Source organism: Sus scrofa, chromosome 2 (assembly GCF_054392235.1).
Source record: "Sus scrofa isolate SSC_HxYL_T2T_F1_AM1 chromosome 2, Sscrofa_HxYL_maternal_Yorkshire_Landrace_v2.0, whole genome shotgun sequence".
Classification (NCBI taxonomy): Eukaryota; Metazoa; Chordata; class Mammalia; order Artiodactyla; family Suidae; genus Sus; species Sus scrofa.
In genome coordinates, this window is record NC_139384.1 from 125000553 (window position 1) to 125072641 (window position 72089).

A 72089-nucleotide genomic window follows, 5' to 3' on the forward strand; every position below is an offset into this window, starting at 1 on the left:
CATAATTATTTTTAATTTCTCAAAAACTGGGATGGGGAGTTCCCCTTGTGGCGCAGCAGAAATGAATCCAACTAGTATTTGATCCCTGGCCTCGTTCCGTGGGGATCCGGTATTGTCGTGAGCTGTGGTGTAGGTCGCAGATGTGGCTTGGATCCCAAGGTGCTGTGGCTGTGATGTAGGCTGGCAGCAGTAACTCTGATTTGACCCCAGCTGGGAACTTCCATGTAATGCAACTGTGGCCCTCAAAAGCAAAAAACAAACAAACAAACCCAAAAAAACAAGGATGACATGTTAGATACCATATAATCAGTTACAGACAGGTGATCCTTCAGTTCCAGTAGCTAATATTCTTCAGTAAACATTTAAGGTTTATTAGGAAGAACAGATAAAAACCTTTAAGTACTTGCATTATATGTAACAGGGTAAAGATTTTGACTTATGCTTTGAGAAAGGAAAACCTCAGTATCATACAGTGGTCTATAATGGTTTGGCTTGGTAGGAATAGGAATATTGAGACAAACTGGATTATAGTCATCAACAGTCTAATAATCATGTCCAAGATGGACCAGGACTGAAGCATAATCACCCACAAGGGGGAGTGGCGGCTCACCTCTCAGATGGTCTCAAGGCTCCCTGCCTTCCAGTATTTACACCCTGTGTAGTTCCTTTCCACATTAACCAGGGTCGGTCTGTGTGGCCAACAGAATACAGCAGAGGTAAAGGTATGTCACTCCTGAGATGACGTTACAGAAGACACTGGCTTCTGCCGGTCTCTCTTGCATTCTTGGAACACTTATTCTGGGAAAAACCAGCTCACATATCATGAGCAGTTCTGTGAAGAGACCCATATGGTGAGGAACTGAAATCTCCTGCAAATAGCCACATGAATAACCTTGGAAACAATCCTGCAGGCTTGGATGGCAGCTTGACTTTGCAGCGATCTCATGAGAGACCTAAGTCAGAAAGACAAAGCTAAACTACTCCTGGATTCGCAGACCTCAGAAACTGTGATAATAAATGTCTGCTGTTTGAAGGTGCCAGACTTGGGGGTAATTTGTAACTTACATCAAGAGAATAGTGGACACTGTGGGTTCCCATGGGGGGTACATTCATAAGACATCATCTAAGACAGGAATAAGCAAGGTCACACAGCAGAGCCATAATTTAGGAGTTGGTAAGAGCAATGAGGAAGCAGCAGGGCTGGTGATTCTGATTCTCTAACCTCAACAAACACCTGTTAAACAAATGAGCTCATGTGCCCAACTTCTCTCCCCAGATCTTTTCACAAAGATCTGGATCTTCTACCAGATTTTAATGAGTGTCACTCACTTTTCTGTTGTTTCAGAGTCATGATTACAAACAAAAAGTTGTGTGACCTCAGAGATTCTTACTCTTGAATGTCTGGACTCTGCTGTGGCACCTTTGGGAGAGGGGACGTCAGTAACTCGTGCTCTTGGGGAGCACTCAGAAATGAATCCTGACTACTTTATCTGAATACCATGGGCTGTGGCAAATCTAGAGGTCCTCACTGTTGGTTCTGGAGTTCCTCTGGGGCCTCCGATCTCCTCTTCATGCCTAATATTTAGACTAGCTGACATTTTAAGTAGCTTTGTTACCAACCCTTTGCTAAACCTTTCATATGAATTTTGTTATTTAATCATTATGACCATCTTGTTACCTAGATACTAGTATAATTCTCATTTTAGAGATAAGGGAAACTGAGGCAATGAAAGGTTATATTGTAAGTGTCCAGGTCCATGCAGCTCTTAATTGACAGAGTTAAAGCCTGGATCTGATCAGTCTGATTACAATGCCCATACTATAAACTAACCTCCTATAAATGCCTGGAAGAGGATTTTTGCCACTTGTAGACTTGCCACTTCTAGACAATCAGCCCATTGTGGGAAATATTTGATTTTTCACACAGAAACCCTCATTCTTTCTAATTGATTATAGGATAGCCAAGCTAAGCATCCAAAATTCAGATTTGTCAAATCCCCAGCGTAAAGCATTCTACTAAAAGAGAATGTTAGGTACTTCATTTTAAAAACATAAGTGGGAAGAAAAATGGCTTTCTTATCAATCTTCAAGTTTCCTACACCTCATCTAAAATTATAGACTTTGCTGCACCTCTTCAGGCTCTCTCCCACTGCTCTTGGCTTTATGATGGAATGCTTTAATTTGTTCCACATATAATATCCTTGCACTACTGTTTTCTGTAATTTATACCACATGCTGTCCACTTTCTTGTACTATTTTATTCGGTAAAGCACTTTGGATACCAGTTTATATGAAAGATGTTATTTGAAATGAAGTTGTATTGCAAGCTACATTATTGTAATTTCCTTCTTGCTTTCGTCCTACTTCATCTTATACTGTTGCCTGATGTTTGATGCAGTGCTGAAATTTAAATGAAAAGAGTGTTTGGAATTGATGCACATATATTACTTATTTAATCTGCTGTCAGAGCAATCTACTGTTGACTCAGTTTTCAGTATCTTCCAAGGTCTGCTCTGACATCCATCTTGCTTGTCTCATGAAGAAAATATGCGCTCAGTACATTGTTATAAGTTAAGTGTAAGTAGGCAAGTTGTTTTATTTTTGAGGTAATTTGCCACAGGGTACAACTAAATGACACTGCACAAGTTATGGGTAGTAGAAAAGTTTGTCAGATTTCAATTATTCAAGGAGTAATTGCCTTGGTGCTTTGTTTCTGTTCTTTTTCCATTCTGTCATTTTACCATTTATTCATTCCAATGTTTTACTATAGTACTTTTAGAAGTTAAAAAGGAGAAAAAATTGAATGGGTCACTTGAATGACTTTTTGGCAGACCTTGATAAAGATACAACAGAAGAAAAGATTGCTTTGAAGACAAGGGTAAATCTGGTGCCTAAAATTTGCATGTTCTCTGTATTTGCGATTCTCTCTGGATTTTAATAGACATGTGAATCATATTTCAGGTCTGAATGAATGTTGCCTAACTTGATTTTGCTAAAAAGGCTATATTGATACTGAATAATAATAAAGGTGACAATAATGTTACTATCATTTTTAAGAAAACACATTCTAACATGTTTTTAGCCAGAAGGGATACGCTAACAATGTAGACAGAACATAAGATAGTTCTGGGTTATCCTTTTTCTCTTCCCCTTGCTCTGATTTCTGAGTGTTTAAGCCCATCCTGTGGCTTAAGGCTTATGGGCACCACTGTACTCTGATTCTCAGAGCTGTTTGTGGTCATTTTCTGGCAGTGGATATTTATATGTTACGCCCCAAACCAGAGCATGCTCTCCGAGGGTAGAGAAAGGTTTTGTTTCATTTTTTATTCTTCCCACCACATGTGGAAAGGAAGTATCAGGAAGTAATTTAATAATTAGATTTTTACTTAATTTTTTATTCTAAATATTATGGATTTTACCAGTTGACATGTAAATAACAATCTTTGAAGGGAGGGAAGATAGAACTGGAAGAGATCTTAGAGAACATCTAACCCACCCCCAGATTTCATGGCTTGTGGATCTTTTTTTTTTAGCCCCCGCTACCCCCACCCCCAGCATATAGAAGTTCCCAGGCTAGGAGTCCTATCAGAGCTACAGTTGCTGGGCTATGCCACAGCAATGCCAGATCTGGACAGCATCTGCGACCTACACCACAGCTCAAGGCAACGTCAGATCCTCGGCCCAGTGAGCGAGGCAGGAATTGAACCCACGTCCTCATGGATACTAACTGGGTTGTTTCCACTGTGCCACAAAGGGAACTCCACTCCCTGAGTGGAGACCTGGATCTAACATTTATTGTCAGCAGGATCCTGGGCAGACCATATACCAACTCTGAATTTAAATTTACTCTTTTTTTAAAAATAGAAACATTTACTTTACACAGTTGCTATGAACATTGAGATGATGGATACAAAAGTGCTTTGTAAAATTTTAACTATTCTATCAATGTTAGATCAGGAAATTGGTGCTTAGAGAAAGTAAGGGACAGTGTTATTTTTTTCAGTTTTGGCAGAACCAGGTTTCTTTAGGTGGTGTAATGTTATGAAATGAGAGCTGAATTTGGAGTCTGACGGAAGGTACATTTCAAGCAGATCATAGTGCTACTTGGAATATACCCAGAATATCCTTGCCTCTTTGGTTAGTACTAATTAAAAATGCAACAATTAAAGTTGAGAGTTTTGAAAAATAAAACTGACTTCAAGATTCTGTCACTCCTCAGCTGAGCTTGTTGGTGATATGGAGAATGGGGATAAGATCAGTTCTACCCACCGTACACAAAGCTTTGTGTCCGTCAAGGGGATAATGCATGTGAAAGTATTTTGTAAACAGTAAGGAGCTATGTAAATGTCATTCTTATGGTCTCCTGCTTTCTCCGTGTAACTTTTTATTGCATTTCTCACATCAGGAAGAAGAAAAATAATTCTCATGCAAATTTCACATTAAGTCGCTGGAATAGCTCAGTATGACATTTTGAAGGAAATAACATTGATTGATTGTTTTCAGCAGGATGAACCCATTACATCTTCCTTTTATGATACCCATTTCATTTTTCAAAAATTCTTTATCTTTTCTTATTTTTCTCCCAAAGACCATTACTGCATATTTGTTATTGTTTTTTTATCCTGCTCCTGCTATTAATCATTATGCTTGTGTGTTTCCTGTCATTTTTAGCATATATTCTTTTTTTTTTTTCCCTACTACCTGAATAACTCTCCCTCCCATACCCACCAGGCTTTTGAAGTCCTACAAATAAGGGCTCTGAATTAAGGCAATTTTTTTTTTTCAGGAATTCTTCAGTTACCCTTTTGGGAAATGGTTGAGATTCTAACCTTGTGTTTCTCTTTAAGAGAATTACTATAAAAGAAAACTGTCCCGAATCATAACTCTTCCTACTTCCCAATTTATGGAGCTCCTTCTGCATAAGAAAAGAATCCATACAGAAAGAATCACAAATAAACACCTAATAAAAGAAATTCTGCTCCCATTAAAACACAAGAATACCAGATGGTGGAGTTTAAGTATTATTCAACTACTGTTTATCCTACCCAGTGCTCATTTTAAATTCAACATTTTTTTGAGAATTATTCATGGAGCCATGGTTGTATTTCATGCAGATAACAAGCTTAGTTTGGAGTGAATTACCAGAATGCACCCATAATTTCCATACTTCCTTGGTTATTGTTAATTTGGATTGCAACTATTAGTTAAAGTTGAGAGGCTTTCGAAAGCAAATCGACATCAAGCTATCACGGACAATAATTTGTTCAGCAATCTGCGGGGAGGGCAAATCATTAAATTTTACAGGGTGGAGGAACTCACCAAAGAATGTGATGTTCCATCTGCCAAAGCTAAAAACACAACTGTTTGATGAGTGTGTTTCTTTCTCTGTAGCAGCCTACCCACTGAGCAGGCAATTATTCTTGCTTTTATCTAATGGCTGTGGCGTAACTTTTAAGTGAATGTAAAATGCAATTCCATCTTCCAACACCTCTTCAAGTGAATGGATAAAAGATCAAAAGAGCTGTTGGTAACACAGTACCGTTCCCTATGCAACGTCAGAAGGCCTTTTGAGTTGATCACTAGGACACACATTATAGCAAATGTAGATTACTGAGCTCCTCCCAACTCTGGTTCCCACCACATATTTGTATTTTATTCACATTGTATTAGGGAAAATAACAAGCTTTCCTGCTCTTAGTTATTAAAAAAATATTAGAACTTTTCAAAGAACAACATCCATTTTGATGCTAAAAGCTAATGATTTGACAGCTTAAATAATTTTCACCCCATGTTTAAAATTAATCTTTGAACAAAAAAAAGTTAAAATCAATATGATATCCTCAAAGCCTGAATAAACTTTTGCATGTAAAAACAGACAGAAAAGTCTCCTGATTTTATTGTTGAATTTTCCAAATTTTGAGGGAAACTGAAGTTAAGGGAATTTTGCTTACAATTATCCTTACAAGGCATCATTACAGATCTCTTTTGCTGAGTGCTTACTATGTGCCAAAATTCTACACTGGGAGCTTCACTTCCAGGACTTCATTCATTCCCTACAATGACTCTTCAAGAAATTTCCATTTCACAGATGAGGAAACTGAGCCTCAGAGAGGTTAGTAAATACAGAGCTAAAATTTCAACTTTATGCTGTTCAACTTCAGGGCTCATGTTTTATCTACTGCAACATACTTCCTCCTTGAACAGAGTAAGTGTGAAATTATATACTGAAGTTAAGCTTTATATTTTAAAAACGACATCACAGGGAGGAAAGCAAAATTTATTTTTCAAAACACCTAAAAAAGTTTACCTTGGGTGCATCTTTATACCCACCCCACTCCTGTAGTTTGTAAACTCACCCAGGTCTAATCTGCAGCCCTTTGTAGGGCACGTGTAAATACTAAAATATTCCTATGAGAGTTCCCGTCGTGGCTCATTGGAAATGAACCTGACTAGCATCCATGAGGATGCAGGTTTGATCCCTGGCCACTCTCAGTGAGTTAAGGATTTGGCATTGCAGTGAGCTGTGGTGTAGGTCACAGATGTGGCATGAATCTGGCGTTGCTGTGGCTGTGGTGTAGTCTGGTGGCTACAGCTCCAATTCTAACCTTAGCTTGGGAACCTCCATATCCTGCAGGTGTGGCACTGAAAAGATAAAAAAACAAATATTCCTATGAAAAAGCAAGTATTTATGCCTTCATTGGATGGCTCCTTACATTCATGTGATTCTCTAAAAGCATAAAGATCTTCATTTGTTAGGGTAATAATTATAGCACCTACATCATGTTGTGAAATAATTCTCCATGAGTGTCCTGTATTTCTAGGTGTTCTGAAAGCACAGGCACAGACTGCCTTTGTTCTGGACTACTTGTTCAAGGTTGCCTGCACAGTAAATACTCCTGAAAGACAGTTGATAGTGTCTCCCTCTGGGGCAAAGAGTGTCATACTTACTGTCCATTTAAAAATATTTAGGTTCCCTAAATTCAGGGCTCCTCTTCCTTAGTGCAACCTGCTGTGTGTGCACATATCACGTGACCTTTTTCAGGCTGTCCTGAGGAAACTGGGGCTTGGGGAACTGGCCCACGAAAATGCTGGTGCTCTGGTTATTGTTATCTCTGTGGGTAATAAGGCTCTTCATTTCTGACCCAAGAGCCTCATGTCTTCTGCCAGCATCTACAAAAAATATGGTATTCTATTTTGTTAACTTCCAAGTAGGGAGAAACCTCAAAACTCTTGACATCTCATAAAGCTGTGATAATTAAACAAGATAATCTCTGTAGCTGTTTAGTGACTTGCACTTAAGCTCTAAATACATATTGGCTACTATCAGTAACCATATAATTGAATCAGAAAAAAATACATAATTGTTTCACTAATATAAGTATTTTGGTATTTTATATACATTAACTCCAAATTGCTTTTTTTGGTGTGAAAAATCATCAAATACTAATATTCCTTTGTATATGCTGCCGTTATTGCAATTGGGATTCTTGGAGACTCAAATCAATTCTTCAGGAGTTCCCACTGTGGCACAGTGGGTTAAGAATCTGACTGCAGCAGCTTGGGGCACTGCAGAGGTGCAGTTCGATTCCTGGCCTGGCACAGTGGCTTAAAGGATCCAACACTGCTGCACCTGCATCTTGGATTCAATCCCTGGCCTGGGAACTTCCATATGCCATGGGTGCAGCATAAAAAAAAAAAAAATTCAATTTTACAAAGATAGGATTTCTTGCCTCTTATGGCTGGGCAGTTGGTATAGAAATAATTTGGAGGCATATTTTGCAATGTAACTTGAATATAGATTTTGAAATGCTAAAATTGAATGTTGGAAAATTAATAAACCAATTCTACAACAAGTGGCATTCAATAGTTTGCCAAGGTTTAATGATTCAGAAACCCCAAAGCCCATGGCACTTTATGAACTTAATCTAAGGAACACTGGAAGCATGATTTTTAATCTATCTATGAACCATATAACTTATTGATACAAAAATGAGGTAAGAAATACAAATGATAATGCAGCTCTGAAAACTATGGCATCTGTCTGGAATTCCTTCTGTTTCTCTTCACATGTTACCTTTTTAGGTTAGCCCTGCCCTCGAATTATTGAAAAGGGTTTTTGATCTTAATGGCAAGTTGTTTGATTCCTTAATCCTTTTTGAGGGGATGCTTTTGTTTCATATGCTCTGCTTTTAGCATGTCTAAGGTTCTCTAGCTTAGGGATTTTCATATTTTCATAATACCTTCTGGCTTTTGGTGTTACTGGTAGAGTTCTCCTATGTATGCAGTGCATTTGCTTTTCTTCAAATATGAGTTGCTTAGTGCATGAAATTTAAGAAGAAATGCAACATTTGAATTAATTTCAAAGTATCTTCAGGTAAATACATACTTATTAATTATGAAGGGAAAAGTAATACATTTGTGGTGAAGAAATCAGGCAGACTCAGCCTTAACCAAGATTAACCTCAGAGATAACAAGCCATGCCCATTATCAGGTACCCCCTGATATGATACAGGGAAAATGGGCACATTACTTCTGTGATGTCGTTTCTAATAAGGCATAATCTCAGTCTAAGCAATGAGAAAACATTAAACAAACCCAAACTGAGGAACATTCTACAAAGTAATTGACCAGTACTCTTCAAAAGCCTCAAGGTAATGAAAGACAACAAAAGACAAAAGATTGGAGGAGACTAAGCAGACATGCCAAACAAAATGCAATCTTGAATTAGATCGAACCTGGAACATCAAAGAAATGACATTAGTAGAAAAACTAATATAATCTGACACCAGAAAATCTGTCATTTAATAGCATTGTACCAATGGTAATTTTTTACTTTAGAGATGAATACTCCTTATTTCTTTGGTTAAGTAAGGTGTTAACAGTAAGCCATGCTGGATGAAATGTGAACTTTGTACTATTTTTCAACTCTAAGCCTAAAATTATCTTAACAGAAAAAAGATTTTTTGAAAAAAATAAAAAGTGAACTATTTATTAATCATTGTTATAAAACCCCGGTTTTATTTTCCATGCTAGGATATAAAGTTAAAAGGTGAAAGAATAAAGCAGATTACTCCATAAACAACAATAATTATGTAATATCATGGAGACGCAGGATAAAGTGAGGTCACTGATGAAAGACATTCATTAAATGGCATCCACCTTGCTTGGATCACTTTTAACATGTGGGTAGGTGGATAGGCATAGTCTGTCTCCAAAAATAGATTTTAAGACCTTCTACTTTTTATTTTTCTACTGTCTAGTTCATAGTTTTATACATAATAGATGTGCAATGGAGGTTTGTTTTGATTGCTGAGTATGATAACCCAGTGCTCTCTCCTGGCTCAGAACTCAAGCACTCTTCTTTCTGGGTGCTGAATATCTGCTCTATATACTTTGCAGTTATAGATTCAACATAAATTCTGAGCTAACAATTTTTCTATGTAAACTCAGGAAAGGATACTTTTTTCCTTTAATTTTATTTCATAGTTTCAGCATTATCAGAACATACACTCAGAGAAGATTGTATGACATATTTTCTTTAGTGACAAGAATAATGTTCTTTTTCTACTACTCAATTATGCGAATGTTCATGTCAATGAATTAAGGGTTGAAAGAGATGGATGAAATTTTATGTTTATAGCGATATTTTTGAAAAGCTGGAAAAAGATGCAAATTATTCTGATGTTCATACAAAGGAATTCTTATTCTGCTACCATCTTCTCTTTAGATGTAGTTTTTCCTTGAAACCCCCAATAGTTTTTCATTATTCTCAACAGAAGTTATTTTCTTCAAGTATGTTTTGTCCATGTCGCTATAACATAAATGGACAAAAACATGTAGTCTCTGACTCTAGGATCACATAGAATTGAAACTTTTAGGCATCCCACTAGATTCATCAGCCTCCTTTTCTGAGACTATATATAAAATATATCCTGTATTGAAATATCACTGATACATAAAATTCCATCATTGAAATTTCATCCCATGGTTGCTTCCTATTCAAATGCAGTCAAAACTATAAAAAGTTAATTATTAAATCCCTTCTAACATAATAGCTGGATGAAAGTCAATTTGAATAGAAGTGCACACACAAAAAAAGAGGGGACACCAGGAAACAAACAGAAAATGGGGAGGCTATATTAAAGGGGTATGAGAATTTTAAGAACTGAGATGACATTTTGGCTTTTCCATTCATCAGTTGGCTAACTTTAAATATATTATTCCCTTTCTTTTAGCTCATTTCTTTCATTAGTTAAAGTGGGAATAATTAGCTCACCTCCCTGGAATGTTGTCAGATTTAAATGAATTAAGAAATGTGAAAACAACTAGTATAGCACCTGAACTGGAATAGGCACTGGAGGATCTCTTTCTCTCTCTCTCTCTCTTTTTTAAACCGAAGACAGGGGTTCCTGCTGTGGCTCAGCAGTTATGAACACGACTAGTATCCATGAAGTTGTAGGTTCGATCCCAGGCCTCGCTTGGTGGGTTAAGGATCTGGTGTTGCCGTGAGTTGTGGTGTAGGTTGAAGATTGCAGCTCCAATCCAGCATTGCTGTGGCTGTGGCATAGGCCGGCAGCTGTAGCTCTGATTCGACCCCTAGCCTAGGAACCTCCATATGCTGTGGGTGAGGCCCTAAAAAGAAAAAAAAAAAAACAAAAAAACCCGGAAGACAAACTTTGTCCTCTCCACAATTATGACTGTAGGACCAAATTTTACTTAATTCAGAGATGTCAATACTATCCACAGAGGTTTAAAGACAGGAGAAATTCCTCAAGCCCATTGATTCACATGTTTGTGGCTTAGAGAACAAGCTCAGGATGTACAGCCAGCTATTGTTCTGCCTGTGCAAAAGGCACAAAAGCAGGTGTGCTCTCCTTTCCGCCAAGTTTCCAACAGTACCCTAGACTGGCTGGACCTGGGAGGCAGTCATGTGGATGAAGGGAAGATGTTGCCAGTGCTAGAAGCAAGTCTCTATGCAGGCTAGGGCTGAAGAAGAGCCTCAGGTGTCACTAATGATGCCCTCAATTGCAGAGGCTGGGCAAGGTGAAGCTCCAGGGTGTTCCAGAAGCCATACAAATTTATGGGGAGCAGAGCCTCATTTCCAGAGAATCTGAGGGAGCTAACTGGCCTTTTACTCGGACCTGATAGAGGTCATCTGTAACAGCTGTGTCTGACTTCTAATCACCTCTTCCTTGACCTGGAAAGGTATAACTCAAGTTCTCTTTGTCATGCCTCAGGATGAACACTGTGAAGATCCATCTCTGTGTTGAGAAAAATCTTTGAATGGCACTTTATGACAGCAACGGAAGGAAGCTTTTCTTGCAAGCTGCTTTTAGAATCCAGTGGTACTCTTTTTCAGTAAAAGAGAATTTAAGACAACAACAAAAAGTAATGCTTGTTTTTCCTTGAGACTTTTCATTGAGTCTTACTTTATTCGTCTATGTTTATATATTTACTTCATTTTTTGTCTCTTATGTAAACAACACTAACCGATATGCACTTTGGTCATGATCTGTATGTTCTGTTCTTTGGGGGGGAGGATCTCTTTTAATGAGTATCATGTGTGAATAATCTGAAACAATAACTGCCAATTTGAAGAAGCCATCAGAGAAAACCGATAAACCCCAGGTATCTTCCATTTGTCTTCTCTGACAGTTGTTCTCTGTGCTCATCAGATATATCTGTGCTTCAAAGTCCGCTAGTAATGTTATTACTCTTTAGTATATTATAATCAATGTTAATCAATATTACTCTTCAGTATAGTATAGTCAATGTTATTACTCTTTAGTATATTATATTGACCCAAACAGCATCACCCAGTTTGATGATTGACCTTATTTACTGGGTACTAACACAAAATTACTTTTTCCTGAGATTTTGGAAATTACAAAAGATGAATTTTTAGGAAGTGGTCTCCAAACTCAAAGAGTTCATCAACTATGGGTAGAAGCGTGATACCTAGTAAAGAATTTATTTTCAAAAATCAAGTTTTATCAAATAGAGAGTATTCAAAAATATGAATTGTGGACTGCTGGTGAAACTGTCAGCTGGAGAGAAATTTAGTACAATGAGTTTTTTAAAATATACATCCTCTTTTTTTCTGGAAATTCTACCTCTAGGAATTAAAATAACTTCCAGGAATTGAAATTCTGTCTCCATTGAAATAAATAAATGTGCACCGAAATTCACATACAAGGTTATTCATTACAGCATTATTTATAAAAACAGACCATGGAAAATATTAGATAAATCTGGCAATGAGTTGTTGTATATCTATTTGAACAGTATGAAGCCATTAAAATTATAATGACAATAATATTTAATGACAAGAGGGAAATATTTATAAAATATTAATTGTAAAAAATCAGGTTACAAAACACACAGTGTATTCGCAAATTTGTAAAATGTATATACATGCATACATAGATAAATAAAAAGAAAATCTGGAGTATATACCAAAACTTTTATGATTATTTTTGAGTGGTGTGATTAACATTCTATATTTGTATCTGCATTTTTCAAAGTTTCAGTAAAAATGTGTATGCTTGTAATTGAAAAAGTAGTCATAAAAATTTTAAAAGTGTTTTGCTTTTTGAAGGTGATTACAACAGAAATTTTAAGTGTTTTGGCTATGTTTGGGTTATTTTTTTAAATTAAAGTATATTGATTTACAATGTGCCAATTTCTGCTGTACAGCAAAGTGATTGTCATATATACATATATATATACACACACATATACAAATATATACATATTCTATTTTTAAATGTTATTCTCCATTGTGGTCTACCCCAGAAGACTGGATATAGTTCCCTGTGCTCTACTGGAAGAACTTCTTGTTTATCCATGTTTGGATTATTATGTAAAAAGCTGCATATGATGACTACTTGGAACCATCTCTATGCCTTATTGGCTTCTAAACAGGTTCTTCTATACAAATATATTTCACATATTTGTTTACATTAGGGAATATTTTCCCCAAAGAAAATAGAAATCCAAATAATGTATAAATGTATCTGGATGCATACTCTCTAGAAATCTCTCTGCTACAAGCTGCAAAGAATACAAAATGAATGAGAAACAGCCGAGCTATTAGGGCTTGCAGAGCTTAGCTCACTTGTCCAAGGTCACCCATCTATAAAGAGGCAGAGTCTAGAATTTACAAATGAGACATGTCAGGAGGCCAGAATCCTTAAGGCCTATTGATGACTTTTGTACTTTGTCATGTGCCTCCACTCACCAAGTGGTCTTCTCAGTTTGACCAGTCTGGAGACAGACAGAAATGTGCTGACCATCACCAACTCAGCTCTCTTACCCTCGTAAGTACTGTTCACTGAGCTCCACCACTGCTTCCACCCATGCCTCATTCTCCTTTCCTTTCAGTTTTCATTTTTATTAAGGCTCATCATATACAACATCCAAAGACTCCAATAGTTGACAAGGTTTGCTATGAAACACTCCTTTTCAACTTTTTGTCTTTCCTGAATTAATCACTTTCATCTCTTTTAGTTCATTTTGTTGTCATTTAGGCTCATGACTCTAAGTAGCATTCTTGCTACTTCTTTTCTCAATTTCTAGCATTGTTCTGACTTCTTACTACAGAAATGAAACTACAAATCTCTTTTCCTCCCTCCCTTTTCCCCTTTCCACATATGTATGGTTTTCTCATTCCCTATTCTTATAGTAGATTTATATTGTAATTTTGGTTAAATTAATATTGCATATTCATAGACTATGGAAGTTCTATTTTTAGCTGAGACATGTAGTAAACTATGAGCACTATTCCTTTCCTGTACAACTATTTTCCCTAAAGTTAAAATTGTTTCCATTTGTTTCATTTTTTTATGCTTTTAATCACTATTTGACCTCTCACTCTTCAAGAGTTGTCGAAATTTTCTCTCAAGAGTCTTCTTGAAAACTCTTCTGTTGAGTTTATTTTCTTTTTTTCTGTCTTTGTTTTTGCTTTTTAGGCCCGCACCTGCAGCTTATGGAGTTTCCCAGGCCAGGGGCTGAACTGGAGCTACAATTGCCGGCCTATGCCAAAGCCACAGCAACATTAGATCCAAGCCTGAGACCTAGACCTTAGTTCACGGCAACGCCGGATCCTTAACCCACTGAGAGAGGCCAGGGATCAAACCTGCAACCTCTTGGTTCCTAGTCAGATTCATTTCTGCTGTTCCATGATGGGAACTCCAAGTTTTCATTTTTTGATATAATATTTTTCATTTGTAAAAACTCTTCTTTATTATAGTATCCTGTTTTTGTTTTGGGGTGTATGATCTCTCATCTCTCTGAAGATATTAATTCTGTTTTGTTCTCATTTTCAGGTTTTTTTTTTTTTTTCTGCATGGTCTCTTGCCTCCAAATTGCTTTATATCTATTTGTTTTTGTCTCTGTCTTCCAAATTATATAATGGTTTTCAATGTCTGATAACCCTTAATCATCTTATCATATTTTATGGTGTTTCTGTCTTCACATATATTTTAATACTTTATATATAATTATATACGCATATATACTATTGTCTTCTCATATTTGACATATATTGTCTTTTCATATTTTGTAGTTTTGTAAAAATCTCACTGGTCTCTTTGAGTGCATTAGTGGGCCTTAAGATTGAATCTCATTTAGGTAGATCAGGTTGGGCTATTTATTCAAGAAATTTCTGATGTCAGCATCTTTGGAACTTCCTCTTGAGTTTGTATTATTTTCTAGAGACCTTTAATTTCTTCTCTGGATGATGAAGGCCTGGCTACCAGTATATGGGGAGCTGAGTAGGAGAAAATGGCTAAATTAACTTGATCATTCGATTTTCAATATAATACTCACACCTTCCATTTTTCCTTTTTGCTCCCAGACCAGAGACCTTCTGTCTTACACACTTCAGAAAATAAACTTCCAGCCCTCAGTAAATATAACTAAGATCAACTCAGAAATCTTATAAAAGATCAGAATTTGTCCAAGCATGACTGTCTATATTCTTGTTACATTTTTGGGAGAAGTGTGGTTTAGAATTCTTACAAGCAAATAACAGTTTAATTTAAAAAACATATAAATATAGCACATCAAATATACCCATCAATTGTAAAGGCTTATATTCCAAACATATGATATACGAGCAGCCAACTTTACATTAGATGGAAATCAGGATATATATTGCAGCCCTTGCTTTCTCAATTCTTGACTGTGAAGATTCCATCCTTTCAAAAGAAGAGTGTGACATGTCACTCAAAAGGAGAACCGTCTAGGTAATCCTATTAAATTGTCTGCATATGCAATGTGCTCCTGCTCATGTCACTCTGGGTAACTGGGAATGCCTTTTAAGACTACCTCTCTGAGATCAAGGTGAATTTTAAGTGTAAAAATAAACATGTGTTTTTGATACTAAAATAAAATTTAATCCATAGCATTTTTCTATAGTAGCCAGGTCCCTAAAACATTTTGTTCAACAGAACCTACCTTGCTAGGGTCCTATTTACAGACATCAAAGAGCTGAAGAAAAAAACATTTCTTTTCAACCATAGTAATGGGACTTCTTTCATGTTTTGAAATACCTTAATTTTCATTTGAGTTTGAATATTGTTTTCTTTCTGATGACATCTGACATTTGAACAGGTTTTGTTAATAAAATTTAGGCCACATTCCATTGACAAATTGGGCATTATTAGTTCCATCAATCAGGCTTTCTAACATTTTTTCCAATAAATTAAGCTTTGGAGCTTTGAAAAATATGAGACAATCAAATTACTGTTATTTGAAATAGATACAGTGTGTCATACTGCAGTTTGGTTTATAATGGGAGCTCATTACCATACTCATTACTGTGAATTATGGGAGTTTCCTGGCTGGCCTTCATTAACCATCTGGCTTTAAACATTGATTTGTGGTTACTATGTTATTTTTAGAAAAGAGCACCTGAACATCCACTGAAAACATTTGTTTCATCTTGTTCTACATATTTTTAAAGGCCATGAATCTCGCTGTTGTGAAAATCTCACACATTCTTTTTTTTTCTTTTTTGGCTTTTTAGGGCTGCACCCATAGCATATGGAAGTTCCCAGGCTAGGGTCAAATCAGAGCTATAGCTGCAGGCCTATGCCACAGCCACAGCATCGTCAGATCTGAGGCAGATCTGTGATCTACACCATAGTTCAGGGCAACTCCGGATCCTCAATCCACTGAGTGAGGCCATGGATTGAATCTGCATCCTCATGGATACTAGTCAGGTTCATTACCACTGAGCCAAGATGGGAACTCCAAAAATCTCATACATTCTGGTATATCTTTATCTTTGACTTACATATTCATGTATTATTTATCCAAAGAAAATGTAGGTGGAAGATGAATCTAATTCTATATATTTTCATTCCAATGTAGTAGAAAATTTTATATACTTGAAAGTATATAAGGACTTTGATGTTAGATTATTTTAAAAAAAGGATACTAAAAACAGTCATTTATTAATTTAGTCAACATAGATCTACTGAGCAATTTTTAGAGAATAGAGACTGCTCCAGGTGCAGGAGATATTGCAGATGCAACAAAAATAGCAAGGGCCCCATGTGGTTGGATAGCAAACAAAGGAAAGAATCAACAATCAAGATAAGAGTATGAAGGAGACTAATTGGACTTTATAATAGAGAGAAATTAGGGAAGGAAGGCTACTTTGGAAAAAGTAGGATGATATGAGCATTGAGACCATGTGAACAACCAGTAGAAGAAACTTCTTGATAGGTGAGGCAATGAATTCAAAGGACCTTAGTCTATAAACAGCTTTATGTGGCATGACACAGAAAAGAGGCCTCTAACTCTAGAGTATGGGTAGTGCAAGCAGATTTTGATAGGGGATGCGACTGGAAGTGCTGGCAGGAACCAGATCTTATAGGATCGTGGTAAGGAGTGCGGATTTAATTTTCATTGTGATTTATATCTTAATGATATGGCTCTGATGTAGAAAAATGACTCCAGGAAGGCAAGAGTTGAATGAAGACTACTCAGAAGGCTACTGTAGTAGCCAAATGATAGATAATGATGATCTAGATCAGGGTAATGACATGAGATGGAAAGCAATAGAAGGGAGTGAGGTTTTGGAGATGGAACCAACATGGCATACTGATGCACTGCATGTGAATAATCAGAGAGCAAAGATGACTTCTAGAATATGAAGACTAAACAAATGAATGGATAGAGGTACCATTTACTGAGATACATAATTCTGACAGAGAAATAGATTGTGCAAGAGAAGTTCATTTTTTGATAAGATAGTCTATCAGACTTTAAAATATAAACAGCAAACAGGAAGTTGAATATGCATCTTGAGGGATATAAATGAGTCAAGACAGACCAAGATCAACCAGGGGAAGAAGATGGACCAGAATACCTACTTACAGGAAGGAAAACAGAAAGCATAAATAGTTAGAATTACAGGGAACTTGTTATTCAGAAGACAAAAGCCTGAGAGAGCAAAAAGCGGATGCTGCGGTGCCCAGAAATTTATGACTGTAAGAAGCAGCAACCATTCTCAAGCCTGCAGAACATATGGAAAAGGCCCTTAACCAGACACTACGAGCTAGGAGTAAGGGCCTTGCAGAGTTAGTGCTTGGGCCTCTGGGAAGAAATTCCATGCAGCTGGTGCTTGAACTTCTGAGGAGGGACATGACCAACTGTGTTCTCCCAGGGCTCAGGAGGTATAGAACAGTTGGTAAGAGGAAAACAGTTGATTTAAAATGTTGTGATAGGGAGTTTCCGTCGTGGCGCAGTGGTTAATGAATCCAACTAGGAACCATGAGGTTGTGGGTTCCATCTCTGGCCTTGCTCACTGGGTTAAGGATCCGGCTTGCCAGGAGCTGTGGTTTAGGTCGAAGATGTGACTTGGATCCGGCCTTGCTGTGGCTCTGGCGTAGGCCGGCAACTACAGCTCTGATTGGATCCCTAGCCTGGGAACCTCCATATGCCTCAGGAGCTGCCCTAGAAAAGGCAAAAAGACAAACAAAATAAAATAAAATAAAATAAAATGTTGTGATAACTTATGCTGTACAACAAAGTGATTTAGCTATAATGTATACAATCTATTCTTTTTCAGATTCTTTTTCCACACAGACCATCACAAACACTGGGCAGAATTCCCTGTGCTAAACATCAAGGCCCCACTAGCCAGTCATTCCACATACACAGTATGTATATGCCAATCTCTAACCCACAGACCATCAGCCCACACCTGTCCCCTTTGGAAATCATAACTTTGTTTTCAAAAATCTGTGAGTCTGTTTCTATTCTGCAAATAAGTTCATTTGTATCCCTTTTCAAGAATCCACATATAGGATATGATATGATGTTTGTCTTTCACTGTCTGAGAAACTTCACTCAGTATGATAATCTCTAGGTCCGTTACAGTAACTACATCCATGTTGCTGTAAATGCCAATTTCATTCATTTTTATGTATATGTACCACATCTTCTTTATCTATTTCTCTGTTGATGGACATTTAGGTTGCTTCTATGTCTTGGCTATTGTAAATAGTGCTGCAATGAATATTGGGTGCATGAATCTTTTCCAATTATGGTTTTCTCTGGATATATGCCCAGGAGTGGGATTGCTGGATCATATGAAAATTCTATATTTAGTATTTTAAGGAACTTGTATACTGTTTTCCATTGTGGTTGTGCCAATTTTACATTCCCACCAATAGTGTAAGAGGATTTCCTTTCCTCCATACCCACTCCAGGATTTAGTGTTTTTAGACTTTGATGATGGCCATGCTGACTGGTATAAGGCGTACCCTCATAGTAGCTTTGATTTGCATTTTTCTAATAATTAGTGATGTTGAGCATATTTTCATGCATTTTTTTGGCCATCTGTATGTCTTCTTTAGAGAAATGTCTATTTAGATCTTCTGCCCATTTTTTGAATGGGTTGCTTTTTTGTTTGTTGTATGAATTGTTTGTATATTTTGGAGATTAATTCCTTCTCAGTCGCTTCATTTGCAAATATTTTCCCTCATTCTGTAGGTTGTCTTTTCATTTTATTGATGTGCAAAAACTTTTAAGTTTAATTAGGTCCTATTTGTTTATTTTTGATTTTATTTTCATGACTCTAGGAGATGGATCTGAGGAGGTATTGCTGTGGTTTATATCTGAGAGTGTTCAGCCTGTTATCCTCTAAGAGAATTTGGCCTTATATTTAGGTCTTTAATCCATTCTGAATATATTTTTGTCTATGGTGTTAGAGAGTGTTTTAATTTCATTCTTTTACATGTAGCTGTCTGGTTTTCCCAGCACCACTTATCAAAGAGGCTGTCTTTTCTCCATTGTATATTCTTATCTCCTTCAATCTCTAGGTCACAGATTATTTGACCATAGGTGCATGGGTTTATTTCTAGGCTGTCTATCCTGTTCCATTGATATATATTTATTTTTGTGCCAGTATCATACTGTTTTTATGACTGTAGCTTTGTAGTATAGCCTGAAGTCAGGGAGCCTGATTCCTCCAGCTCCATTTTTCTTTCTCAGAATTGCTTTGGCTATTTGTGATCTTTTATGTTTCCATACAGATTTAAAACATTTTTGTTCTAGTTCTGTGAAAAATGCCATTGGTAAAATTTGATAGGGATTGTGTTGAATCTGTAGATTGTGTTGGATAGTATACTTGTTTTGACAATAATGATTCTTCCAATTCAAAAGCATGGATATCTTTCCATCTGTTGGTGTATCTTTCCATCTGTGTTGTCTTTGGTTTCTTTCATCAGTGTCTTACAGTTTTCAGACTACAGGTCTTTTGTCTCTTTAGGTAAATTTATTCATAAGTATTTTATTCTCTTTGATGCAATGGTAAGTGAGTTTTTCCCTAATCCCTCTTTCTGATCCTTCATTGTTAGTATATATAAATGCAATAGATTTCTGTGTATTAATTTTATATTCTGCACCTGTACGGAATTCATTGATGATCTCTAACAGTTTTCTGGTAGCATATTTAGGATTTTCTATGTATAGCATCATGCCATCTGAAGTCATAGTTTCACTTCTTCCTTTCCAATTTCAATTCCTTTTATTTCTTTTTATTCTGTGATTGACAAGGCTAGGGCTTCTAAAACTAAGCTGAATAAAAGGGGAAAGAGTCTTGTCTTATTCCTGATCTTAGTGGGAATTCTTTCAGCTTTTCATCATTGAAAATGATGTTAGCTGTAGGTTTGTCATACATGGCCTTTATTATGTTGAGGTAGCTTCCCCTCTATGCCCACTTTCTAGAGGGCTTTTTTTTTTTTTTTAAACTCAGAAATGGGTATTGGATTTTGCCAAAAGCTTTTTCTTCATGTATTAAGATGATCACATGGTTTTTATATTTCAATTTGTTAATGTAGTATGTCACACTGATTTGCAGATATTGAAAAAAATCCTTGCATCTGCAGGATAAATCCCACTTGGTCATGGTGTATGATCCTTTTAATGTATTACTGGATTTGGTCTGCTAGTATTTTGTTGAGGATTTTTGCATATATGTTCTCAGTAATATTGGCCTGTAATTTTCTTTTTTTGGTGGTATTTTTGTCTGGTTTTGGTATCAAGGTGATAGTAGCCTCACAGAATCAGTTTGGGAGTGTTCCTTTCTCTGTGATTTTTTGGGGAAGAGTTTCAGAAGGATAGATGTTAACTCTTCTCTAAATGTTTGATAGAATTCACCTGTGAATCCATATGGTCCTGGAATTTGTTTGTTGGAAGTTTTTTTAATCATGGTTTCAATATCAGTACTTGTGACTGGTCCATTCATGTTTCTTATTTCTCCCTGGTTTAGTCTTGGAAAATTGTACCTTTCTCAGAAAGGTCCATTTAGTCTAGGTTGTCTATTTTATTGGCATACAGTTGCTTGCAATAGTCTCTTATGATCCTCTGTATTTCTGTTATGTCCATTGTAACTTGTCCTTTTCAATTTCTAATTTTATTGACTTGAACCCTCTCCCTGTTTTTCTTTATGAGTCTGGCTGAGGATTTATTAATTTTGTTGATGTTTTCAAAGAACCAGCTTTTAGTTTCATTGATCTTTTCTATAGTTTTCTTCATTTCAATTTCGTTTGTTTATTCTGTGATCTTTATGATTTCTTTCCTTCTATTCACTTTGGGGTTGGTTTGTTCTTCTTTCTCTAGTTGTTTTAGGTATAAAGCTAGATTGCTTATTGAGATTCTTCTTGTTGCCTGAGGTAGAACTATATTGCTATAAGCTTCCCTCTTAGAAATGCTTTTAATGTGTCCAATAGGTTTGGGATCATTGTGTATTCACTGTCATTTGTCTCTAGGTATTTATTTTCTCTATGATGTCTTCAGTGATCCACTGGTTGTTTAATAGCATATTATTTAGTCTTCACATGTTTGTATTTTTTGCAGGTCTTTTTCCTTGTAATTGATTTCTATTCTTTTAGCATTGTCATTGGAAAAGATGCTTGATATGATTTCAATTTTCTTAAATTTACAGAGGCTTGATTTGTGGCCCAGAATGTGATCTGTCCTAGAGAATGTTCCATGCGTGCTTGAGAAGAATATCCATTCCATTGCTTTTGGATGGAATGTTCTATAAATATCTATTAGGTCCATATGGTCTAAAGCATTATTTAAGGTTTGTGTTTCCATGTTGGTTTTATTCCTTCCTTCCTTTTTTTTCCAGCTGCATCTGCAGCATATGGAAGCCCCTGAGCTAGGGACTGAATCAAAGATGCAGCTAAGACCTGCACCACAGCCACAGCAACACTAGATCTGAGCCATATTTACGAACTTCACAGCAGCTTACAGCAATGAGGGATCCTTAACCCACTGAGGCCAGGGGTCAAACCCGCATCCTCACAGAGACAATGGCAGATCATTAAGCCACTGAGCCACAAAGGGAACTCCTCCTTGTTGATTTTTGCCTTGATGATCTGTCCATTGCTGTAAGTTAAAGTCCTCCACTATTATTGTGTTATTGTCAATTTGTTCTTTTATGGTAGCAGTTGCTTTATATATTGAGGTGCTGCTATGTTGGGTACATATATGTTTACAATTGCTATATCTTCTTGGATTGATCCTTTGATCATTATGTAATGACCTTCTTTGTCTCTTGTAACCATCTTTATTTTAAAATCCATTTTGTCTGATATTAGTACTTCTATTCCAATTTTCTTTTGATTTCTGTTTGCATGGAATATATTTTTTCCATCCTTTCACTTTCAGTTTGTATGTGTCCCTGGAACTGAAGTGGGTCTCCTGCAGATAGCATATATGTGGGTCTTGTATCCATTCAGCCAGTTTATGTACATTTACATGTAAGGTAATTATTGATATGTTCTTATTGCCATTTTATTAATTGTTTTGGATTTATTTTTGTTGATTTTTTTCTTCCCTTCTTTTGTTCTTTTCTTTTGTGGTTTGATGACTAGCTTTAGTTGTGTTTAGAATGTTTTTTATTATTTTTTTTGTATATATACAAGATTGTTTTAAGTTCCTGGTCTCTTAATTGCCAATGCATCTCCAGAATCCTGCATTTGTGCCCACCTCACAATTGCTGGTTTTGCTATCATATTTGTGTGTGGATGAATTCCTACCTTTACTTTAATGTTTGCCTTTACTGGTGAGCCTTCTCATTTGTGGTTTTCTTGTTTCTATTTGAGGGGTTTTCTTTTTTCCTTAGAGAAGTTCTTTTAGTATTTATTGTAAAACTGGTTTGGTGGTGCTGAATTCTCTTAGTTTTTGCTCATCCATAAAGCTTTTGAGTTCTCCTTCTAAATGTGAATGAGAGCCTTTCTGGGTACAGTATTCTTGGTTGGAGGTTGTTTTCCTTTCATCCCTTTATGTATACCATGTCACTCCCTTCTGGCCTGCAGAGTTTCTGCTAAAAAAATCAGCTGATATCCTTATGGGGGCTCAATTGCATGTTATTTGCTGCCTTTCCCTAGCAGCTTTCAATTTTTCCTCTCTGTCTTTAATTTTGGTTAGTTCAATTAATACATGTCTCAGGGTATTCCTTTTTGGGTTTATTCTATATGGCATTCATTATTCTTCCTGGACTTGTGTGAATGATTCCTTTCCCAAATTAGGGAAATTTTCATCAATTCTCTCTTCAAATATTTTCTCTGGCCTTTCTCTCTTCTCCTTCTGGGACCCTATAATGTGAATGTCAGTGTGTTTAAAATGGTCCCAGAGTTCTCTTAGACTGTTCTCATTTATTTTTATTCCTTTTTTCTTTATTCTGTTCCATATCAGTTATTTCCACCAGTCTGTCTTCTACCATGGTTGTCCATTCTTCTGCCTCCTGTATTCTGCTATTAGTTCCTTAAATGAATTTCTTATTTTGTTATTGCGTTTTTCATCTCTGCTTGTTTAATCTTTAAATCTTCTATGTATTTGTTAAACATTTCTTGTAATTCATCAATCTTTACCTCCAGTTTTTTTTCTAATCTTGGATTTTCTTTACTATCATTACTCTAAAGTATTTTTCATGTAAGTTGCTTGTCTCCACTTCACTTACCTGTTTTTCTGGGCTTTTGTCTTGTTCCTTTATCTGTCTCATATTTCTCTTACTTTTATTTTGTCTAGCTTTTTGTGCAGTCTCCTTTTTGCACACTATAGGGTTATAGCCTCTCTTGCTTCTGACACCTGCCCTCTTGTGGGTAAAGCTGATACAAGGGCTTGTGGCAGGCTTCCTGATGTGAAGGACTGGCGCCTGCCCACTGGTAGGTAGCGCTCTGGTGGGTAGGGCTTTGTCTCTGGGTATGATTAGAGGTGATTCTGTGCCTATAAGGACTTTAGGTAGCCTGTTTGCTAATGAGTGGGGTTGTGTTTCTATCTTGTTTGTTGTTTGACCTGGGGATTCTCAGCCTTAATGGGTGGGGCCAGATTTTTCCAAAATGGAAACCTCCAGGGGAGCTCACAGTGATGATTATTCTCTGAGAATGTCCTCCATATCCCCACAGCAAGCCAGCCAAAGCCACCCCATGCTTTCCTAGGAGACTCTCCAAAACCTGCAGGTAGTTCTGATGCAGGTTTTTATGGAGTCCCTCCTTTGCCCTGGGACCCAGTGCATGTGAAACCCTGTATGCACAACTCTAAGAGTGGCATTTCTGTTTCCCCCAGTACTGTGAAATTCCTGCACTCAAGCCCCATTGGCCTTCAATGCCAAATGCTCCAGGAGTTCCTCCTCCCAGTGCCAGATTCCCAGACTTGGAAACCTTATGCAAGGCTCAGAATCCTCAGTCTTGTTGGAGAGCCCTACAATATATAGTTATTTTTCAGGCTATGGGCTGCCCTCCTGACAGATATGGGATTGCTTATATTGCCAAAGTGCTCCTCCTGTCACCTAGGTGTGGCTTTTATTTGTCTTTGGGTGTAGGATATCTTTTTTTGATAGCTTCCAATCTATTTTGCTGATGGCTGTTCAGCAGTTAGTTGTAATTTTGGTGTATTTTGTGGTAGGAGGTGAGCTTGAGTTCCTCTACTCTGCCAACTTGTCTCTAATCTCTAATTCTTTCAAAAATATATGGCACCTAGAAGTTTGGTCTAAGAAGGAGTAATCAGTAAGACATTACAGACTAAGTGTTAGCAAGTACAAAGGCCTTGAGCCTCCAAATGAGCTTGGCCAACCTGGAGGAGAGAAAGGCTAGGATGAATGGTGGGAGGTGGCAGAATATCTGTACTCTTGTGTATCTACTTTTTTTCATTTAACAAAGTATCTTGGAAATTGGTTCATACCAGAAACTTCCTCTTTTTTAATGCCTGCTTGATATTCTATGTAAAAGAATTTATTTAAGCATTCTACTGTTGTCAGATGTTTAGATTGTCTACATTCTTTTATTCTTACAAATAGAATTCAGTTTGTTTTGTAAGTTTTTGTAATGAATACAGATAGTTCTCAACTTACAATTATGCAGTTTTACTATGGTGCTAACACAATACACATTTATAAAACTATACTTTAAATTTTGAATTTTGATCTTTTCCCAGGTTAGCAATATGTAGTAGGATTCTCTCTTGTGATGCTGGGCAATGACATCAAGCCACCATCCCAGTCAGCCAGATCATGAGGGTAAACATGTGATACACTCAGAACCATTCTATACCTATACAACCATTATTTTTCACCTTCAGTATAGTATTCACTAAACTACATGAGATATTCAACAGTTTATTATAAAATAGTCTTTGTGTTAGATGATTTTGCCCAACTGCAGGCTAATGTAAATGTTCTGAGCACAATTAAGTTAGGCTAGGTTAAGCTATGATGTTCAGTAGTTTAAGTGTATTAAAAACATTTTCAATCTATAATATTTTTATTTTATGATGGGTTTAGTGGGAGGTAAATCAAAGAAGATCTGTATCATCATACATATGATTTTATACATTAAGGTGATTATATCTGTATGAAATGTCCTAGAGATATTTGTGCAGTACTAATTTTCCTAAAATCATATCACATTTGGTAGATATTTCCAAGCAGACTTCCAAAGAATTTTACCGGTTTTGATTCCCAACAACAATAGTGCCTTCATCCTCATCTATCCAATGAACCATAAAACATCTGGGTTTTACTTGACCTGCCACATGAAAATGGTAACTCTGTGTGGTTTTGTCTTATTTGCTTTAATGGAGAAATCTAGTTTATTTTCATGTGTTTAAAAGCCATTGGCTTTCTGGGTGTATATGAACTCATGTTTTTTGCCCTTTTCCATAAAATTGCTAAGTTTATTTCTGTAATGAGCTTATTTTTGGTTGTCTTATCCAGCAAATCCATAGGGCCAGTGATTATATTCATGAAGGAGCATGTAGGAAGGAGCAATGAAGATCCTCGTCCTCCCACACCCCACAGGAGATTATTAGTTTTGCTGTTACAGTGGAAATTTTGGTTTCTTCCCTGTACTCTGGGCTGGGAAGCTGAAACAGAATATTTTTAGTGCGGGGGAAACCAAGATTCAGTCTCTTTATTTTGTCCTTACTCCAGGTCTTAAATACCTGGCACAGAGCTGAGAAACATCCCCCTCTTATAAGGTATTCAGAAGAAATCCAAGTAACCATAGTCAGAGATGTCTTCCTAGTTCCATGTATTTCTTCTCTTCAACACAAACTGTAAATGTTCTTGTACTTGTGGCAGGATGAGCATGTGATTCTATTTCTATAATGCATTCCATGTAGTTATAGCCATGAGTAACAGAATACAGATGTGTTTAATCAGGAGAACCAAGAAGAATATACGGTATTACAGTACCTGTTTCAAAATTCTCCTGCATCCTTTCCCTACCCTGGCAATGTTTACTCTTCCATTCAAACATACATACACAATTTTGTATATACAGTGGAGCCTATGCTTGCCATGATTTTACAACAATTACCAGAGAGCTGTTTTTCCCCACTGCAAATGATTAAATTAAGAAAGATTAAATGAATATAAAATAAAAAATTTGGAGTGCATAATTCTGAAATCACATAATCACACATATAGAATATTTTTCCATAACAGAGACCATCCCCCCTGCCCACTGATGTCATTATAAATAAGTAGAATAATCTCATGTTTACCTAAATCCATTCCGATTTTCTTAGACCATAGATAGTATAAGTTCTATCATATAAACTTGTACAGAGACTCTGAATGGGGGTGGAAAGAGTCTTTATAGAAAGGTAAAAAAGTCATCTCCAGGGATTTCTAAAGTTTTCTTTAGAAATACGTTAAATAATTCAAGGGTTTCTGCAAAAACAGAGTCATCCTCTGAAATTGAGAGGAATTATAAATGTTAATTATGATAGAATTAACTCATACAAGCTCCATTTTACTTCTTGCCCATGTCTTACCTTTAATTAATGTTTCTCTTTGAGCTAGGTGAGCAGTAATTTTCTTGGCAGTTTCTTCACTAAGAGATTTGCCCTTCTTTCCAAATCTTGATATGAAGCTTCTTTTCTATTAAGAGAAGCCCAGAAAAAAGCATGCATCATCAAAGGATTCTAAGTTCTGAGATACTAATAAAATATTATTTAACCTCAGAACTCCCCCAAGCCAGTGCTGAACCATGTTTTTCTACTTCTGTCTAAGCCATGGCTATCATTCCCTCTTTCATTCATCTTTTGGATCATTTGTTCATTGATTTATCTGTTCCTTCACCATTTGTTGAGTATACTTTGACTTTCAGGCATAGGATTAGGCATGGACACTCACAAAATTGAACGAGACACAGCCTGTCACGTATTTCATTTATAGAAGAGACACGAAGGTGAATAAGTGTAACATAAGTGCTTTATTCCATATAAACTTCAAACCAGCCCTGTAAGTGAGTGCTATTTTCTGAATGTTCATATCCTTCCAAAACTCAAATATGGAGGTTCTAATGCCAAAGTATTAGGTTGTTTGGCCTTTGGGAAGTGGTTAGGTTATGAGGGCGAGGCCATCATAAACGAGATTAGTCCTCTTCTAAAACAGGCTCCAGAGAGCTCCTTAGCTTCTTCCTCCAAGTGGGAATAGAGGGAGAACCTGGGACTGAAGAGGGTCCTCACCTAACCACGCTGGCGACATGATCTTAGCATCCAGAACTGTGTGATATAAATTTCTGTTGTTTATATAAGCCTTCGATCTCTTATTTTTTTGTAGCAGCCTGAACAGACTAAGACAGTTAAGTAGGACATAGGTTGTTATTTTCACTTTATAGGTAAAGAAATGGGATGTACATGTGCATGATGGTTAAGTAAATTAGCCAGGGCCCTATAAATAGTAAGTGTAAGACCAAGACAGAAATTCAATTATATAATTCCAAGTCTCCATTCTTCTCATTGCCATGCTACATGGTGCTGATGTCCTTCCTTGAGAAACTTCTGGAGGAAGCACTGCTGATGTGATCACTTTACTGACACTTGCCATCTATGAAATATGTCCATAAACTGAAAAATTCACTAAATAGACTAATATGTTATTCCCTTTATTTGTCAATAACAGAAAGACAAGCTTATACTTATGCCCCAAAGTTTCCCACATGGAGTTCCTGCTGTGGTGCAATGGGATTGGTAGTATCTCTGCATCAGCAGGCTTGATTCCTGGTCAGGTGAAGTGCAGTGGGTTAAGGATCCAGCATTGCCACAGTTGTGGCATAGGTCACAGCTTCAGCTCAGATTCGATCCCTGGCCTGGGAAATCCACATGCCTTGGGGTGGCCAAAAAGAAAAAAAATGTTTCTCATAGCTATGCTTTAGCAATAGCAAACTTCAAAATCTAATTAAGCCCCATGCATGCAGGAACCAGACTCATCTCACAAGGCAAACTAACACATATCTTCCCAGTGATGTTATCTACACCTCATATTTTCCTTTTCTGCAAAAAGCCAAATTATCATGGTGTTCCCTGCAGAGTCAAATTTTAATACATAGCAAGACATGTTGTGATAAGCTTGAGAAAGAGATAAAGCTAGATGTGTATCACTGGTATAATATAAGCTGATGGACTACTTAGGGATAATTTATTCAAAGGCAAAATTTAAACATGAATAGTGGAGAGGCCAGGCCTGGACTTAGAAAACACACACACATAATTACAGTAATTGTAAACAAATAACATCAGGTCTGTATAGGACTTCACCCCTTCTCCTGTAGCTTTTTTTTTTTAATTAAATTTTAATTAATCAAGGAAATAATTTTTTTTTTCTTTTTGTGGCCACACCATGGCATATGGAAGTTCCCAGGGCCAGGGATCAAACCCGCATCTCTGGAGACACCCAAGCCATTGCAGTCAGTTTATTAACCCACTACTCCATGGCGGGAAAGCCTTTCCTATACCTTCTGATCTCTTTATATCTGATATATGATACGACCCAGAACTGTTCAAAAAGAGGCTTTCATATCCTGGATGTCATGGGTCAATCACCCAGGCTAGACCAATAAGACTCAATTGGGGGAATTTTATTGGGCCCATAAGGAAAAAATAAGCTCCTTTTTCTCTCATCCTCTCCCTCTCCCTCCTTCCCTTCCTTCCTTCTTTCTTTTCTTGCTTGGTTGGGAACTGGGAGGAAGTAAGTCTCCATAGAGCTTATAAAGGGCACAACACAGAAAGCCTACCTGAGAGTTAAGCCAGTACAAAGAAAATCTAGTTAAAGAAATGGAAGTATACTTAATCCTAATATTATTATCTCAAACCTGGACCCAACCAAGCCCGAAGTGAGAGCTAACTCTGTATTACTCAGGTAATTAAATCAACATATTCCTTTTGACTTTCTCTCCCCTCTAACTACCCCCTTGCTGGTTTTCTCTCTCACTTTCATCTTACACAGTTTGATGTGGGTTTCTGTCACATGTTAATAAAAGTTCTAATTCAGGAAAATAGCAAGCAACCTCTCTTCCCAGCGATTCTGTATCTCTTTGATAAATTAGAGATTACTAGGAACAGTAGCCATTTAGCCCTGTAAATCCTTAGCTGTGCAGTCCACAGGATCCAGTCTTGCCCCTTTTCTTGATGTTTAGTGAACAAGTGAAATAGGTTTTGGAGAAAACATAGCCTAGAATGATTTAAAGTTTTATTTTTTTCTAAATTGAAGTACAGTTGATTTATAATATTGTGTTATTTTCAGGTATACAGCATAGTCAGGGTTTTTTTGTAGATTATATTCTATTATAGATTATTATAGGATATTGAATATAATTCCCTGCGCTATACAGCAAATTCTTTTTTATGTATAGTACTTGGTATCTGTTAATCTCATACTCCTAATTTGCCCTGCCACCCCTCCCCTTCGGTAACCATAAATTTGTTCTCTGTCTGTGGTCCACATACAGAGATTCATTTGTATCATTTTTTAGATTCTACATATAAGTGACATCACATATTATCTTTCCCTGTCTGATATAAAATTTTACTTCTTAATGAAAAGTCAATTCTATTTTGAAATCCTGAGACCAGAAACAGTTAAATGCTTACAAGTTAATGGCATTTTCCATTGCTGTAGTAAAATGCAATCTTTTATTTTAAAGATCACAGCCACTTAAAATGATCCGATAAACATGGTACACTGAGTCCATCACAATGCTCTAGTCTTTTTTTGTATTTTTCTTTAATCCTGCCAGTTTCCCCTGAATAAATACTTTGTTTCAGTGAGATTCCACAGGCACAGTGGTTTCACATAGTTTCCAAAAGTAAAAGGTCTCTAGAGCCCTACCTCTGAATCCCCAAGGTAGATATTGTGACTCAATTGGCTTTTCTTTTTGTCTTTATTCCTTCTTTATACAACAACCACGACAACAACAGAATTTTTGAGGCACAACAGACTTTGTACACACAGATTAGCAAGACATACTCTGTACTGTGGCAGAGAGAGTAAGAAAGTCAATTATTAGAGTGCTTTTGTTTTCTTTACTCTAAAAATCTCCATCATATTTTCACGCTTTTATTTGAAAATTCCTAGGCCCCCAAATTATAACTTGAGTTTTGAGTAAACAGTTTGAACTGGAAACTAGTTTGTAAGGCAAATATGTTGACGTGTCTGGGTTTGGTAACATATAAACACAGATCTCTTACATGACCCTGAAGAGTGGGCTAGGGTTTAAAATAAAACATGAAAACAACTTTAATACTCTTAAGACAAAGTCAATGTGTAGCCCATGGCAAATGCTAAAAGAGGTAGTAAGGAAACCAACACTTGTTATGCACAGATGTGTACTTTCACAATAAGTTTCTTGGTTAATCCTCGGTTAACAACCCTATGAGGTTGGCACTGTTAGCCCTCAGGATCTGTTCTGCTCTCTCCCCCAGGCAGGCCCCATCCTCCAAGGCAGTTGTAAAGGCTAGAAGAGCTGTCTGGGGAAGCCTGGGTAATCCAAACCTCCACAACCAGGTACCAGAAGAGTGAGCACTTGCCACTTCCCAGGTCAGGATTCTAGTTTTGGGGGTTTCCTTCCAAGCAGCAGTGTGATTAGACAAGGCGGCAAAGTGCAGACGTGCAATGGCCTGATTTATTACTTAACCTCTGACTCTCACCAAAGTCAGCTCCAAGAAGCAGCAGGTCGTCAGGACCAGATGCTCTGCCAGTGCTCAGGCACAAGGTAACCCTTTCCAGCATAATCACATTCTCCGTTTTGACATAAACTTTTGTCTGTAACCTAATCCCCTTTCAAACTCCCTCCTAGATAATTCTTAAGGTAACATGAGCTCAATTACAAGGAATGATTTTCTTTGTAATATTACTGTGTTTAAACAAGGATCCTATTGTCAAGGCAACCTGAGGTATGGCATAACGGTGTTTTTTTTGACCAAGACCTTTAATTTCTCTCTGGCTGGTATCACACCCCACCCTGAGATTTCTCACTCTGTGGTTACAAGAATGAAAATCACGCCACTGTTATGCCAGTTTCTCATTTTGTCTGTCTCTTCCTGTGTTCTGGTGGATCTACACAGCTCTTTCCCTTTATTAGATTAACTCGTGCTATTTCTACTAGTTAACCCTAGTTACCCTCCTATACTACAGATGACTCCTCTGAGCTCTCTCAATAGTTCTTTTACAAATGAAGACAACAAGGTTCAGAGAAGTTAATTATATCAATAGTAACACAAGAGCAAAGATTTGAATTCATAACTGTTTTATTTCAAAGCCCATACGCTTTACCTATACTCTATGGTTCCTCTCATGATTGCTTCACTTGTGATCGGTTTAGAAAATAAAATACTAACAGAATGGACTTTTTGGATTATTTAACATCAGTTATGGCCTATGGCTCATTATCCTGCTGTTGAACATTTTCAACCACATATAAATAAAATGTATATGTATACAATTATAATATTTTTCATTATTATTAGTTCACCTACAGACACCCTATAATTGATTTGATTTTGCCCTAGATTTTTAGTAAGAATCAATCATTTCAGATAGCCTTGCAATTTTTAAGAAAATTATGCTGCTTTTACATAAAGATCCTATAAAAGGATATTCTCCAGAGGAGAAAAATAATAAATAAAATATAAGGTTAACTCTCCTTTCCTCAAAATAACTTCTTTCCTTGGTTGGGATTGTATGATCTTATTAGTATTGGTATGTATAAATATAACTATTGATGAAGTTCCTATGGCACTCTTCTAAGTGGCTAACAATTATAGTCAGCACTGGAAGTTGAAAATATTTCCAAGGTTATGTAAATTTTGAAGTTTTGCTTGTGGTTCATTTTTTTTTTCTTTTTTGCAATGTTCTTACTTTCTGGACAGGATTTTATTTTAATTGACAGGTTTTAGGACAATATAATCCCATAAGTAATTTTATTTTGGACCATAAAATAGAAGGTATCCTTGAGATTTTTTCTCTTCGATCAAAGTTATTGATTGCTAAATTGCTTCTTTTCAAGTTTCTAAAAGTCATATTTTGTATCCATGTTAGTTATTGTCAATAACTACCACTGCCCTGTTTTACTTCTCTGTTACACATTTAGCCAGGTTAATCTGTTAACAAGCCAAATTATGAAAGGACTTTGAGATAGTCATTCATTTATACAAATGATTTGAGCAGCTACTGTGGGTTGGCCACTGTGCTAGACACTGAGGATGAACTATCAGGCAAGACAGAGTCTCTGCCCCATGGACTCTAGGTGGGAAAACAGAGAGTAAGCTAGTAAGCAAATATCTCGCCCACTGCATCTCATCTTGGGATTCTAGAGGAGAACTTGAGAAGCCAAAGCCAGTGAAACATAAAGACAGAGCAGGAATCTAGACCATCCAGGTCTGATTGGTTCGTGATGCAAAAATATTCCCTTTGCTACATATTCCTGAATCTTGGCCATAGCACTTTTGCTGTATCACCTGAATAACATTGTTTACTTTGCTGTCCTCAAGAGAGAGGCAAACTTGGCCCTGGTAAGGTCACAAAGCAGGCAAAATTGGCTCTATTTATTTATCCCCTCATTCCAATAAACATGTATTTGCTCTGTTAGATCCTTTTTTAAAAACTATACTTGATTTATATATTATAATATAGAATATAATTTCAGGTGTAAAACAGCGATTCAATATTTTTATATATTATGCTCCATTTAAAGTTATTATAAATAAAATATTATCTTCATTTCTTGTGTTATACAGCATATCCTTGAAGTTTTAAAATTTTATTCACAGTAGTTTCTACCTCTCAATCCCCTACTCCTATCTTGCCACTCCCCCAGCCCTTTTCCCACTGGTAACCATGAGTTTGTTCTCTATATCTGTGAGTCTGTTTCTGTTTTGTAATAGTCATTCTTTTTTTATATTTCTTAGATTTTAAACATAAATGATGACAACAGTATTTGTCTTTGTCTGACTTATTTCACTAAGCATAAGATCCTCCAGGTCCACCCATGTTTTTGCAAGTGGCTAAATATCATCATTTTTAATGGCTGAGTAATATTCCACTGCATATACATACACACATACATACATATTCCATTGTATGTATGTACATATATACATATATATACACATACATATATATCATATACACACACACATATATATTTCATTGCATGTGCACACACACACACATACCACACACATATACCACATAGTCTTTACCCATTCATCTTTTCTTTTTTTTTGCCACCCCAAGTCATATGGAGTTCCTGGGCCAGGGATTAGATCTGAGCCACAGTTGTGACCTATACTGCAGTTGCAGCAACAATGGATCTTTTAAGCTACTGTGCCAGGCCAGGGATCAAACCTGCATCCTGGCACGGCAGAGATGATGCCAATCCCATTGTACTACAGCAGGAACTCCTATCTATTCATCTTTAGATGGACAGTTAGGTTGCTTCCATATATTGGCCAGTGTAAATAAGGCTGCTATGAACACTGGGGTACACATATCTTTTTGAATTACGGTTTTCATTTGCATTGGCTATATACCCAGTGTAGAACTACAGGATGATATGGTAGTTCTATTTTTTTTTTAGTTAAAGTGCAGTTGATTTACAATGTTCCCTCAATTTCTGCTATTCAGCAAAGTGACATAGCCACACATACACAATTTTTGGTGTCTGAGGAACCCCTATACTGTTTTTCATAAGGGCTTCACTTTAAATATATCATGCCACTCCCTTCTGGCCTGCAAAGTTTCTGTAGAAACATCAGCTGATAGTTTCATAGGGGTTCCCTTGTATGTGCCTTTGTTTTTCTCTTGCTGTCTTTAAAATTCTAACTTTTGCCATTTTAATTATGGTATGTCTTGATGTGGATCTCTTTGGGTTCATCTTATTTGTCACTCTTGGTCCTTTATTTCTCTGGAAATCTGTTTCCTTCTTCATCTTCAGGAAGCTTCAGCCACAATTTCATCAAATACTTTTCAACACTTTCTTTCTCTTTTCTCCTTCTGGGACCGTATAATGTGAATGTTGGTGTGCCTGATGTTGTCCTAAAGGTACCTTAAACTATACATATTTTTAAAAATTTTTCTTTTTCCTATTCTGACTGCATGACTTCCATTATTCTCTCTCCAGACTGCTTATGTGCTCTTTTGCATCACTTAGTCTACTGTTAATGCCTTCTAGTGTATTTTCTATTTCAGTTATTTCATTTTCCAGCTCTGATTGATTCTTTTGTATACCTTCCAGTTCCTTGTTAAAATTCTTATTGTAGGAGTTCCCGTCGTGGCGCAGTGGTTAACGAATCCGACTAGGAACCATGAGGTTGCGGGTTCGGTCCCTGCCGTTGCTCAGTGGGTTAACGATCCGGCGTTGCCGTGAGCTGTGGTGTAGGTTGCAGACGCGGCTCGGATCCCACGTTGCTATGGCTCTGGCGTAGGCCGGTGGCTACAGCTCCGATTCAACCCCTAGCCTGGGAACCTCCATATGCCTCGGGAGCGGCCCAAGAAATAGCAACAACAACAACAACAAAAGACAAAAAGACAAAAAAAAAAAAAATTCTTATTGTATTCATCTATTATTTTCCCAAGTTCAGTTAGCATTTTAATTAGTAATGTTTTGAACTCCTTACGTAGTAATTATTTATCTCCGTTTCATGAGGGTTTTTTTTTTTTCAAGTTTTTTTTCCTTGTTCTCTCATTTGGAGCAAATTCCTTTGTCATCTCATTTTGTTTAACTTTTTATCTCTCTATGAAATTAGGTGATACAGGAGCATCCTTGTGTGGGAGCATCCTTATGGCATCTGCATGTGCTTAGTGGCTTTGGTGGCAGAGCTGGATCTGAAGTGGGCACAGATCACATCCTTCCCCAGAGGGTGCTCTGGCAGCTACCACTTTGGTGGGAAGTAGAGCTGGAGATGAAGGGGCTAAAGACAGGCCAGGTGTGACCTAGGGCTTCTATGCTCAATGGCCATCACCATCCTCTTGGGGGTGGGATAGAGAGCAAAAACACTGAGATTTGAGTCTGAGTGGTTCTGTTCCTTCTAAATGTGTGCTTTTCATGCCAGCACCTGGTGATAAGCAGCACCTGAACAAGAGGGTCTTCATTGGGTGCCTAATGTGAGCCTTGGTGTACACTGAGATAGTCTCAACTGGCTAGTCAGAGCCCCAGTCAGTTTCCAATCCATTGTCTCTGTGCACTTTTGCAATAGCTTTCCTTGCCCTATTCAAAGATAGGGACAGATCTGGTTGACTTCACTTCCTTCTGTGTGTACATGCCTGTCCCACCTCAAGCAATGCCACCTTCACCCAAGTAAGGATAAGTGGCGGACCAAGAGGAGTTTAAACTTGTGCCCAGTAAGCATCAGGATATGCATTGGGACAGTCCTGGCATGCCAGTAAGAGCCTTGGGTAGATCCCAGTTCACCATCTCCATGTGCATGCTGGAAATACTTCTGTTCAGATGTAGGGCTAGGTCCAAGTTGGCTCCATCCCCACCAAGTGCACGATCACCTTGGCAACAGCATCTTCCATTCTACTGGAGAGATGTGCTGAAACAAGAGGGGCTGGAGCAGGCACCAAGTGCAGGCTGGGTGAATGCTGGGGCAGTCACAGGAAACCAGCCAAAGCCCCAGACTGTTTTCAATCTGCTTCCTCCACCTTGTTTTGAGAATAATCAGGTTGTACATTTAGCGTGTGTGTGCGTGTGCGTGTGCACGCGTGTGGGCACATGCACATGCACCACATACCACATTCTTCCAAAATGGAATTTCAGTTCCTTATAGCCCTCTGGTAAATTCCATTGGTTTTCCAGTTAAGGTGACTGGTATTCCCAGTGTTGGACCCCAGAGCTGAGGTGCCTAGTCTCTGACTTGGACCTCTCTCTCCTTGGGGAGGTTCCCTGGGCCCATGATATTCCCCTTCTCTTCTGTGTCCTCTGCTAGGGGTATGGGATCCCAACGTAATCCCTTTTTTTCCTATCTGACTCTGTCGATCTTTCCTTTACCGTCTTGGTTGTAGAACAGCCTTTCTGTCAGTCTCTGGTTTGTTTTCAGCAAGAGTTGTTCCACATATAGATGGATTTTTGATGTGTTCCCAGGTGGGAGAGGAGCTCAGCGTCCTCCTACACCACCACCTTGATCTCCATCCCATTCTGTTAGATCCTTTTGGAAGGCCAGAGTTGTAAACGTTAGAAATAGATGGAGAAGGCCTTCTGCCTCTGAGCAAGATGCGATAGGCCAATATCCTCACTTGAACACACAGAAAATATTGCAAAAGTCATTTTTGAAATATCAGGGAGCTATGAAAGAAATGAAGGCTAAATGAATTAAACTTTTAGAAAGAGAAAGAATAATTCTGAGATGACCTCATGGTTGTCAGCTATTTTTCTCTTGGGGCATTTGTCAGTTGGGGAATGTACTAATGCTTGGACTTGACCCTCGTGGAGGGACTCTGCTAGAAAAAAAATTAAGGCTTTTATAATCTTGTGGATCACTAGAAATTTCAGCGGTCTCAAATACATGCCTGGTTTCTCCCCACTGTATTGAAATCTTCCCCAATCTCACAGCACTCAGAAACAGATTCTCATTAGGAAGAGGTCTGTCTCCAGCACATGGCCAGTCACCCTCTGAGGACATTTGTCAAATCTTGAAGTTGCATGGTACAGGAAGCCAAAAAGTAAGCTTGAAACTTCTGAAGGGCAGAAATATATCTCCTGCAGGCTTTCAGTAATGAAGAGACAAAGAACCTCCATGCCTGGGATAGTCATATACAAGGAAAGTGATTATACCAGAAGTAAACTGAATCTTACTAAAACAATACCCCAGTCTAATTTCTGATTGGATGTCAATGATTAGGCCTCATTTTCTACCTAATAGGGTATATTAGTTTTCTTGGACTGCCATTGCAAAATATTGAGGACTGGGTGGCTCAAACAACAAAAATTTATTTGTCACAGAATCAAATGAATTCTTAACTGGTTGACTTTATACAGGGGCTAATTACCTCCGGAACACATCCCTCTGTCTCTCTCAGCACTAACTTTTAAAAAAAATTTTTTTTATTAAAGTATGTTGATTTACAATGTTGTCAGCACTAACTTTTAATTGCTTTTAATCGCCTTCAGTTTGTGATGAAATAATGGGAGAATAACTAGGGGAAGACTGGGAATTCTGGTACCCTGCCTCATCTTTTATGTAGGTGAAGGAGAGTTATTCAAGCAATTACTAAGCCAGTTCAGAAGCCTTCTCTTTTCACCTACCATGGCTTACATTTTGCCATCTTTGCTACAAGAACATGTGATTACCATAAGCCATATGTGCTGATTATCTTGGTGTAACTCTATTTAAATTTGTACATTTTAATTTAAGTTGCTAACGTTACTTAGCCTTGTTTCTTCCACATAGGCCAAAGAATTAGAACTGAATTTGAATTCTGACTCCTGCTTACCGACTTCAGGCAGATCTTTCTGAGCATTGGTTTTTCTATTTGTGAAGTTGGAATAATAATAACTATATATAATAAAACCTAAGCCACAGTGCCAGTTACTGGTAACATTCAGTGAATCTTTGCTTAATCCATTTTTAAAAATTTAATCTTCCTTCCGTAGTCAGTAACAACTCATTTTCTATCACTATTTTTGAAAATAACACAGAACAGTGTTTCCTAAGCTCATTTGTTTCAGTCAAGGTTTGCAATCACAAGCAACAGAAACTAATGCTGGCTGATTTAAGCAGGAAATTATTTAATCAAAGGACATTAGAGAGATCATAAAATCTCCAGGAAAGCTTGAGAACCAGGCTTGGAGGCCACAAAATCTGGAAAAATGCTCCAAGCTAAACCCCAGAACCATCCGGAGCCACACCACTGTGGCTGCAGTAGGCACAGGCAGTTTCTCTGATCCTGGAGCCTTTATGATGCTCTAGACCACACAGCTGTATTCTCTGCACATGGCCTTGCTAGGACTGAGTCCCTGCAGACTCTGATTCTAAATGTCATCAGCTTCTGAATTATGTCTAGGGCAGGCTCATCAGATTGGACAAGCTTATGTCTCGTGTCTGTGCACTGATGATGGGGTTGAAGAGAAAAATATCTCTCAGGTGTTTTCTTCTGCAAGGGGGAATTGAATCTGGTTTATTCCATGGCAGTCCCCCACAGTGAGAAATGGGTTCAGGCTCTGGTCAGTCAGAAAAATGACAAATGTGTACAACAGAATCTGAGGAGATGCAGTAAGTGTTGCACAAGAAAATGAGGGTATGTCACATGAGCAGATAAATTGGCCAGATGCTCTTCCCCCAACCCCATCCTCATTCCTTACCTTGACCTTACAAAGACCTCATTCCTTAGGCGACTTCTCCCTCTCTCACTGAAGACAGCATAGAAATGTTAGCAAGAGGTCGGAGCATTTGGCTAAGGATAATCTTGAATCCTCTCTAATTTATTAAGGGAATGAGGGAAATGAATTCTAAAGTTTGATATGTATTATTATTAACAAATAGAGTTGCCTACAGTTGATTTTGATACATAATGACTCATGACACCATGACGAAAGCATGGCCAAATAGTTTCAGAAAAATCCTTCTGCTCAAAATGTGTAGGTTTAGAACTTGCTCTATGAACAACATTAATGCTAAGACCCCAATGGGTTTTGATGTGTCCTCTTTCCTTTTCACTTTCTATTGAGAACACCAGGTTATGCTATTACTATTATTACTTTGTTGTGGTGTCCACTTAAGCTTCCAGTATCTCTCCATGTAATCTGCAATCAATTCTAAATAATTACAACTTTAAATACAACTTTGTAACCAGCCAACATTAATTGCTGCTTTCCTCAATTACAATGCTTCCCTAACGATTATGTTCATAGGGTAGTTAATGTACAGTGCTTTCAGTTTCAGCGATTATGTCAATTACAGATCATTTTGTGGTGTCTGGTAGTGCTGATTTGTGAGTTGTACTATCACCTTATTGAGCTTTTATCCTGTTAATGACCCTGCTGCCACAATCTTCACATCATTCAATATAAATTTTCTGTGGCTCCATGTCTTACCAATGGAGCTGTGTGAGTGTGTGTGTGTGTCTTTAGAAAAAGAAAATCTACTGTTTTGTTAATAGCCCAAGTGTGTTTTACTCAGTGATCAAGCTCAAGGTATTGCCAGAGACTAACTGGTGCCTTTAATGCCTCGGGGGAAATGCCACTGTACTGTACTTGCCATTGGCCCTCACCTCTAGACAGATAAAGACATTTATCTAAATGTGGCAAAGAGGTCCCTTGAGTGATCATCTCTCCAGTCTGGCCCAGTTTCATCTGTTTTTGACTTATATCCCCTGATATAGTTTAAATTTTTCCTTCTTACTGGAATGGGTCTTGGTATCTCATTTTGAGCCCCCATTACCAGTCTCTTTCTTCCTCAGGACTCTGCCTTGGGTTGTGGATGAAATGGACAGCAAGTAGAGCATCTCCACTACTGTCCTGGGATGCCCTTGAACTCTGCCTGTCCATTCTCATTACCCCTGGGGGGAAAGACACACATCAAGATATCTCTCATTCTATTGATAGTGTTAGTGTGGAGAAATGTGAAATGCATCACCCTCGTCTTTTCTCATCTTTCTTCTGAGAGTGTTTCCAAAGTATAAGAAATAAAGAAAAGGGAGTCAACAGGAGAAAAGAAAATGAAAATTGCTTGTATAATCCTTAGGCTACATATTTCAAGTTCCAAATAAACAAAGGATAACCTAGATACATATTTATAAACATTAACTTGTTTTACTTGCTTTAAAAATTTTTGAATTTATTATATTTCCATATGTCAGGCACAGTGCTAGGCTGGCTATATTTGCATATGCAACATAATACAATGTAATGTATTGCAATGTAATCTATTGTATACAATATTATTAATAATGTATAAACACACATATAATGTATAATTTACTTCTTACACTAACACTATGGCACAAGGGTTATGGGAAGTAATAATTAAGTGGTTTGAGGCAATTTGTCTGTCTGAAAAACCGGTCACTAATTTGTGTTTGACATTTGTATCTGAATTACTACTATAAGTTTTATTCTTCGAGATCCCCTAAAGGAATTAAATAATGTTAGGTGACCTACGAGAATAGCAGTTCTGCTTCTAGTAGCAGAAAATCAGGCTAGAATCCTCCGAAGATTTGCCAGCAAAATTAGCGGCAGAGGGTATAAAAGCAGTAACTAATTCTGGTAGAAAATGAACATAAGGAAAGGCACTAATCTTATTAGCAGCTATGTCATTAGTCAAAATCACAAGAATGTACGAAGGAAGCTTTGAAGGCTATTTTATTTTAGAGTCCCTGCTTCTCTTTTTTCAAGACCAATGGCAGGCTGCAGGATAATGGTGGCAAATGAAATTAACCAAGGTGGAAAAAAAAAGTGTTGTATGATTGTCCTGTCATATAATGCTGCAAGAACTGGACATGGCTGAAGAAGGACTTCAGGCATACACAGCAATGACCGCCAAGATGCCATAAGCCGTTGTCACTGTGTTCAAAGTACACTGAAAGCTTTGCAAGAACAGTCCTTCTGCACAGGGTTAGCCTGAGTAGATGGGCTACTCGGATTCAGATATGAAGGACATGCACCAAGTCCAGGCATTCCTCAGAGAAGACAGTCTGCCTTCGGCTGGCCTAGCCCACAGTTCAGAGGCCATGAGGATGAACCACAGACCAGGGAGATGTGTTCTGTTCACTGACCTCTCTCCACAGAGACTATAAATTTGAGCACATGGCCCAGTAGGTGGGGTGGTACTTCATTTATCCTTTAGTTCAGTGTAAGGTTATAAGTCAATAAAAACCTTACATTTGATGAGAAATTCACTTTTCTATAAGGAAAAGAACTAAAAAGCATATAAGAAAAAGATGATCTCACATTTTACAGGTATGGCAGACCTAATCTTAGACTATGGCTAAATGCTCAAACTTGTTTACACTGAATTCTTCCTTTGATATGAATTGACCTGAATTTTTTTCCAAGCTTTTAGGGTTTCTGGTCCCTCACCTGTAATTCTCCCAGTCTCCCTCTAATATTAACTCTCAAATTTTGTAACTTATCAAGTCAGTGGCAAAATAACCACTCTGTAACTTATCAACTACTAGAACAGTTAAAACACATAGACACAAGCGTTTATATGAAGTCTTACGTGGACATTAAAAAAATGGGACTTCTGAGTCGCTGAATATCATGGCATTAACTTAATGTCCAACTGGATAAAATCTTTGGTGATGTGACACAGGACCAAATTAAAAATATAATTCCTTTCCCATTTTCACATTCATTGTTAAATTGATAAAATAGTCATTTTTAAAAAAAACCACATGGTTGTTGATTTTTCCTAAATACAATTAAGGAACTCAGAGTATTAATATAGTAATTCAGGCTGAATGACAATACAGTCTCGTGTGATGACTTTTAAAGAAAATTATGGGAAAGGCAGAGGTAGTTCTGGGAGGTGAGCAAACCCTTATTGTTTGGCCAAAAGGCATACTGTTTCAAGGTTCATAGGATTCACTGGCAAAATAATCACTCTGTATTTAGTTAAGTAAGAATTAGAGAGTTTATTGAATTAACAAAAGACTACAGTATACAATTAAGAAAGAATAGTAAAAGATAGAGATTCATACATCACCAAATTGAGGAAACACCTACATCCACATGTAGGTGCTGGGAAGTCCCATGAACAGCAATCTGGAGTCCCAATAGGAAAAAGGGTCTCAGATGGTGTGTCTACCCTGCAGGTGAGACTTCAGTTTGCTGCTGGATGGAGTCTAGCTTTTAGCACCAGGCTGCAGGCTGATAACAATCAGCCTACGTGAAAATCTGCAGCTCTGGTTATTGTCAGAAATGCCTTAATCTTGGAATGTTCCTTGATCCTGGGGGGCTAGCCAGGTCCTCAAGGCTCAGCGAGGACTTACTGCCTATTTAATTTAATGATTTACAACCTTTTCTGGCGGCACCCTTGCTGGCCTGCATGTGGCTCATGAGTTTGGCATGTCTCCAGCCTTAGGCTCATTGACTGATTAGAGAGAGGCCTAAAGTTGCCTCTGAAACTTGAGTAAGACTACATTACCAGTTTCCCCAACACCTATTGAGCACTGTGCTTGGCACTAGAGAGCTCAAAAATGTCGTTTCTTCTCCCTCCTCTGTGTTGTCTAGATCACTCTGAGAAATCATGGGCTAAATCCAGAATTCTCCTTAAGGCTGCCCTGCTGGGGGAAGTTTGCCTGTGTTTCAAGCTGAAGGGTGGAGACTAGGCTCTCATTTTGGCCTGTTGTTGGCCTCATCTGTATCTGCCCCACCTCCACTCCTATTTTTTATTTTTATTTTAAAATAGTACTTTGGTGCTTGCTTCGGCAGCACATATGCTAAAATTGGAATGATACAGAGAAGATTAGCACGGCCCCTGTGCAAGGATGACACGCAAATTCGTGAAGCATTCCATATTTTGAACAGGATAGAAAGCTCAGAATTAAACCCACGCACCTACAGACAACTAATCTATGACAAAGGAGGCAAGAATATACAATGGAGAAAGGGCAGCCCCTTCAATAAGTGGTGCTGGGAAAACTGGACAGCCACATGGAAAAGAATGAAATTAGAATACTCCCTAACACCATACACAAAAATAAACTCCAAATGGATTATAGACCTAGATATAAGACCAGACACTATCAAACTCCTAGAGGAAAACATAGGCCAAACACTCTCTGACATAAACGACAGCAACATCTTCTCAGATCCACCTATCAGAGTATTGACAATAAAAAGAAAAATAAACAAATGGGACCTACTCAAACTTCAAAGTTTCTGCACAGCAAAGGAAACCCTAAACAACATGAAAAGACAACCCACAGAATGGGCGAAAATCTTTGCAAGTGAATCGACTGACAAGGGATTCATCTCCAAAATTTATAAACACCTTCTGCAGCTCCATACCAAAAAAACAAACAACCCCATCCAAAAATGGGCAGAAGATCTAAACAGACAGTTCTCCAAAGAAGACGTACGGATGGCCAGGAAACACATGAAAAGATGTTCAATGTCACTCATTATTAGAGAGATGCAAATCAAAACCACTCTGAGGTACCACCTTACACCAGCCAGAATGGCCATCATCCAAAAATCTACAAACAATAAGTGCTGGAGAGGGTGTGGAGAAATGGGAACCCTCGTACACTGTTGGTGGGATTGTAAATTGGTGCAACCCACTGTGGAAAGCAGTATGGAGAGTCCTCAGAAAACTAAACATAGAGCTACCATGTGATCCAGCAATCCCACTGCTGGGCATCTATCCAGAGAAAACCATGACTCGCAAAGACACATGTACTCTAATGTTCATTGCAGCACTATTTGCAATAGCCAAGACATGGAAACAACCTAAATGTCCATCGACAGAGGAGTGGATCCAGAAGATGTGGTACATATACACAATGGAATATAACTCAGCCATTATAAAGAACAAAATACCAGCATTTTTTGCAACATGGATGGACTTAGAAACTATCATGCTAAGTGAAGTAAGCCATACAATGAGACACCAACATCAAATGCTTTCACTGACATGTGGAATCTGAAAAAAGGACAGATGGAACTTCTTTGCAGAACAGATGCTGACTCACAGACATTGAAAAACTTATGGTCTCCGGAGGAGACAGTTTGGGGGGTGGGGGGATGTGCCTGGGCTGTGGGATGGAAATCCTGTGAAATCAGATTGTTACGATCATTATACAACTACAGATGTGATAAATTCATTTGAGTAATAAAAAAAAATGGAAAAAAAAGTAGTACTTTGATTTTCTTTTTGGAAGCCATTCTTTCATGACTCAGTCCATGGGATTTAAGTGGCTGTTGCCAGGATGGACTCATGCTTGGCAAACCAGGAACTCATCTACCATTGAACTTATTGGTGATCTTATAAATTCTATCTTTTAAAAGTCCAAAGAATTCTAGCCTCTTTTTTATTTTATTTTATTTTATTTTATTTTATTTTATTTTATTTTATTTTATTTTATTTTATTTATGTCTGCTTTTTAGGGCTGTACCCGAGGCATATGGAAGTTCCCAGGCTAGGGGTTTAATTGGAGCTACAGTTGCTGGCCTACACCACAGCCACAGCAACGCCAGATCCAAGCCTCGTCTGTAACCTACACCACAGCTCCTGGCAATGCGGGATCCTTAACCCACTGAGGGAGGCCAGGGATCGAACCCACAGCCTCGTAGTTCATGGTTGGATTCGTTTCTGCTACTCCATAACAGGAACTCCTCTAGTCTCTTATTTTAAAGCAGAGTCCTTTGCTTTCCACACAGGCAAATTCCATTTGTTTGGCCACAGTGCCACTAAGGTCATGGCATTTTTTGTGGACAATGACAGTTCCATGCTTGTCTACTATTTTGATTTTCTGAGCTCTGCTCAAGATAAGACACTATTGATTTCGAAGGTCAAAAAGGCTAATTCTTAGAAAAGAATACCAAGAAATGTGCAGTTGGGGCAGAGCTGGTAGTAAGTCAGTGGAATGTAGGAACAACCTTTTTTTTCTTCCTCTAGGTAAGGGCATTGAGCTTTTCCTAGGAGAAAGAAGAGAAGAAAGCTTTTTCACCTATAAAGCCCACAACAGTGCTGTGAAATAGAAATCAGTGGCTGTTGTCATTGAGTACACCATAATCACTGAAGGAGAAAAAGAACCCTGAGTGACAGACAAATATCTTTCTAGAGCTTTTGACTTTTTCTTAAAGAGAGATAGTATAGATAGAGGTTAAGGTCACAGACTCTGAGGTCCAATTGCTGGATCCAAATCCCACCATGGTCACTTAGTAACTGTGTTATCCTGAGAAAGTTACTCAACTTCTCTGTGCCTTACTTTCTTCATCTATAACGGGGAGATTAAAGCTACCACAGAGGATTTTTGTTTGTTTTTTGTTTTAAGGAATTAGTATATGCAAAATGCTTATGACAGTGCCAGGCATATAGTAAATGATGTTTTTATTCCTGCCAGATAGTACTGCATCATCTTGTTATCGTTTGCTCTTTATTTTCACAAATTTCAGGATCACTTCACAGCTCTTAGATCTATATCTCCATCTCACTTTTTCTCACCCAACGTTATTTCCAAAGTGGTGCTTCCATTTATGAGTCTAAACTCAAGCCTTTTGGAGCACCTCAAGCATTCCTCCCAACGTGCTGGATCAAAGAGGAGTAACTACCAGATTCTAGCCAAGGCCAAAACAGACACATGTTCCATGGCAGCCAACAGTTGTGTGACTTTGGGAATGTCCCTGTACTTCTCTTGTATGTAAAATGGGTAAACTTATTCCTGCTGAGTTTGCAAGACTGATGCTGGAGTCAGTTCCAAGCCTTTGCAGGTAGTCTTCCTGGTATAGGGCTGCAGAAGTCCCTAAACTATGAGCTCCTATATGTGAGTGAGGGCCATACCTCCTGTTCACCACTGTAACCCCAGCTCCCACCAGTTGGTACTGAAATACATATTTGTTGAATAGATGAATAAGTGGTTTAGTGATAAGAGCAGTTTCAACTGTAAAGATGACAATTGCCCAATTGCCTTAATAAGGCAGTTGCTCACAGGGATTATTATTCCCCAATAACCATTTCAGTGGGGAAAAAATTATACCATATCAGTTTCTGGGTCTCTAAAATTGCTAATTCTAGTTACTAAACTGTCCTAAGTGAAAGCTACAGTTTATATGTTTATAATAAAGCTTTCTTTTTAACTTTAGTCTGGCAGGCTTTTTTAATGTCACGGGTTAGTACTGCATGAAAGCATGTGCTTTTTATTTATTTCTTTTCAAAAAATTAATTAAAAAGTAGAAAATATTAAAATTGCTTGCATAGCATTCAGTAACAAACCATGAAATCTTTTGAGGGGCATCCTATAAGTGTTTTTATAATAGTTCTTTTCTTACAGTCACACTGAGAAAAACACATTGTCTTCTGATTAACATTCAGAAATTGATTGCATTTCTGTATACTACCAATGAAATTTTAGAAAAAGAATATAAAAATACAATACCTTTTAAAACCACACCAAAAAAGTATTTAGGAATAAAACGACCAAAGAGGTGAAAGACTTACATCCAAAGAACTACAAAATATTAGTTGAGGAAATTAAAAAGGATTCAAAGAAATAGAAATATATTCCATGCTCTTTGATTGGGAGAATTAACATTGTTAAAATGGCTACACTACCCAAAGCGATCACAGATTTAATGCAATCCCTATAAAATTACCCATAGCTTTTTCACATAACTGGAACAATCAATCCAAAAATTTACATGGAACCATAAAAGACCCAGAATTGCCAAAGCAATCCTGAGGGGAAAAAAAACAAAAAGTAGGAAGTGTAACTACCTCAGACTTCAGACAATACTGCAAAACTACATTAATCAAAATGGTATAGTACTGGTACAAAAACAGACCTAAAGATTAATGGAACAGATTAAAGAGCCCAGAAATAAACCCAGACACCTATGCCTAATTAATCTTTGAAAACTGGGCAGCTGCATGTAAATCAATGAAATGAGAATCCATCCTGATACCATGTACAAAAATAAACTCAAAATGGCTTAAAGTCTTAAATACAGGACATGATAGCACAAAATTCCTAGAAGAAAACATAGGCAAAACACTCTCTGACATCAACCAAACAAATGTTTTCTTAGGTCAATCTCCCAAGGCAATAGAAATAAAAACTAAAATAAATAAATGGGACCTAATCTAACTTACAAACTTTTGCACAGCAAAGGAAACCATAATAAAAACCAAGAAGACAACTTACATAATGGGAAAAAATAGTTGTAAAGGATGCAACTGACAAGGGTTTATCTCCAAAATATACAAACAACTCATACAATTCAACAACAACATAAAACAAGCCAATTGAAAAATGGGCAGATTATCTTTATCTTTTTTTTCATTGTTATTTCTCCATACAATTATTTTTTCCTACTGTACAGCATGGCGACTCATGTACATTCTTTTTTCTCACATTATTATGCTCCATCATAAGTGACTAGACATAGTTCCCAGTGCTACACAGAAGGATCTCATTGCTAATCCATCCCAAAGGCAGTAGTCTGCAACTATTAATCCAAAGCTCACAATCCACCCTACTCCCTCCCACTCCCCTTTGGCAACCACAAGTCTATTCTCCAAGTCCATGATTTTCTTTTCTGTGGAAAGGTTCCTTTGTGCCATATATTAGATTCCAGATATAAGTGATATCATATGGTATTTGTATTTCTCTTTCTGACTGACTTCACTCAGGATGAGAGTCGCTAGTTCCATCCATGTTGCTGCAAATGGCATTATGTTGTTCTTTTTTATGGCTGAGTAGTATTCCATTGTGTATATATACCACATCTTCCAAATCCAATCGTCTGTTGATAGACATTTGGGTTGTTGCCACGTCTTGCCTATTGTGAATAGTGCTGCAATGAACATGCGGGCACATGTGTCTTTTTTAAGGAAAGTTTTGTCTGGATATATGCCCAAGAGTAGAACTGCTGGGTCCTATGATAGTTCTTTTTTTTTTTTTTTTTTTTTTTTTGTTGTTGTTGTTGTTGTTGTTGTTGTTGCTATTTCCTGGGCCACTCCCGCGGCATATGGAGGTTCCCAGGCTAGGGGTCGAATCGGAGCTGTAGCCACCAGCCTACACCAGAGCCACAGCAACGCAGGATCCGAGCCGCGTCTGCAACCTACACCACAGCTCACGGCAACGCCGGATCATTAACCCACTGAGCAAGGGCAGGGACCGAACCCGCAACCTCATGGTTCCTAGTCGGATTCGTTAACCACTGCGCCACGACGGGAACTCCCTATGATAGTTCTATGTATATTTTTCTAAGGTATCTCCAAACTGTTTTCCATAGTGGTTGTACCAATTGACAGTCCTACCAACAGTGCAGGAGGGTTTCCTTTTCTCCACAACCCCTCCAGCATTTGTTATTTGTGAACTTATTGATGATCTAAATAGACATTTTTCCAAAGAAGACATACAGATGGCAAGTAGGCACATGAAAAGTTGCTCAACATCACTAATTATCACAGAAATGCAAATCAAAATTACAATGCAGTACCACCTCACACCATTCAGAATGGCTATCCTTAAGTCTACAAATAAAAAATACTGGAGAGGGTATGGAGAAGAGGGGACCCTCCTACATTGTTGGTGGAAATGTAAATTGGTACAATGGAAAACAGTATGGAGTTACCTCAGAAAACAAACAAACAAAAAGAATTATCATTATATCCAGCAATCTCACTCCTGGTCAAATATCCCAATAAAACTTTCATTAAAAAAGATACATGCACCTCAATGTTCATAGGAGCACCTTTCACAAAAGCCAAGACATGGAAATAATGTAAATGTACAGTAAGAAATGAATGGATTAAGAAGATGTAGTTTATACACACAATGAAATACTACTCAGCCATGAAAAGAAGGAAATAATGCCATCCACAGCAACTTGGATGCAACTAGAGATTTTCATACTAAGTGAAGTAAGTCAGAAAGAGAAAGACAAATACCATATGATATCACTTACATGTGGAATCTAAATTATAGAACAAATGATCCTATCTACAAAACAGAAACAGATCATGGACATGGAGAGCAGACTTGTTTTTGCCTATGGCGAAGGAGGAAAGAAGGGGATGACAGGGAGTTCAGGGTTGGTAGATGCAAACCATTATATTTAGAATGAACATACAACAAGTCCTGTATGGCACAGGGAGCTATATCCAATCTTCTGGGATAGACCATGAAGGAAAAGAATATGAAAAGAGAATACACACACACACACACACACACACACACACACACACACACACACACACACACATAACAGAGTCACTTTGATATACAACAGAAACTGGCATCACACTGTAAATCAACTACAGTTTAACTTAAAAAAAGAAAAATTGAAACAAAATAAAAAAATACTCTTCAGCCTCCAAGAAGCCTGTCCAATTGTTTATGTGGCAGAAATCCTAGCTGTGGCCTCCAGCTTTGGCCATACTCCTAGTCACAGGCTTCCGACTCCTGTTCACTAAGCCACAGTTTATGAACCATATCACCTTGCTTTTTGCTTCCCTTTCTGGTCCTGGCTGGGTCTGGCAAAGAGTCTACACTGTGTTCTTTATCACTGTTCCAGAGTCCACAGCATGTCTGTTCCCTCAGCTGTCTTGATGCAGCGTTCAAAAGGGGATGGGAAGGGCCTGGCTTGGACCTCAGGCAAGAGGGTGACCCCATCTTCACTGTTTACAGAAGGTATGAGAGATCTTGGACAAACTAGTTAATGGTCCCAGACTCTCAGAATTCTATGTCAATGTGGATAATAGTTTTTTAACTTCCTCTGATTGATACAAGGATTAAATGAGGTAAAATGCTCAGCATGAACAAGTTAGCATTTTCTTCTCTTTCAGATCCTCACTTTAATTAACCAATCGCCAGACTTGTGTACCTAAACAATTTGCCAGCTCATCTCCGGAACACTCATTTACTACATTTGTCAGCCAAGCTTCCTAGGCCCTCCGTGGAGATTCCCAGGTCCCTTGCCTACTGCCAGTCAGGGAAGAGGGCAATTGCCATTACCAATGGACAATGCAGTGTCCATGAAAGAAGTGGTTCTCACAGACAACTCAAGCATCACTTTTTGAGCACAATTATCAATGATTCAAATGAAGGGATGATGACTATAAGAATGAAAGGCTTAGCTGAGTCCAAGCGCTGTTATTCCTCAAGATCCTGCTGGAAAAGGTTAAGCAGAGAGAAGAGACTGGCTTTATTTCCTTTAGGTCCCTATCCTATTCCTCACACCTGGGAGCAAGCCTAGCACTGTGCTTGAAGTCTGTCAGAAATGCTAGGGCCAGACTGCCTGGGTTCAAATCCTGATTCTGCTACTTACTAGCTAATGACCTTAGAGTGAATTATTTAACATCACACTTCAGTTTCTACCTCATAGGTTTATTTTGAGGGTCACTGAATGGAGATCTGTGAGTGGCTTAGAAAAGTGCCTGGGACATAGTAGACACTATGTAAGTGTTTTTAAAATAGAACACATTTAAAGTACTAGGTACTGAAGTCATGTCCCCAAATTGTAAAGAGTGCAGGCATGCACTAGAGCTTTCCTTTTGCCCTACTTGTACCTGGATAACCTCTACTGAAGCTACATGCAAAAATTCTGCAGGTTGCTGCTCTTGCAATGACTGCTCAAAACTGGCCTGATTTAGAAATACAACTTCAATATGTGCTGCCCAAGCCTCTGCTCAGACCCCTTCTGCCATGCTACTTTCCTTGACCTTTATTTGAGCTTTTTCTTGTTTCCTGAGGTGGGCTTGTATTGCTATAAACTTTCCTCTTAGAATGGCTTTTGCTTATCCCATAGGTTTTGGAGTGTTGTATCTTTGTTGTCATTTGCTGCTAGGTATTTTTTAATTTCCTCTTTGATTTCTTCAGGGATCCATTGGTTGTTTAGCAGCATGTTGTTGAGTCTCCAAGTGTTTGTGCTTTTTGCAGATTTTTTCTTGTTGTTGATTTCCAGTCGTATAGCGTTGTGGTCGGAAAAGATGCTTGATATGATTTCAATTTTCTTAAAGTTACCGAGGTTGGATTTGTAGCCCAGAATGTGATCAATCTTAGAGAATGTTCCATGTGCACTTGAGAAGAATGTGTATTCTGCTGCTTTTGGATGGAAGGTCCTATAAATATCTATGAAGTCCATCTAGTTTAATGCATTGTTCAGGGCCTGTGTTTCTTTATTGAGTTTATGTCTGGTTGATCTGTCCATTGCTGTAAGTGGGGTGTTAAAGTCCCCCACTATGACCGTGTTATTGTCGAGTTCTCCTTTTAATGTTGTTAGCAGCTGCCTTATATATTGTGGGGAACCTGTGTTGGGTGTGTAGATATTTAAATTGTTATATCTTCTTATTGGATTGATCCTTTGATCATTATGTAATGTCCTTCTTTGTCCCTGAAAATATTCTTCATTTTAAAGTCTATTTTGTCTGATGTGAGTATTGCTACTCCAGCTTTCTTTTGATCCCCGTTTGCATGAAATATTGTCTTCCATCCGCTCACTTTCAATTTGTATGTGTCCCTAGAAGTGAAGTGCGTCTCTTGAAGACAGCATATATATGCGTCTTGTTTTTGTATCCATTCAGCCAGTTTATGTCTTTTGGTTGGGGCGTTTAGTCCATTAACATTTAAGGTAATTATTGATATGTATGTTCTTATTGCCATTTTATTAATTGCTTTGGATTTGTTTTTGTTGCTCTTTTTTCTTCCCTTCTTTTCTTGTTCTCTCCTCTTCTGGTTTGATGACTATCTTTAGTGTAGTATTTGAGTTGATTTTTCTTTGTTTGTGTATCAATTGTAGATTTTTGGTTTGCAGTTTTTCTGAAGTTTTGATATAAGAGTCTATATGTATATGAGATTGTTTTAAGTTGTTGGTCTCTTAATTGTAAGTTCATCTCCAGTGTCCTGTATTTGTACCCACCTCTTCTCATGATTTCTGATTTTGGTGGTATAATTGTGCATGGATGATTTCGTATCTTTACTGTATATACACCTTTACTGGTGAGTCTTTTCATCTGTGGTATTTTTGTTTCTGGTTGCAGCCTTTTCTTTTCTGCCTAGAGAAGTTCCTTAGTATTTGTTGTAAGGCTGGTTTAGTGTTGCTGAATTCTATCAGCTTTTGCTTATCTGTGAAGCTTTTGATTTCTCCTTCAAATCTGAATGAGAGCCTTGTTGGGTAAAGTAATCTTGGTTGGAGGTTTTTTCCTTTCATCATGTTAAGTATATCATGCCACTCCCTTCTGACCTGCAGAGTTTCTGCTGAAAAATCTGCCAATAACCTTATTGGGTTTCTCTTGTATGTTACTTGTTTCTTTTCCCTAGCTGCTTTCAAGATTTTCTCTTTGTCTTTAATTTTGGTCAGTTTGATTAATAGGTTTATTTTATATGGTACTCCTTGTGCTTCCTGGATTTGAGTGAGTGGTTCCTTTCCCATATTAGGGAATTTTTCAGCTATTATTTCTTGGAATATTTTTTCTGTCTCCTTCTCTCTCTCTTCTCCTTCTGGCACCCCTATAATATGGATGTTGGTGCGTTTCATGTTGTGCCAGAGTTCTCTGAGACTCTCTTCATTTGTTTTCAATCTTTTTTCTCTTTTCTGTTCTGCATCTGTAATTTCCACTAATCTGTCCTCCACCTCGCTTATTTGTTCTTCTGCCTCCTGTATTCTGCTGTTAGCTGCTTCTAGTGAATTTTTTATTTCAGTTATTGTATTTTGCATTCTCTTCTTGCTTAAATTTGATATCTTGTATCTCTTTGCTCAGTGTTTCCTGTAAGTTATCCATCTTTGCTTCCAGTTTATTTCCAATGTCTTGCATCATCTTCAGCATCAACAGTCTAAAGTCTTTTTCTTGGATGCTGAGAATCTCCTCATTGCTTAGCTGTTTTTCTGGGGTTTTTCCTTTCTCCCTCATCTGAATTATAGTTCTCTGTCTTTTCATTTTTATAGGTGTTTGGTGTGGTGACTTTTTTACAGATAATAGAGTTGTAGCCTCTCTTAACTTCTGGTGTCTGCCCCCCTTGTGGCTGCAGTCCGTATGGGGGCTTGCAGTAGGCTTCCTGATGGGAGGGGCTGATGCCTGCCCACTGGTAGGTGGAGCAGATTCTAATCCCTCTGGTGGGTGGGGCATAGTCTCTGGATGGGATTAGAGACAGCTGCCTGCCTGAGGGGTCTTTAGGTAGCCTGTTTACTGAGGGGCAGGGCTGTGATCCCACCTGGGGCTTATCTGTGCTGACTGATGGGTGGGGCCAGATTTTCCCAAAATGACCACCTTCAGAGAAAGACACCCTGCTGAATATTCCCGATAGAGCTTTGCTTTCAATGTCCTTCCCTCACACCAAGTCACATTCTCCCCTGTTTTCCCAGGATGGCCTCTAAGAACTGCAGTTAGGTTTGACTGAGATTCCTATGGAGACTTTGCTTTGCCTTGGGACCAAGTGCACGTGAAAGTCTGTGTGCACCTTTAACAATGGGGTCTCCACTTCCCCCAGTCCCGTGGAGCTCCTGCGCACAAGCCCCACTGGCCTTCAATGCCAGATGCTCCAGAGGCTTTTTCTCCCAGTGCCAGATCCCTACACGTGAGAGTTTGATGTGTGGCTCAGAACTCTCACTCCTGTAGGTGAGTCTCTGTGAACGAGTTAGTTTCCAGTCTGTGGGGCTTCCCACCGGGAAGGTATGGGGTTGTTTATATCACGAAATTACTCCTCCTACCTCTTGATGTGGCCTCCTCTTTGTCTTCTGGAGTAGGATATCTTTTTTAAGGTTTCTGGTCCATTTGGGTGAAGATTGCTCAGCCTTTAGTTGTGAATTTTGTTGTTTTTAGGAGAGAAGTTGAGCTCCAGTCCTTCTATTCCACCATCTTAATCCCATCTCCCTCTACTTTCCTTGACCTTTAAAACAGGATAGCCTTCTCCAGTTTAGTTTACCTTCTCTCTTAAGTTCCTTTAACTTAATATACTGATGGAACACTCAACATGTGCCTGGCACTCGGCATGGTACTGAGCAACACCAATGAACAAGACATACTTGGACTAGGTTGTCCAGGAACTTTCAGTTTTGAAAATGATAATTGTATTTTTTTGTAACTATGCCTAAACACCTGGTTTTCACTTAAATGGACAGATGATAAACCTGTTAGACTCAAGGAGCAGTTAACAGAGAGTCAGAACAGGACTTTGTTTGTAACAAGACTGTGTTTTCCTGGATAAGGGACTTGCAGCATGCAGAAGTTCCCAGGCCAGGGATCGAACTCAATCACACCATAAGCAGTGAGAATGCCAACTGCTTAATGGCCAGGCAACCAGGGAACTCCAGTGTTGGCTGCCTTTTAAGTGAAGGGGCAAGAATCCCAAAATAAGAAATAATCACTGTAACATCTCTGAAAGAAACATGAAAGTTTCCAGATCAGTTTTATAGGTACTTTTAAGTTATTATAACTAACTTTTTAGATTTTTGTCTCATCTTATAACTATAATAATGAAAAAAGGGTTATGGTGGCACTAGGTAAAGGATGGAATTAACATTGTATCTTTTAAAACTGCTGATATGAAATTTTAGCTTCTCCATAAATTTTTGGTGATAATATCTTTTCTTCTTGAGTGAGGTAAATATACACTCATCCAAAGGTGACTACACAGGGGGTGAAATTATCCACAAAACTTAGCTCAATATGAGACTTAAGTAATGACTTCCATGGGCAATTAGGCTTATGAATCAAGGTTCTCTGTAAATTTTATCTACCTGTATTTACAGCTTGATTTGTATATATTAAATGACTGATGATTAAGAGAAAAGAATATGTTGTACAATCTATATTTCTATGATTTTTAAAAAAGCAGCCAAAATACCACTACAGTAAATTATATTGAATGCAAAATGCCAAGGAAAATATAAGTTCAATTTTCCCTTCTATCAATTATCAAATTTGGGGTTATACCTATACAGACTTTTAAGATCCTAAAAGATGACTCATTAAAAACTTGCCATTTGCCATACTACCCAAAGCAATCTACAGATTCAATGCAATCCCTATCAAATTACCCATGACATTGTTCACAGAACTAGAACAAACAATCCAAGCATTTATATGGAACAACAAAAGACCCAGAATCGCCAAAGCAATCCTGAGAAACAAAAACCAAGCAGGAGGCATCACTCTCCCAGACTTCAAGAAATTCTACAAAGCCACAGTCATCAAAACAGTGTGGTACTGGTACCAAAACCGACAGACAGACCAATGGAACAGAATAGAGAACCCGGAAATAAACCCTGACACCTATGGTCAATTAATCTTTGACAAGGGAGGCAAGAACATCAAATGGGAAAAAGAAAGTCTATTCAGCAAGCATCGCTGGGAAACCTGGACAGCTGCATGCAAAGCAATGAAACGAGAACACACCCTCACACCATGCACAAAAATAATCTCAAAATGGCTGAAAGACTTAAATATACGACAGGACACCATCAAACTCCTGGAAGAAAACATAGGCAAAACATTCTCTGATATCAACATCATGAATATTTTCTCAGGTTAGTCTCCCAAAGCAATAGAAATTAGAGCAAAAATAAACCCATGGGACCTAATCAAACTGACAAGCTTTTGCACAGCAAAGGAAACCCAAAAGAAAATAAAAAGACAACTTACAGAATGGGAGAAAATAGTTCAAATGATGCAACTGACAAGGGCCTAATCTCTAAAATATACAAACAACTTATACAACTCAACAACAAAAAAGCCAACAACCCAAATGAAAGATGGGCAAAGGACCTGAATAGACATTTCTCCAAGGAAGATATACAGATGGCCAACAAACACATGAAAAAATGCTCAACATCGCTGATTATAAGAGAAATGCAAATCAAAACTACAATGAGATATCACCTTACAACAGGCAGAATGGCCTTCATTCATAAATCCACAAATAACAAGTGCTGGAGGGGCTGTGGAGAAAAGGGAACCCTCCTGCACTGTTGGTGGGAATGTAAAGTGGTACAGCCACTACGGAGAACAGTTTGGAGATACCTTAGAAATCTATACATAGAACTTCCATATGACCCCGCAATCCCACTCTTGGGCATCTATCCGGACAAAACTCTACTTAAAAGAGACACGTGCACCCGCATGTTCACTGCAGCACTATTCACAATAGCCAGGACATGGAAACAACCCAAGTGTCCATCAACAGATGATTGGATTCGGAAGAAGTGGTATATGTACACAATGGAATACCACTCAGCCATAAAAAAGGATGACATAATGCCATTTGCAGCAACATGGATGGAACTAGAGACTCTCATACTGAGTGAAATGAGCCAAAAAGACAAAGACAAATACCATATGATATCACTTATAACTGGAATCGAATATTCAGCACAAATGAACATCTCCTCAGAAAAGAAAATCATGGACTTGGAGAAGAGACTTGTGGCTGCCTGATGGGAGGGGGAGGAGTGGGAGGGATCGGGAGCTTGGGCTTATGGGGCACAATTTAGGACAGATTTACAAGGAGATCCTGCTGAATAGCATTGAGAACTTTGTCTAGATACTCATGTTGCAACAGAACAAACGGTGGGGAAAAAAATGTAATTGCAATGTATATATGTAAGGATAACTTGATCCCCTTGCTTTACAGTGGGAAAATAATAAAAACAAAAAACCAAAAAAACAAACAAACAAAAAAAAACTTGCCATTTGTAGAAGCCTAGAGAAAATAAGTGACCTTCTCAAGGTTACTCCATGATTTAACAGGAGCTGGCATTCTCGTCTTTTCCTTCGGTCAATTAATTCCCCAAATTTTGCACTCTGTGTATGGTGCAAATGGAAACAGATCATACCTGCTACCCATTTTTTTTATAAAGATTCTCACTTTAGAAAGCTCATACCTTACATCCATAACTTATGAATGTTTATTTTAGTCATTTGTCTTAGACACGTTGCTTATTGTTAAGCTAAATCTTTCATTTCTTCTTATAATCTAAACATTTTTTACCTTTGAGTTCCCCCTTTCTCCTTCTTCTTTTTCTCTTTCTGTGTCTTATATAAAGTTTACCTTCATGCACTTTACTTATACTCTCACTAGACTTGGTCTAAGTGTCAGTGCCGCCCTAGACAAGCTCTGTAGCAACTCCATTTGGGATTCTTAGAAGGATTTCACTTTCAATTTTGAAAGCTGTACATGTGCATTTATATCTGGTATTTCTTATTTCAATTATTTTTGAACTGCTATCAAAGATTTAATGTTGACTTTGTAAACTTTATCTCTCTCATCTGACACTTTGAAGACAAATTCCTTCATCCAGGATCATCCTAGGGAACCACACTATTAAGTCCTGGATGGAATGCTAGATATTACTTGACAGATTTGTTTGCTAGTGGTAACCCTTTTGAGGGCATAAGGGGAGATAAACACATAAAATGACTGAGGAGAAAGTAATTAAATTTTTGATGCTACTTAGGCAAAGAAAGTTGTTACATTAAGCTTGTGCAGGTGGTTAAGGATTAGCTTCTCTCATTCCAAGCTGGTAAAGTACATTTTCCCAGAAATACCAGAGAGAGAATCACCTTTCTTCACCTCTGCTTTCAAAGGGAAATGAAGTCATTTTCCGCATCTATGTGAACCTATAGATTTTTAATGTCTCAGTTCCCAATATAAGCTAATTGCTCCAAAAAAAATAATCCCTGAGACTCCTGAGTTAATAATATGCTACTAGAATAGTCAATGTGAAAAACTGATGGGGAGGAGTTCTACTTTTGGCTATGTCAGACTAGCTTATGTCAGACCAACCCTCCCATTGACTAAAATTATGAAAGCTGGATAAGGAAAATGTTTGAAGCCTTCTAAGAGTCTCTAAGGACTTTCTTGTGCTTATGGGGCTATAATTCTAAAGAGAAGGGAAGCATAAAGAGAGTCTGACATTTGGCAGAACACTTCTCCTGAGCCATTTGCTGATATATAAACAATGGGTGAAAAGAAGAAAAACCAAGCAGAGCTTTTGGCATGCTCACAAGGCTGTGAGATAAAATTTGGGGCTTAAGACCCATCAGAGAGGAAGCCTGATAAAACTCTAATTTCAATGATCCCCCATGAAACCTTAAATTTTATGGCAAATAAGAAATATACCTGCCCTCACAAAAACTGAAAAGATTTGAGTCATCTCAATCCCCAATTAGATTAAAATGATCTGCCTTCTAACCTAATTGCCTAACAGAAGCTGAAGTATGTTCTCTCCAGGAGGAAGATGACATCATCTAGAATCTCAAATTATCTCTATAATCTTTCAAAAACAAGGTCTGGAATTTAATTTTAAAATTACCAGGAAAAAAATAGAAGAAAATCTTTGTGAACTTAGGTTAGGCACAGATTTTTAAGCTATGATATCAAAAGTAAAATCCATCAAAGAACAAATTGTTATATTAGACTTCCTCAAAATTGAGGCTTCCTTCTCTATGAAAGACACTTTTAGGAAAATAAAAAGAGAAATTATAAAATGTGGGGAAGTATTTTTAAATCACGTTTCTGATAAAGTACCTATATCCAGAACATGTAAAAAATCTCTAAATTCAAGAATAAGAAAACAAATTATTTAATTAAAAATGGGCAAAAGACTTTGTCGTACAGCAGAAAATGATGGAGCATTGTAACATTTTTTTTAAATGGACAAAAGATTTGAAAGGAGACTTTACTAAAGACAATATACAGATGATAACTGCTCAATATCCTTAGTCATTAGGAAAACATAAGTTAAAATCACAGTGAGATACCACCTACTCTGGTTATAATGGCAAAAATAAGAGACAAAACCAAAGACTTGCAGGGAAGTACCCGAAGCCGCTGGTATTCATCTAATGCTGGTTGGAATGTAAAATGGTACAGATACATGGGGAAATAAAAGGTTATCTATTTCTTATAAGATTAAACATCCCTTTAAAACTTAGCAATCCTATTCTTACGCATTTATTTTCTCAAGTCAAATCAAATTTATGTTCACGCAAAACCTATATATGAATGTTCAGTGGCTTTATTTGTAATCACCAAAAACTAGAAACAACCCAAATACCCTTCAACCTGAGAGTCCTTGAACAAACTACAGTACAAAGGAATACTCTCCACTAACAGAAAAGAACAATGACAGAGCACTGCTGACTCTTGAATGTACTATGCTAAGTTAAAGAAGCCAGTCTCAAAAGGCTACATGCTGTGTGACTATAGGACAATCTGGAAAAGGCAAAACTATAGGGATAGAAAATAGAAAACAGATCAGTCAAAATGAAGGAAAGGATTGACCATAAAGGGCAGGGGGTAATTTTGGGGGATGGTGGAACTGAGCTAAATTTAGATATGGTGGTGATTACATGACTGTGTTAAAATTATCAGAACAGATTTAACACTTCTGGGATCATGGAGGAGGCATAATTTTCACCAATTAAAATTTAAAACTGACCTTTATGTATAAAAGGAATATAAGAAAATTCTAAAAGGTGAAGAGAAACAAGTAGATCTCTTAGGGACCTTGGGTCCCAAGGAACACCAACAGTAGAATGTGATTAAGTTATTTATACACAATGTAATACTTAGAGCAACCACTAAAAATAAATACTTAGGGACACACTAAAAAACAAATCAAATCAAAATGAAGTTCTAAAGAATGCTGAAGAAACGAGAGAAAAAAAGAGTATACAAAGAGAAAACAAAAAATAAAAACGAACTTAACTTCTAATATATCAATGAACACATTAAATACAAATGGTCTAGATATACCCATTAAAGCAGAGATTACCAAAGTAGATTAAAACATGACTCATTAAATGCTATTTAGAAGAAATCAACTTCAAATGTGGTAATACAGGCAGGTTGAAATTAAAAGGCTGAAAGACATACCAGGCAAACATTTATCAAAAGAAAGAAGTTATGTTAATATCAGATAAAGCAGACTTCAGAGCAAAGAATATTAACAGAGACAGAGAGGGATATTAAATAATGTTTAAAAGGTCAATCTACCAAGAAGATACAGCAGTCCTATATTTTAAGGAAAGACATTTCACCACAGAGGACTTGTAGATATCATATGGGCACATAAAATGATTCAACATTATTAGCTATTAGGGAAATTCAAATTAGAATTACAATGAGATATTATTAAATACCTAATAGAATGACTAAAAAAATATTGGCAATATTAATGTTGGTAAGAGTACAGAGAAATTTGGAGTTCCTGTTGTGACTCAGTGGGTTAACAACCTGATTAGCATTCATGTGGACATGGGTTTGATTCCCGGCCTCACTCAGTGGGTTAAGGATTTAGCATTGCCACAAGCTGTGGCAGAGATCATGGATGTGGCTCGGATCTGGTATTGCTGTGGCTGTGGGGTGGGCCAGCAGCTGCAACTCCAATTTGACTCCTAGGCTGGGCACTTCCATATGCCATGCCTGTGACCCTAAAAAAATGAAGAGAGAAACTGGATTATTCATGCGTTGCTGGTGTGAACACTGAATGGTACAATCACTCTGGAAAACAGTTTGGCAGAGAGAGAATGAAGCAAAAGGAATAACTGAAAAGCAAATGACCATTAATTTTCCAAAACTTATGAAAGATATGAAGAAACAGAGTCAGCAGATGCTATAAAAAAGGAGGCTAAATGCAAAGCAAAGAACACAGAGGCTCATCATTGTAAGGCTGTTGAAAATCCAAGATAGAATGAAAATTTCAAAAACAGCCAGGGAAAAAAGACATGATGAAAGGAGCAACTATAACCCGATGTAGCAATAGAAATAATGAAAATTAAAGGACAGTGGAATGATATCACCAAAAGTAGATGGAAGAGAGCTATGCAAAAATAACAATGATGGAGTTCCCTTGTGGCCTAGAGGTTAAAGATCTTGCATTGTCACTGTTGTGGCTTAGGTGTGATCCCTGGCCCAGGAACTTCCACATGCCATGGGTGGTGAGCATCACACTTCTTAATGGTAAGAAAGCTGAATTAACAATGTTAACATCAGACAAAATAGACTTTAAGAACTATTACTAGAGACAAGGAAGATATTTTATAAAATAAAATACTTTATATATAAAAGATTTCAGGATTTAACAACTATATAATTATATGCACACCTAATAAGAGAGGCACATAATATGTGAAGCATATATTCTGAAAGAAAAAAATGGATGATTCAACTATTATAATGAAAATATCAATATCTAACCTATAGCAACTATTAATTTACATGCACTCATTATCATAGCTTTGAAATTTACAAAGCAAAAATTAACAGACATGAAAGGAGAAAGAGAAAACCCACAATCACAGAGGGAGATTTTAATCATTTCTCAGTAATAGATTGAAAAAGCATACAAAATTAGCTAGGATATAGATAATTTAACAATATGATTTACAAAATGAAATTCATTGATATACTAGCAAACTCTACCTAAAACTTCACAATATAAATTATGTTCTAGTGCTTTGGAATTATTTAAAAACTGAGCTACACTAGGTCATAAAAAAGGTCTCCACAAATATCAAAGGACATAACAGTGAAAGAGCATATTCTCTCACCACATATTAAGGTAAAATTAAGGTAAACATCTAAAAATAGGAAATCACCAAATGCTCAGAGTTTTAAAGTATATTTAAATATAACCCATTGGTTAGGGAGGCAATCACAATAAAAATTAGAAAATATTTTGGACTGAGGTATAATAAAGTAGAACACATCAAATCTTGTAGAATGCAGCTAAAGCTTATGTTAAAGGGGAAATTTATAACTTTTGGTGCATATATTTCAAAGAAGGAAAGGCTGAAATCCATGATCTAATTATTTGCCTCAAGAGGTAAAGAAAAAGAAAATACCAAGAGAACCCCAAAAAGTAGAAGGAAAGAATAATATATACAAGTGTAAAATAATGGAATAGCAACAAATACAGTAATGAGAATAAATGAATATAAAAGGTGGTTCTTTTAAAAGGTTAATAGGAAAGATAAGCCCCTGGAAAGAATGATGAGAGAGAGAGGCAGATAGAGAGAGGGAAAGAATTTCTAATACCAATTATAGATTCATTTATCATTATAAATTCATTTGTTTGCAAACACATAGCTGAATAGTAGTAACAACTTTTTGCTAACAAGCTAAAAAAATTCAATAAAATAAGCAGGTTGATAGAAAAACGTAACTTTTCAAAAAATGATGTAAGAAGAAATAGAATATATGAGAATTCATATAACTAATTTATCATATTTTTATTTAAAAACTGTCCCATAAAAAACCTCCAGACCCAGATGTCACCACTAATGAATTCTTCTAAACATTAAAGGATAAAATAATATTAATATTATACAAACAGTTTCAGAAAACAGAAAACAGTCATCTTATTTTTTGAGGACAGCATAATCTTGAGAGAAAAATCCAATAAGAATATTATGAAAGGGAAAAATTACAGTCAATCTTTCATGAACATAGATGCAAAATAATCCTTAAAAAAATGCTGGCAAACCAAATCCAATGATATACAAAAGAGCCATACAACATGAATAACAATGCAAGTTTGGTTTAGTTATACAAGAAATAATCAGTATAACTCACTGCATTAAAGAGGAAAAAATGATATCATATCTCAATGGATGAATTAGAAACATTTGATGGAATGTAATACCCATTCATAATAAAAACCCTTAACGAAATAGGAATAGAAGAAAATTACCTTAATTTGACAATGTCTACCTACCAAAAAGGCCTACAGCTAGCATCATACTAGGTAGTGAAAATGAAAAGCATTCCCCTGAGGTTGGGAATGAGACTAGGACATTTGCTACCTATGTTTTTATTCAACATTGTCTTAAAGGATTAGAAAAGAAACTGTCATTATTCACAGTCAATATAAATGTACAATGAAAACCCAAAAGAATCTGGATATACTATGAGAACTAAGTGATTAGAGAAGTTTCTTGATACTAGAGGATTAAAAAAAAAACCATTTTTTATTTCTACATACAAGCAGCAAGCAATTAGAAAATAAAATTTTCAAGAATATTTAACGTAGGATAAAATTCAAATACTAAAAGCAAGTCTAAAAAAATCTAAAGACATATGTACCAAACTTCTACACACACACACACACACACACACACACACACACACACAATCATTCAGAGAAAATAAATATGGTATAAATAAAAGGATATATCATAGTCAAGCATGGAAAGCTAAAATATTATAAAGATTTAAATGTGCTCTATCTCACCTACATATCAATGCAACCCCAAACAAAATCCATTTTGTGTGTGTGTGTGATTCTTCTTTTTTTTCAATAGCCATGCCCATGGCATATGGAAGTTCCTGGATCAGCGATTTAATCCGAGCTGCAGCTGTGGCAAAAGCATATCCTTTAACCACTGTGCTACAGTGTGAACTCCTGAGTGATTTTTTTTTTTTTTTTGAGGGGTGAAAACTGACAAGCACATTCTAAAATATAAGCAGCCCAGGAAAGCCAAGACAATTTTGAGGAAGGCCAAAACTGGAGGACTTCATGAGCCAATGACAGAATAGTAATTAGGGCAGTGTGATATTGGTGAAAGGGTAGACAGATAAATGAAACAAAACATAGTTCAGAACCCAATCCTGGTTTATCACAAAGTTGTAATGTGGAGAAATACTCTTGTCAATAAATAGTAGTGAGTCACTGGATAACTTGGAAAAAAATGAGCCTATACCTCTACATCACACTTACAAATAATAAACTCAAGATGGGTTGTTTGAAGGTAAAATAATAACGTTTTGGATTGATAATATAGAAAAATACCTTTATGCCATTGAGGGAGGCAAAAACTTCTAAACTATATATATATATAGTTTTGTATGAACCTCATGGTAACTACAAACCAAAAATCTAGAATAGATACACACACACCAAAAAGAAAGGAATCCAAATGTAGCACTAAAGATAGTTATCAAATCACAAAGAAAGAGAAAGAAGAAGAAAAGAAAAAAGACCTACAAAGACAACCCCAAAACAATAAGCAAATGGCAATAAGAATTTTGAATGTGAATGCTCCAATCAAAAGCCATAGATACAAAATAAGACCTATATATAGGGTGGCTACAAAAGACTCACTTTGGATATCCGTCAGGTTCATAACCCACTGAGCCACAATGGGAACTCCTATTTTAATAAATTTCATGATGACAGATGACTAGAATTGTGATCATTTTGCAATATATAAAGATACTGAATCACTCACTACATTGCACACCTGAAACTAAAATATATTTTTAAGTCACTTATACTCTGTTAAAAAAAGGGAAAAAATGTGGTAAATCAATATTCTTATCATTTAGTCAGGTACTAGACTGCCACAATAAAGTATCAACAATTGGGTGGCTTAAAACAAAAAAAAATTTACTGTCTCATGGTTCTAGGGGCTAGAAATCTTCAGCGAGGGTGTTGGCAAAGCCATGCTCTCTGCTGGCTCTAGGGCAGAATCCTGCCTTGCCTCTCCTAGTGTCTGGTGTTTGCTGGCAATCCTTGGTGTTCACTGGCTTCTTAGATGTACCATTCCAATCACATGGCCACCTTCTCCCTGTGTGTCTTTACCTTGTGTGTGTCTGTCTTTGTGTCCAAATGTTCCCTTTTTATAAGAGCACTTGTCATCTAGATTAGGTCTCATCCTAATGACCTTCTTTGAACACGAGTACCTTTGTAAAGACCCTATTTCCAAATAAGATCCCATTCTGAAGTACCAGGAGTTAGGACTTCAACAGCATCTTTTGGGGGGGACAATTCAACATCTAACAAGTGGCCACTAACAAAGTTTGTTTGTTTTTTTTCACCTGAAACACATTACATTGCAAGTTCTGCATTTGTTAGAAACTATATACATATAGTTGCTCCCCAACCCTATACTCATCACTCTAGCTGGCTTTCCAGTTATCTACTTTGCTTATCTCTACATTGGCTTAAGACTCTGCTGTACAATATCCCTGTACCAGCAGCATCAGTATCATCTAGAAGATTGCTAGCAATGGAAATCCTAACTCTCATCTCAGACCTCTTAAATCAGAATCGGTATTTTAAAAGATGCCCAGGGATTCACATGAACTGTACTGAAGAATATTTCCCAGGAGAACAGTGGACATCTAAAACTAAAGTAAGAAATTGCCTCTTCTCTTAAACCTTACTTGACCCTGGGGAAGGCTCTCTAGATGTTCTCTGTGCTGTCTTTTTGCTTTCATGTCATCTGCTCCCCCAACTTGTTCTGACTGTGTGGATGGTTCTCTGTTAGCGTCATCTAGTTTGACTCATAACTTGGTATCTATCTTCCTCATGAATCCTTTCTAAGTCTCTCTCCTTTCCTGGATACCACATTTTACTTAAAGTCTGTGGATGCTGCCTAAGCACCAGCATGCTATAAATAATTATAAGTGCCACTGCACCTGCAGTATGAAGAGTTATAACAAAGCAAGTCAAAGACTATCAAACAGATGTATTATTGTATCCTCAAACGACACCAGAATGTTGGTTTCATTAGTTTCACAATGTATATGATAACTCTTTCCCCCGTTACTAATATAATTCAGAAACCTAAAAACAGAAGCTGCCCACCAGCTGGGAAAGTGTGTGATGTAAAGCAAAATCAAAATATTATGATATTGAAGTTATAAAAGTATGTATGTAATTATGCTGGCTCTATTTTGCATTGGATTCTCTCTGAGGAAGAAAATGAAATTGCATCCCTTTGAGAAAAAAGTAAAATTTCATTTATACAGGATATCATTTGTAGCAGAAGTTCAGTTAGATGAAAATAAAAGTGACTGCAGAAAAGCAATCAATAAGCCATAGGAGATATGTCATTTTTATTCTATGTGTACATTCTAGTTCACTAATAAGAGGAAAAAAGGAATATCAAATTTATTATACTTCATCATTATTTAAGTAAAGTGTTACTATAAAATCTTAGGATATATTCTCAACTTTTCTTTTTTGGAAAATTAGTTTGCATCATCTTGATTGGTGCTTATTTCACTAAGATAAGATTTTACTACTTACTTCTGATAAAGATTTTTTTTTCCTATTGTTATTAACATGTGGATCTTTATGTCTCATAGAGCTAGATTTTATTTAAACTAGGAAAACTTACTATCCATTTTCCCCTATTTTTAAGTACAAAGCCAAATAATGTTGTACACTTAAAGGTATGTTGCCACTACCTTATGCAATCACATGAAATTGTTTAGCTTTATCTTTAAAAATCTATATCTGATTCCTTTCTCAAGTCAATTTTATTTTAATCTGAGCAATATTTAAAATGTAGTTATTTTCCTGAAACCTGATCATTAATAGCTCTTATCGATGACATCCAGTTAGATTGAGATATTGAGATGCCAGTGGAAAACATTCAACAACAAATATCGTCTTTTTTAATATATATTATGTGCCATGCTCTTCTATTAAATGTGTTTTTGGCTAGGCATTCTAGAAAGAAAACATTTATGACCAGGAAAGTGCATGCACTGAAAGACAGAACAGGCTGAACAGACTGACATTTTACACTGAGAAAGGCAAAGATCGACACAGACAAGATAAAACTGGTGCTCAGTGTTTCTTGTTCTGCTAGGAAATCACTTGTATGACTCTAGGCACTTAATTAACCTCCCTGGACCTCATTTTCTCTCTATATTGGTAGGCTTCTAATTATTGAAGAAAGGTGCTTTTGATATGAAATATGGAAATGAGCTAAATAGAAACAATTTTTAAAAATACTTTCCTATTCAATAGTCATTAAACAAACCGTTTGAACACCTACCTATTTCCAGGGAATGCCTCCAACTTTAGGAGCTAACTTACAATCTAAGGAATATATCATATACCTGGAACCAAGGGCAGTGTGGAGCAGGAGAAAAATCCTGTGATGTGCAGTTGGAAGGACCAGGCTTAACTCTTATTACCTGGGTGAACCTGGGTATATCACTAAACTCTTCCATCTTGGTTTTCTCATCTGAAAAATTGAAACAATATTCTTATCTGCTTGGAAAACAGAACTGTAAATCGAAAGTGCTATACAAATATTAGTTGTTATTTTTATTAATTTATAAAACTTACAATGTACAAAAGTACGTTGCCAAACTGTCAACTCAAAGAATGACTGTAGTGCTTTAACCCTTATCATAGAGTTAAAATGGAACAGGATGGAAAGTAGGAATTAGTGTAAATAACGTTGCACATAGAATAAAAATATGGAAATCCGTAACTGTAAATTATTTTCTCAACTCCAACATAGAATTTTCTAAAAATATAGGCAATCACTCATCTCTTAACTATAAAGCCCTTCAGATGAAAGGTTCTCTGTGAATTCAAAGTAACAGTGTTGACAAGGTTTTATCATCAACTCTCAATCCACAGACAGGGTGATCAGCCCATGAATAAGATCTGTTCTCTTTGATAGATGCAATTATTTTGCATGAATATTGCTTCGACAGGAGTCAGGATCTATCTGCTTCTTGCACAGGCAGAGATAAGCTCCTCCATCCAGAGAGGTCTGCTATATTTTATAAATGTCCCCTTACTGACTCTGGCTGGATCTGGAAGAATACCCTCCTAGAGGAGGCAGAGTTAAAGTGAGATGGAAAGAAGACATGGAGAAGCACTGAAGGTATGTCCCAAGTGAGAGAAGTCAGAGGAATTACCAGTCCATGGGTTATGATGGAATGGTGCCCTTGGGCAAATCTCAACACCCCTCTACTCCTTGGCTTCTTTCTATGGTAAAATGTTGGTAACAGTGGTCTCCAAGAGTAATTCAGAGGAGTAAATGGAAAGACAGGTAGGCACTGAGCGCGTAAATGGAAAGACAGGTAGGCACTGAGCGCAGTGCCTTCTACACACCACATGCCCTACAGGGTAACTATTCTTTGTCATCCTCATCCTCATCCTCACCATCATTTTCATTACATTATTCCGTCTTCCTTCAGATACGTTGGGGCTGTCACTTTCCGAAACTCTGGAGTTAAAGCTGTGCCTGTAGCCATTTTTTCGTTGTTGCTTCCAGGCTGATGACTTTAATATTTTTGTTTGTTTTTTTTTTTTAATGATTTTTATTTTATCCATTATAGGTGGTTTACAGTGTTATGTCAGTTTCTACTGCATAGCAAAGTGATCCAGTCTCTCTCTCACACACACACATTCTTTTTCTCACATCATCTTCCATCATGCTCCATCACAAGAGACTAGATATAGTTTCCAGTGCTATACAGCAGGATCTCATTGCTCATCCATTCCAAATGCAATAGTTTGTATTTATTAACCCCAGACTTTAATTAATATTTTAAATTTCTCAGAGTTCCCGTGGTGGCGCAGTGGTTAACGAATCCGACTAGGAACCATGAGGTTGCAGGTTCAGTCCCTGCCCTTGCTCAGTGGGTTAACGATCCAGCGTTGCCGTGAGCTGTGGTGTAGGTTGCAGATGCGGCTTGGATCCCGCGGTGCTGTGGCTCTGGCGTAGGCCAGTGGCTACAGCTCCGATTCGACCCCTAGCCTGGGAACCTCCATATGCCGCGGGAGCGGCCCAAGAAACAGCAAAAAGACCCCCCCAAAAAATATTTTAAATTTCTCAATCTCATGTTATTTGTTACCTACTGAGTTTATCAGGCTCTCTAAGCTTTCCCCCTCTGTCATAGGGAAACATGTGGTCATTTGTTTTCTCTCCCATCTATTAAAAAATGTTCCCAACATTTGTGACTCTGTTTCCCCTGTTATGTATCTGTTGCATGATTTTAATCTTATTCCTCCTTCTCAGTCTTATCACTTTACCATGAATGGAATTTCTACCTTTGGCAACCAGTTTGTATCTTCTTAATCTGAAATTTTTTGGAATCATTATTCAATCAGCCCTGGATTTTTCTGTAGGACATTTAAAGCCAACAGAGCACAGCTTTTGTTCTTTGATTTGAACATTTAGAAAAACATATTTCTCGTAAAAGCTAGTGATGTAATAAAATATTTGCAGTTTGAGTAATATTTATCTAATCCTCCTATATGCTAATACTTGAGAAGTGATCAATAATATTTCCATCAAACTCCTGGAAGAGAACATAGGCAAAACATTCTCTGACATCAACCTTACAAATGTTTTCTCAGGTCAGTCTCCTGAAGCAACAGAAATAAGAGCAAAAATAAACCAATGGGACCTAATCAAACTGACAAGGTTTTGCAAAGCAAAGGAAACCAAAAAGAAAACAAAAAGACAACTCAAAGAATGGGAGAAAATAGTTCAAATGATGCAACTGACAAGGGCCTAATCTCTAAAATATACAAACAACTTATACAACTCAACAGCAAAAAACCCAACAACCCAATTGAAAGATGGGCAAAGGACCTGAATAGACATTTCTCCAAGGAAGATACACAGATGGCCAACAAGCACTTGAAACAATGCTCAACATCACTGATTATAAGAGAAATGCAAATCAAAACTACCATGAGATACCACCTCACACCAGTCAGAATGGCCATCATTAATAAATCCACAAATAACAAGTGCTGGAAGGGGTGTGGAGAAAAGGGAACTCTCTTGCACTGTTGGTGGGAATGTAAGCTGGCACAACCATTATTGAGAACAGTATGGAGGTACCTTAAAAAATTATACATAGAACTACCATATGACCCAGCAGTTCCACTCTTGGGCATATAACCAGACAAAACTCTACTTAAAAAAGACACATGTGCCCGTATGTTCATTGCAGCACTATTCACAATAGCCAAGACATGGAATCAACCCAAATGTCCACTGATAGATGATTAGATCATGAAGATGTGGTATATATACACAATGGAATACTACTCAGCCATAAGAAAGAACAACATAATGCCATTTGCAGCAACATGGATGGAACTAGAGACTCTCATCCTGAGTGAAGTCAGTCAGAAAGAGAAATATAAATACCATATGATATCACTTATATCTGGAATCTAATATATGGCACAAAGGAACCTTTCCACAGAAAGAAAATCATGGACTTGGAGAATAGACTTGTGGTTGCCAAAGGGGAGTGGGAGGGAGTAGGGTGGATTGTGAGCTTTGGATTAATAGATGCAAACTATTGCCTTTGGGATGGATTAGCAATGGGATCCTTCTGTGTAGCACTGGGAACTCTGTCTAGTCAATGATGATGGAACACGTAATGTAAGAAAAAAGAATGTATACATGTATGTGTAACTGGGTCACCATGCTGTGCAGTAGAAAAAATATATATATAAAGAAATAAAAATAATTTTCAGGTGGATTAGAAAAAAATTTTAAAATAATAATATTTCCATTATTAATATCTCATTAATATAGAAAATTGGCTATGTTTGCTTTATCTTTGTCTCCCTCCTAGAGCAAGCAACATGTTTTTGAGTGAATAAATAAGTGAAGGATTTTTATGCAGGAAAAGGATTTCAGTGGTTACAAGTCTGTTTATGGTAGAGAATTTATGAAAAAATAAAGCTATATCAAAGAAAAAAATCTAAGCAAGAGAAGTAGAGATTAATCTTCATATAATTATGAATTAAACACCAATACCTTATCTGAAAGCATGAATACTGTTTTCTGCAGGTAAGATTCATGTAACAAACAATGGTATTCATTCTGCTACAGAATTCAAATGCTAAAAAAGAAAATCCAGGCACCATCATTTTCCTTCCAGAATCTTTTACTTATACAATATTTAGACATAACTTCCTGAAAACAGTAAAATTAAATGATATGCAAAGAAGGATACAGTACTAGATTGTTAAGGAAAGACATCCCATTGAGAAAGTATTTGTGAGGATCTCGGCTATACTTTGAAGGGAAATTTTAAAATTACACTATACAGGTGAATGATAGCTATCACAAGAATAATGAGTCACTGAGAAATATGAGCTAAAGACAGGGAATTACTGGAGTTATTTACCAAAATCAATATCACTTACACAGCCTTAACAATTAAAATAATCAGGGATGTGTTTACCAGGTTATGAATGGTAAGGATTCTGTCACTAAAAGTATTTTTAGTGTAATGATGCTACTAGTAGAATAATATTATGAAAAATTAGAAGATAGCATAGTTTCCAAGATACTATTTTCTCCTATCAATATGAGATACATATTAAATCGTACTATAGGGAGCTCCTGCTGTGGCTCAGCAGGTTAAGAACCTGACATAGTGTCCATGAAGATGTGGGTTCAATCCCTGGCCTTGCTCAGTGGGTTAAAGATCCAGCGTTTCTGCAAGCTGCAGAGTAGGTCACAGATGCAGCTTGGATCCAGTGTTGCCGTGGCTGTGGCACAGGCTGTGGCATAGGCTGGCAGCAGCTGCAGCTCCAATCTGACCCCTAGCCCATGAACGTCCATTTGCTGCAGGTGTGGCTATAAAAAGCTGAATTAAAAAATCATCATATTATTGTTAAAACTTTCCAGAAAGAATCATGGAATTACAGAAAATTGAAGCAAAAGGGTTACATACATACAAAAAGGGAAGAAAGAGAGGACACAATCCACTCAGCCAATAATAAAAATATGTTAACATTTGCTTAGAGCCTGTCATATGATGAAAATTGAGAGACCATCACAAAAATCCCATGAGGTAGGAGATGTTACTGTATCCATTTTACAGATGGGGAAACTGAGGCATAGAGATGTACTATAACTTACTCCATCTGTCATGCTTAATGACAGATAAGCAATTTGATCTCTGGCAACCTGCACTCAGAACAGACTCTTGCTTTTTTTTTTTAAGGGCCACACCCATGGCATATGGAAGTACCCAGGCTAGGGGTTGAATTGGAGCTACAGCTGCCGGCCTACTCCACAGCCACAGCAAAGCCAGATCCAAGCCACGTCTGCAATCTACACCATAGCTCATGGCAACCCCGGATCCCTGATCCACTGAGCAAGGCCAGGGATCAAATTCACATCCTCATGGATACTAGTCAGATTCGTTTCCGATGCACCACGCTGGGAACTCCAGAACCCAGACTCTTAATACTGTTTTCCGGAGAACAAAATCCCAAACAACTACTCATTCTGAAAAAGATAAATGTTTAGACCTTGGTGCACAACATGAAGCATTTTCCATGACATACTCAATTTAATGACAAGTTAGTTAACAGCATTAGCGATTCTATTTTAAGAAATCCCAGTTCACATTAATTAGATTTGGTTTTTCAAT

The 72089-nt window shown here is 37.4% G+C and overlaps 1 non-coding gene across 1 annotated transcript; it reads left to right on the forward strand.

The window, feature by feature from the left end:
• The first annotated feature begins 42665 nt into the window (after positions 1–42665).
• Positions 42666–42772, forward strand: LOC146405671 (U6 spliceosomal RNA). Its single transcript, XR_014839263.1, has one exon. It is a non-coding gene; the product is annotated as a U6 spliceosomal RNA (small nuclear RNA).
• The last annotated feature ends 29317 nt before the right edge of the window (positions 42773–72089 follow it).